At 48.2% G+C, this 70591-nt stretch overlaps 3 protein-coding genes and 1 long non-coding RNA gene across 6 annotated transcripts; 2 read left to right on the top strand and 2 right to left on the bottom strand.

Moving 5' to 3' along the window:
* Nucleotides 1-24741: 24741 nt before the first annotated feature.
* LOC136456748 (uncharacterized) lies at nt 24742-27049 on the bottom strand. The gene is made up of 3 exons (XR_010759519.1): nt 26918-27049; nt 25530-26139; nt 24742-25448 (listed from the first exon to the last, which is right to left on the bottom strand). It is a non-coding gene; the product is annotated as an uncharacterized lncRNA (long non-coding RNA).
* On the top strand, nt 26944-33478 carry LOC136456746 (uncharacterized). 2 transcript variants are annotated; one of them, XM_066456701.1, is made up of 12 exons: nt 26944-27011; nt 28430-28510; nt 28600-28770; nt 29242-29307; nt 29838-29906; nt 30415-30531; nt 30886-31097; nt 31191-31281; nt 31401-31469; nt 32435-32526; nt 32957-33020; nt 33234-33478. In XM_066456701.1, the coding sequence occupies exons 2-12, from the start codon at nt 28475-28477 to the stop codon at nt 33336-33338; spliced, it is 1092 nt and encodes a 363-aa protein (XP_066312798.1). In that variant the 5' UTR covers nt 26944-27011; nt 28430-28474; the 3' UTR covers nt 33339-33478. The 2 variants fall into 2 exon arrangements, with proteins under 2 accessions (XP_066312798.1, XP_066312797.1); XM_066456700.1 differs by lacking the exon at nt 26944-27011 and adding an exon at nt 27280-27493.
* Nucleotides 33479-34956: 1478 nt separating this feature from the next.
* Nucleotides 34957-60111, top strand: LOC136456747 (protein FATTY ACID EXPORT 3, chloroplastic-like). 2 transcript variants are annotated; one of them, XM_066456702.1, is made up of 7 exons: nt 34957-35535; nt 35882-36272; nt 36471-36641; nt 57624-57670; nt 57750-57787; nt 59478-59564; nt 59647-60111. In XM_066456702.1, exons 1-6 carry the CDS (start codon nt 35290-35292, stop codon nt 59560-59562), a joined length of 978 nt encoding a protein of 325 aa, XP_066312799.1. In that variant the 5' UTR covers nt 34957-35289; the 3' UTR covers nt 59563-59564; nt 59647-60111. The 2 variants fall into 2 exon arrangements, with proteins under 2 accessions (XP_066312799.1, XP_066312800.1); XM_066456703.1 differs by having other exon boundaries at nt 34969-35535; nt 59668-60111.
* A 526-nt stretch (nt 60112-60637) lies between these two features.
* Nucleotides 60638-62032, bottom strand: LOC136459310 (transcription factor WRKY45-2-like). The gene is made up of 3 exons (XM_066459183.1): nt 61540-62032; nt 61309-61416; nt 60638-61216 (listed from the first exon to the last, which is right to left on the bottom strand). The coding sequence occupies exons 1-3, from the start codon at nt 61845-61847 to the stop codon at nt 60796-60798; spliced, it is 837 nt and encodes a 278-aa protein (XP_066315280.1). The 5' UTR covers nt 61848-62032; the 3' UTR covers nt 60638-60795.
* Nucleotides 62033-70591: the final 8559 nt, after the last annotated feature.

The raw sequence follows: 70591 nt of genomic DNA, 5'->3' as shown, positions 1-70591 counted from the left end.
ACAAGTTGGCCAACGAGAAGGGCAAAATCTTCACCAACGCTTGGAACATAGAACAACTACGTCGCTTTTATCCCTAAATTTCTAAGCATTGTATATGTTGTTTCTCATAATACAATTAAAAAGTATTCTTTAGTTGGTCTAATTTTTCGAGAAACCCCCCGAGCCCATCGTGGGTCTCGGCAATACAATAACACGGCAAGGGAGACTTGGCTCTGCCTTGGTAGATCCAAGCCTCCCTGAGGGGCTAGATGGGGGACTCCCCCTAGGTCCCACGCACCATTCTTCAGTCGTTTTTCGAAAAAATTTCTACGCCAAGACTCTAGCATGCTCTGACGAATCGGTTGTAAAAACCCCTCGGGCCAAAGTCTGTTTCCTAAGCAAGAGGCCGGTAGAGTCGCGAGACAGCCTACGCCTCCAGGCTACGGCACTCCCTCACTACCTCTCGCCTAAGGGACAGCTTAGGCCCCATGGAGGTGTTTTGCAAATGAAATCTGATTAGGAGCAACAGAGGGCAGAGGCTCGGAAACATGAGAAAAACAACTAAGAAACACAAATACTTCAAAAATAATGGCCTCGACGACCATAAGCATTATGATACAAAAATAATTCCTACTCTATTTTTACATGGCCTCTGGGGCCCAGGTCAAGGCTCAGGGCCTTCAGCACCGGCAGATGGTAGGGGAGGAACCACCTGCTCTTCGAAGAGCATCGCCAGCGCCGTGCTAGGGCCTTCCACCGCCTCCATCAGCTTCGTGACCACCGCGTCGGCCTCCTCCTCCTCATCAGGCAGGACATACCCATCACTGATGGCCGGGAGGTTGACGCCAATGTAGTGAGAAGAGATGATGGCCAACGCGCGCTTAACACCCGTGTGTAGCGCTCCTCGGAGCCGCTCGCGCATCTGGCTGCTCAGCATGATCAAACGGCTCCCTAGGGAGCTACCTAACTGAACCCCTTCAACCTCCAAGGCCTCACAGGTGGAAAGGGCAGCACGTTTCAGCGCCTCATGCTCCCCGATCTCGGTCTCGAGTACCGTCTGCACCGCGCTGGAAGCCTCGGCTGCCCGAGTAACCTCCGCCTCTCACTCTGCACCACGGAGAACAGAATAAGGTTGAGCGAGGGAAAAAACAACCTAAATTAGGAGCGGAAGCCCACAGAACTCACCCTTGGCCTTCAGCTCCCAGCGTCGGGTCTCGACCTGACAGGCCTCGGCTTTCTCCTTCTAGCGCAGGGCCTCGGCCCGGGAAGCCTCAGCCTCCTCCTTCAAGCGCTGGGCCTCGACCCGAGAAGCCTCGGCCGCCCTAGAAGCTTCACTCCCTAGCTCTGCGTCACACAAGGGAGTTAGGGAGCGAACATAAGGAAAAGAAAACAAAATGAGGGGACTAAAACTCACCCTCGACCATCCCCCTCCAAACCACAGCCTCGGTTTGCGAGGCCTCAGCTACAGCAAGGGCCTCATCCAAGGCACCTTTCGTTAGCTGGTGCGCATTCTGTTCCGCCCCCAGCTGCCCCACGAGAGCTGTGGCTGAGGCCGTAGCTTCAACGGCTCGGCCCCTGAAGGCATCCCGATCGCTGACCGCGTGGGTGAGCTCCTCCTCCAACTCCTTGACACGCGCCCCTAGAGGGGCGAGCTGCATCTAGGCCATGGCCGCCTCGACCTTTGCATCGACACAACGAAGGCAGAGGTCCTCTACCTCCGCGCTCCGCACCGACAGGAGCTCATTGGCGCCGACAAGAAGGCCCTTCTACCGCTAAAGCTGGTCCCAGACACCCCTCTCCCACCGGAGAAAGACTGACTTCCCAAGGGACTGGGTCTCGAGCTCCTGGGGAAGCAGAACAGGGGTCATTGATTGCAACAAAACCCAGAAAAAGACAACATCACACGAGAAAAGAAAACACAAACCTAGGTGACTCCGGGCAGTTCGTCGGCCACCACGGACAACACCCTCTATAGCGACCGCTCTGCTAGCTGGCGGTATTGCTCGAAGGTGCCCTAGTGCCCACCCTTGGCTGCGTCCTCAAGGGCAAACAGAGGCTCCCCCTCAGGGTCGTCCTGGCTCCGCCACAGTACCCGCGGGTGATCCCACCCGCGAGGCTCGGGTTGCGCCCACACGAGGGCCGAGCTTCCCTCGTCCAAGATCAGAGCTAGCTGTTCCATGGCACCGGTCTCCTCGGCGTCGACCACCTCCCGTGCCCGGGAAGTATCGTCGGAGGAGATCGGATAGACCTCCGTCTCCCGGGCGCTCTCTCGCAACAACGGCAGGCCCTGAACCAAGGGCGCCACCGAGGTCTCCGCCGCCTTCATCTTCGCCTCCTGGACAGACGGCCTTGCCGCCATCACATCGGCCTTGGTGATCTCAGGGGCTCCAGCTTCTGCAATTATGGCCTCGATGGTCTCGGGGGCTCCGGCCTCCGCCATCGTGGCCTCGGTGGTCGTAGAAACACTGACCGCGGCCACTGCGGTCTCGGCGGTCTTGGGCGCCCTGGTCTCCGTCGCCTCAGCCTCGGAGACCCCGAGGGCCTCGGCAACCAAGGGCACACCGGCCCTATCCAACTCGTGAGCCTCACCCTCGTAGGGTGGAAGCACTCCCTCCCTCGTCTATGTAGGGGTCGCCTCGGCGGCCCCTCCTTGGGCGGTCGACTCCTTTGGATTGGCCCTCGCCGACACCGCGCCATGTTGAATAGCGGCTTGTGCCTCTGCCATCCAGTGGGTGGAGGAGCCAGGGCTCGCCTTGAGCGCCTTAAGGGGCGCCAAGGGAAGCTCGTCCGCAGGCCGCTTCTGACTAAGGAAAAATAACCTACAGGGTCAGCGTGAGACCAAAAGGCGAATGGAAGGCACTATGACCCTGCCAAAAATACACCTACCTTGAACAGGGTAGCAACCGCTTCGCCACGGCAAACCTCGTCCGCAAAGGCGAAGGCGGCGGTAGAGGCATCGCCTCCGTGTCCATCGGCGCCGGCCGGTCCTCAAAGGACCCTGGCGCCCCGTCGGTCCTCTGCGGGGGTGGTAGCGTCACCTCCGCCGCCACTTGTTCCACCATCGCCATCGAGCCCACCGGGCTGATGACATGTTTGCCCAACGCCCGCGCCCCGGGCGTGTCGGTCTCGGCCCTAGAGCGAGCAATCGCCGACCCCGGGTCCGCTTCTCCTCCTCCTCCTGGGAGTGCCAGGCTGCTTGCTGACACTCCGAGCACCACCTCCACTACGTCAGGGAGATGGTCCAGATGACCTCACCCCACCTCTCCCTCATCATCCCTGTCCGAGGCCTCCATCGACAATGACGGTGATGGGGACTCCTCCAACGGGAGACCATCCTTCCTTTGTTGACGGCGGTGCTTATCCAGCTCCTCGCGCGCGAGGATTTGCTTTGTGCGCTTCACCGCCTTGGTGTCTTTCCATTTTTTCTACGCGTCGGCGTGCGCACAGTTGATCGCCCACCACCTCGTGTCCTCAGGAACGGGTGGCAAAGAGGAACACATGTCCCTCATCCCCTGCAGGAACGATGGATGCGCATAAGGGAACAAGGGGTAAGGGGAGACTAAGGAGGCTCGAAGGCTACAGCGGCACACGACTTACCAGCGAGAGGAACCCCCATGATGGCCGCATCACGATAGGGGTCAAGTTGCCGCCCCTCAGCTTCGCCTCTACCATCTCCCCCACCCGACAAAGAATTTCATCATCGGAAAGGGCAGAGGAGGACATCCGGATGCCCTCAATGGGCTCACCCGACTTCATCTCAAATAGCCGCTGCCACCGAGCCATTAGCGGCAGCACCCTCCGGTGGTGGAAGGCGGCCACGACCACAGCCACGGTAAGACCATGGCCCCGTAGCCTCGCCAACCCCTCTAGAAGCGGCTGCAGCTTGGGCTAGTCGTCCTTCGGGACACTGTACTTCTATCTCTCCGGGCAGCTCCCCACAATCCACCCAGTGTAAGGGGGAAGTCCTCTGTCATTGTTACGAAGGTAGAACTAGCTCGTGTACCACCGGTGGTTGGAGGACGCAAGCTGGGCCAAGATATAGAGGTGCTAGCGGTCCTAGCGCACTTGGAGAGTGCAGCCGCCGGCCCTTGTTGCCTTCATCGTACCCGACATGCCCGTCGGCTTGGTGGTGTGCCCTGCCCGGAATAGGTGGAGCCACAACTCCCAATGGGGAGCAATCCCCAAATACCCCTCGCAGACGGCAACAAAGATAGCCACTTGAGCGATGGAGTTGGGATTGAAGTTGTGGAGCTCCACGCGGTAGTAGTGCAGGAGCGCCCGCATGAACCGATCCGTCGGGACGCCGAGGCCGTGCTCGTGAAAGGAGACGAAGCTCACGACGTAGCCATCGTGAGGCCTTGGCTCTGGCTTGGCGTACAGAGCAATCCACTTTGGCCTGGTGGGGTCCGTCACCGGGCGAAGGAGTCCACCATCGACAAGTGACTAAAGCATCTCCTCGGTAACGTCCGACGGATCCCAGGGGTCCACCTTGACAATGACGATGTCGACGTCCATGAGTGCGATGGAGGGATCAGATGCGACAGTGAGTTTTTCTCTCTCTCCCACGCTCTCACTTTTTTCTCGCTTTCTCCCTAGGCTCGCTCTTCTCCCCTCTTCTTCTCGACACCCGCTGCTCTAGCGACAGCTCGACGGAGGCAGAGCTAATGCAGGCAAGGTAAGGTGAGGAGGGGTGAGACTCTTCGAGTATTTATGCAGGGGGAAGGCGAAATGAACGGGCGACGAAATCGGGAAAGTTTCCCCCCGATCCGGCGCAGGTAACCACGAGCCGATTTCGCCAGCCCATGCGCCCACGTCTTTCTCATTAAATGCGAGAACAGTTACGTCCCATCCACCACGTCATGCTCAGCCACTACGGCAGCAGGCGTCATTTCACCTCCCTAGGAAACCACCTCAAAAGATGCACCACCTGTTGCCGAGCCAATGGGGAAGATATTCCCCTCGGCCTATTCCTTTCATATGAAGGAACTAGGCTCTAAGCCTATTACGGTCCAGGGGTTCGAAGGCTAGGCCCCAAGAGGTTTCGACAGCCGCCCTAGGATAACAGAGTCAGGGACAATCGTGGGTGAGCCTATACAGGGCCGAGGCCCAAGCAAGCGAAACGCTTGGAACACCCAAAGTCGTGTCCGAGACTGGTACGGAAGTCTCTGAATGGGATCCCACCGTAGGGAGGCACCGAGCCACCGAGGCCCAGCGAACGGCCTCGGCACCCACTAGAGAAACCCTCTGGTACTCTGGGAGTGTGTCTCTAGACCGCTAGCCATCCCCTAGCGAACGGGGCATGGGCCTCCACTCGGACTTACCCGATAACAGGTCACCAGAAGTGCCACCGCTCGTGCCCATCGAGGGTAGCGAGACACATTCCACCCCTCCTTCCAAGCAAAAAGGAAGCATGAGGGTCGTACAAAAAGTTAGGGGAACCCCCGATGGCCTTCTCGCCCTATGTAGAGGCTAAGGGGCTCTTCCTGCAACCCTGCCAAGACCCAGCGACCCCGGCTCGCACTCAAAGGGGCTCAATAAAACAAACCCTCCTTCCGAGCAAAAAGGAAGCGTGAGGGTCATACAAAAAGACAAGGGAGCTCCTGATGCCCCTCTCGCCCTGTTCAGAGGCTAGGGGGCTCTTCCTACAGATATGCCGAGACCCCGTGACCCGGGCTCGTGCCCAAAGGGGCCTCGGCAAACAAACCCTCACACACGAGGGGCGTATAAAAAGCCAGGGAAGCTCCCGACGGCCCTCTCGCTCCGTGCAGAGGCTAGGGGCTCTTCTTGCAACCATGCCGAGACCAAGCGGCTCTGGCTCATACCCAAATGGGCTCGGCAAACAAACCCTCTGTCTGAACGAAAAGAACATGAGAGAGTCGAATAAAAAAGCCAGGGGACCCCTGATCGCCCTCGTGCTCCGGGCGGAGGCTTGGGGGCTCTTCCTGCGCCCAAGACAAAGACAAACAATCTAAGTTCACGCTAGAAGTTTCGTTACAAATATGATAAAGGGCACCGAGCCCATTATGGTCCAGGGGTTCGAAGGTTGGGCCCTCAGAGGTTTTGATAGCCGCCACAAGGCAACAGAGTTAGGGACGACTTCGGGGTGAGCCTATGAATGGCTGAGGCCTGAGCGAACGATCGCTTGGGGCGTCCTAAGTCGTGTCTGAGACCGGCAGGGAAGTCTCCGAATGGGATCCCACCGTAGGGAGGCACTGAGCCACCGAGGCCCAGCAAACGGCCTCGGCACCCACTAGAGAAACCCTCCGGTGTTCTTGGAGTGTGTCTCTGGACCGCTAGCCATCCCCTAGCGAACGGGGCATGGGCCTCCACTCGGGCTCACCCGATAACAGCTCACCGAAAGTGCCCACGCTCGTGCCCATCGAGGGTTGCCTGACACATTCCACCCCTCCTTCCGAGCAAAAAAGAAGCATGAGGGTCATACCAAAAGCCAGGGGGACCCCTAATGGACCTCTCGCTCCGTGCGGAGGCTAGAGGGCTTTTCCTGCAACCTCGCCGAGAACCCTGCGACCCAAATTTGCACTTGTGGGCTCGACAAATACGATAAAAACTCCTCACTTAAATGCGAAACAAAAAAAGCCCCTGGAGGAGTAACTCCACTGCTCCAGGGCCTCAGGGGCTACACCCGGCAGGTGCGCTCGCGCGCACCCACCGAAACCTCAAGAAACAAAACCCAATTCCTACAGGAGCGGCTATAAACCAAGCCTCGGTAAACCCCTAGGAGAGTGCACGCACTCCCCCAGGGGCTTAGGGGCTACTGTCGGGTACCATAGAACCGGGTACCCCGAGCAAACATCAAAAGGGTCACTTAAATCCCATCAAAAAGCAAAGCTAGAAGCTAAGCCATAGGCTCCTCACCGGCCACGTCCGAGCCTACCAGGCTCTCCGCCCTGCCTCGAGCCTCGCACAAGAGGTCTCGGCGTCCTGACGCAATCTTCGCCTCACGTGAGGCCTTTCACGGAAGGCCTCAACAGGGAGTGCAATCTTCGCCTCGCACGAGGCCTCATTCTCCGTATCACTCGAGGCTGGTTCGTCCATAGCCCGTCGCCCCCCCGCCTCGACCGACCCTCCCGACAGCATGTCATGTCCCATTAATACGTCAACCACTCCCGCAATCTCAGCTGGACGATGGTTCAACACCATAGAATGGCCGATGGGACATGAGGTCGCATCAGCACCATACCAGCTAAGACAGGGCACGGCGGGGATTACCGGTCACTGTATCCTAACGCTGTGCGCACGATCAGCGCCCGCACCACACTGTGCCCCACGATCCCCGCCTCGAAAACAACATGACATGGACGGCCTAGTCCGGATCATCGCCATCTTCAAGCCAGCACATCGGGTCAATCGCTCTCTCTGAGCCTCAGCACTATGCACCAGGGCCTCGGCTATCTTGGGATTCATGTCTGCCGAGACCCCTCCATAGCGGTGTAGCCTCGACACCAACCAAGCCTCAGCCTCATGCACAGTCAGTCCACAGTGGCTTGCACGTTCGCTGCCGCACCCACTTCGAGGTAGTCCTAGAGCTCCCATGACGCACAGGATTGGATGTGACCACCACGCCACCCCAGTGCTCCAAGGATGGACCACTCCGACGACCACGCTGCCACAGGAGCAGGCCATAGGGCTTGGCCATGCCGCCCCTGTTGGCACGACACCATATAGTTAGCACATGTACTGTCCTTGTCCTCCCTTCAACTATAAAAGGAGAGGACTTAGACCATTTAGGGGAGGAGAACTCACAGAGAAGAACACCTTGTAACACACACACACACATCCTAGCTGCCTAAGAGCAACGTCTCAAGCAGCCCACATGACACCTCACCGAGACCTAGGACTAGCTCCCTCTCTCACCGTGCTTGTAACCCCCTACTACTAGCACTTCGATGCAAGGAATACAAGATCGATCTCTCAGACTGGACATAGGGCATCGATTGCCTGAACCAGTATAAACCTTGTGTCTCTTTGCATCACCATCCAGGATTAGGGGCACACAGTTCAAATTCACTAGTCGGTTGAGGACCCCCCGGTCCAAAACACCGACAGGTAGTGCACTAGATCGGGTATCATTGGCTAATGGATCTACTCGTTAAGGGAGACATGACGTCATCCATCTGCTATGTTTCTATCGGCTATTTTAGCCGGTAGTTTGAGCTTTCACATGTATGGCGCGCGTCCGCAATTTCATCAAAACGTAAGTACGTTTATAGATCGCTAGGCTTGAAGGTTGCAGTTCTACTATCAATGCTGCATTGATCCGATCGACCTGTTGATAGTGTCGTATATTGGGTTTGGTCGGTTGCTTATGTTTTCACGCTCATAACACGTGCTCATAATCTTGTCTAAATATGGATATATATGTGTGTGTTCTGAGAGTTTAATTTGTTATCATTATTATGACTGTCTTTGACTCGCTCAACCCCCTCTGTTAATGATGATAGGTTAGACTTGATGAGCTTGTAGATCCATCTATACTAGATAAGTGATTGATCATGTGATATGCATCTGCTCACCTTGGAATCGGCTATTTTTGTCGATGACCCGTGCATTGCAAGTGTATTGGCTTTTATTATTGTACTTATTTTTGTCCTAATCTTAGAGCCAATATGGGATATAGTCAATGCAAATGGTTTCACTCATATCAGCCCCTTTACCATGTTCTTGCATGTTTTATGATCATTGGCATTAGATTTCTATCATTAATACCTTATAATTATCAATAGTGTTCTTTTTTCAATATCTTATATCATGAACATACTGGATATCGACTATTTAGTCGATAGCCTTATCGAATCGGCTATCTAGCCGTATATTTAGAACTGTCTAGAGTAACACCGGTATGCTCCACCTTAAATTACTGATTACCTTTATCTCCTTGTCAATTACAGGGTCAAATTGACTGACACGCCCTAGGTCACGACCATCCGGTCTGGTGTCCTACTAAGTCTGGAGAGAGCTCAGGATCCGCTCCATGCTGTTTCTCTCGGCTTGCTACGTTTGCCGACGACGAGTTCACTTTTTGCCATCGACATATCCATGTTACAAGTTTTAGTGGATATGGATATCAAATAATTCGGATATCCATTTCCATTTTCATCAAATCGTTCCGCCTTTGTACTTTGCAGAGTGCCCACATTAATATAATGTGTATGGATTTAAATATCTATTAGCAAAACAAAATTATTTGTGAATTTTAACCACATTAATATAATGTGGATGAATTTTATTGTCCAAATAAAACATAGAAAAAGGCAGTGTCATAGAGGAAACAAATATATTTTTCTAACAACACATGAAACAGTGGCATACAAGGAATCAATGCATTTTCTATAACAGGGGTATTCTGGTCATTTTGCATGACACTTAACAGTGTTAGGGTCTAAAAGTGATGGTAGTGTCTATAGGGCACTGAAATTCTAACATAGGGTCATGCATGGAATTTTGAAGTTTTTAGGGCCATAAAAGGAATAAGTGAGTTTCATAGGGCCATGCAGGGAATTCTCTTTCTATATAAGGCTCCCTTAGTGATAGTGGTGATTCTAAATTTGAAGCACTAAAAGAAGCTCTCAGTAGTCATTTTAGTTTTTTACATCCATAGAACATTAGAACTCAGCTCATGCACTCCTCCATGTCAATTTGGCTCTAAGCACCGATAGATTAAATTTGTTCATGCTCTAAATATGTTGCTCTCAATTGTGTGCTCTAAACAATGCAAATTGTTTCTTATATACTCATTTGCTTGTGACCATATCTAGGTTAATAATTCAGCCCGTTATGTGCCGATTGGCAATTCCATGCTTCTTGCATGAGTTCTCGTACCACCACCTGCACTACAGCAAATGCCACCTCCACCACCGATAAGCTTCACCATTCCCCGTATGTAAATGTCGACGAGCTTTTATAGTCCATAGTTTCTGATTCGGACAGGGGTTTACCTCTCCCATTTTCTCCCATTGTTCATATGATTTCTGTGGCTGGTTGACTATTTACTTATATACTAGGTTATCTTCAATATCATGGACAAGTTCGAATGTTCAGTGATTGGTACTGCAGTTGCAATGATTATCCTTTATCTTCCTATTTTGCACAACATCAAAGAAAATATTGGGGAGACTATCACCTTATGAAATTAAAAGGGAATTGAAGTTGGTTCCGCAAATAACTTGTTCTGGTTGTTCTATGGAGGTGTGAAGCTTGAAAAGGATAAAACAAAAGACCTAATTTTGGGAACTCTTAGGGTGGTTATCTGCTTGTCTTATCAAAAGGGTGAGTATTGAAATTTTTGTTTTCCCCTCTCTTTTTTGAGAGCAAATTAATCATTTCCCCTCTTCTTAGTGGAGTCCTCCAACCTTTACTTTTTTCAAAGAAGTTTGTTTTTCGTGATGCTATGTGCCATTGGAGCATTAGTCCTGTTCTAGATGGAAATGACAGATGAGCAAAACAAGCTGTGCAAAAACATATTTAGGTATGGGGAAATTTTGTACTCATGCTCGCTGATATTATTCACTTATGGTGAGTGGTGAACTACTAAACTTGTTTGCCTTCTATGTTATATCCGCAATGATAGTAATTTGATCTCTTATCTTCGGTACAAAGCAACTGAGTGTCATATTGTTTATTAGCCACAAGCCATAGGGACCAGAAGTTTATCATGGTATGCATGTCTTTTATTAGCTCAAGCTATCCACTTCAAAAACTACATGAACCTTGTTCCTTTCAGTTCTCCTGCCAGATAAATGTTACCGCATATCCACTTAAATCCTTATAATATTGAAGATGCATTTCATGATAAAGAAAGAATCAAAGAAAGTTTTGAAAAGAATTCAAATATCGTTCAAACGTGGAAATATTAATAGATCCATCGAAAGAAGAAGTTCTAGTAACCTTTTGTTGTTGAAGGACCAAACGGGACGACCAGAGGAGGGAAGAGGTGAATAGGAGCTGATTCTAATTTTCTTTCAAATATGGCGCTGTCCCAAAATCTACCCCAAAGTACTAATGACTAACTCGGAAGTTCACTCTAGCCAAGTGGTGACTAAATGAACTTGAGCAATATTGAGAACACAACAAAACAAAATGGAATCGAGCTAGAGCAAAAGCCATGCAAACAGCATAGAAACCGGTCACACCGGACTTGTCTCTCTCCACCTCCCCGTTCTTCCCCTTTCGTAGGGGATGTGGTAGTGGAGATTTTCATAATTTCCCCTACTGGGGCTTGTATTTACAAAAGAGCATCTATGTGCTACAAATGGATCTAATTATTATCTTACTAGTGTCTTGGCTATGTAATTGAGCCCTCAACAAACTTATGGGGTCCATAACATATAATACACCCTCTCAACATAGAACTCAAAGCATCCAACGTACATTGAACTAGATGATTTACCTATGCGCTGCTATGGGAATTTATATTAAAAGATGATTTCTGAATCATATATTGAGGAAGGGCACTAAAAGTTTTTTGTTTTCCAAGGTAGAAATACTGCACACTTGCATTGTGTATAAACAAAAAAGCATGTATGTAGGTCCACAACGATTCCAATAGTTAATTGAGAGTATGTTCGTTGCATGTCTTAAATAATTTAAATATTCTGTATTGTAATTCATGTCTAGTGACAAATACACAATTGGTGCCAAGCTAAACCCATATGCCTTGCTTGCTGATGAACCAGGAAATAAGGCATGTGAGGCATCTCAAACATGTTGTCTTCACCATTGTTTCTCTAATTCAGATACCTCAATGGTATGTAGATTTTCTATTTATTTTACATATTTTAGGGAACTACATGATAGTGGGGTGTATCCTAAGTACATATACTTTAAAAGTATATAGAATAAATTTGAAACCCTTCTCAGGATAAGAAAGGAAGACATGTAAGCATTAGCTGTATAGCTGAATCACCTTAGAGCATCTCCGAGAGTTCCGAAAACAATCCTCCAGTCCATAATTTTTGGTAAGATTAAAAAAAACATATCTCCAACAACTCCCAACCACACTCCTAATCTTTTGGTACTTGGATAAATCGACCAGTCAAGCGGATAAATACTTGCACGTATCCATCGTGCCAATCTAAGGTGAAAGGATGTTGGAAAAAGAAGTAGGACATAGTTCCTGAAATAAGTGTACAAGAGAGAAAGAAAAGGGTCTGTTTGGCAGGACTCCAGCTCTGAAAACACGGCTCAAGAGTAGGTGCTCCTCTGTGGAGCAACTCTACAGTGGAGCTGAGCTATCGTCAAATCGTTTGGCAGAGCTTCACTCTGAGATGGACTCATATAATTATTGAAACATAAATGAGGGCTAAAAGGAAAAATTGCATCTTATTGTTGTGTAACAAGTGGCAGTATTTTCTTCAACTTCATGAAATTAGAGTTTACAGAGTATCCCTTGAGGTGCTCCATGAATTTTATGGATCTGAGAGCTACATATATGATTTTGACAGATTTAAAGTTTGTGGAGTTGGGACATTTGCCTGGCAAAATTAGGAGCGGAGCTGTCTTTTTAGGATCTGAAGCTATGTCGGCCTCTATGAATATAAAAGTAGTCGGAGTCTCCACTGAGATGAAGACGGTGGACGACACTACTGAACGTTTTTACGTCGATGGTGGAGCCTGATTGGCATCGGCGTCGGGTCCATCGCCGTCATTGCTGCCCGCCCTCGTTCCGGGGCGATTGGGCGAAGCGTGACCCTCTCATGTGCGGATGGCGTCGCATCATGCGGCCTTGTACTTTGCCCACCACCACATAAGATTCTCGCGCCAGATTGCCAAATGTTAACCACCTCCTCCAATAGCGGCCCAGTGCCACCGTCACAGACACGCGCATGGCCGGCCCAAATAGGATGTTGTGCTTTGAAACGTAGGCGTGAGGTTGTCGTTGTTGCCTGTGTAACTGCGTTGTTTGACCTGGGTTATTGAGTCTTCTGCATCACCAGTTAACTTCTCCAAACACCAGTTTCGAGGAAAAGCGTGAATGCCGGCATCGACATGCCGCTACCACCTACTATACCGGTCACCGGCAACACAACACACTTCATTCCCTTCGTCTAGAAGAATACTCCCGATAGTTAGAAGAGCCCATCGTTTCTAGAGTTGGCAGAGCCCAAACAAAAATAGGCCCAACCCAAAATCCAAATACCAGGAAGAAAAGTTGTAGCCCATCATCAACTAATCTATAGAAATCAAGCCCAAGCTTAACTAATGTCAATTCGGCACAAGTGGACTCAACTTTCCATCGTAGGAAGAGGGCTTAAGCCATGGGCAATGCTGGCACCCCGAATGACGCCGGGCCCTTCCTATCGCGCCTCGCCCTCTGATACCAGATCATGTCTGTCCGCCCGCACGGAACATAACAGAGATCAGAACCGCCCTTCCTCCTCTCCCCCCACATGGAACCCGCCCGCCCCCAACGCGCACAGAACCTGCCCGCCCAACGTGCACAGAACTATGGGGGTATGACTCCCAAGACTTGGGCCACACCATCAGAGGTGGCCCAGCCCACAAGATCAAGGCGTGCACGGCGCTACTCAGCGTGCACCGCAAGATATTGTATAGTACCAAATAGAATACTTTACTTGTAACCCTACCCTTCGAGACTATATAAGGAGAGGCAGGGGTCCCCTAGCGGACAAGCTACTTGGTCGTCTAGATCAATACAATACACCAAAGACACAGGACGTAGGGTATTACATCGATCAGACGACCCAAACCTGTATAAATCGCTGTCTCGACGCCTTGTGTCACCATCTAGTTCCTGATCACGCGCACCTCCACCGATCAATCTACCATCACAAAATACCCCTCGATGGACTACTGAACATCTTTTGTCGACAGTTGGCATGCCAGGTAGGGGTGTGCGCTTGATCCATGGTGAGCCAGATGGACCTCAAATCAACAACGCATTCTCATCGTCAATCTCATGGAGATCCATGCTAGTCCACGATGATGATTCATCGCTGGCTACATCAGCCCTCGCGACGTCAGATCTGATCTCGGAACCACCTTCGAGGTCGTCTTCACCAACAACTCAACGCCAACTAGATAACACCATACGTCGCTGACCAGACGCTCTGTCCAAAGCTAAGTCAAGCTTTAATATTCTTCTAAATATTCTCCGATCTCCGTATATCGCCATAATGTTTCTCCGAACTATTTTCTCCATGTTTTCTCTCCAAACAATTTTCTGAACCCTTGAACAGTCACGTTGATGCTCAGATGCCTCCAGAGATGGCCCTGTCTCCGGCTCCTCTCTACATATGCTATGGGCTCCGCGCTTTGCGCTCTGTGTTATGGGTGGTCGGCAGTGGCTCCTTGGTCATGCCTGTTCCTCCTACACGTGCATGGGCTCCGCGCTCGAAGTTATGGACTATGGGCTAGCTAGGGCTGGAGACTCAGCTACACACTAACTGGTCGGACGGTTTATATTAAATATAAATACATCTTTGCTCCAACTGATCGTCGGGCTACATACGCTATTTTTCTCTAGAGTTCATTTATTTGTACATCATGTACTACCCATTCTACATGTTTGTATTACAGGATCACCGTCTAGGTGATCGGACCACCCGGTGCTTGGACTTCTCCACCGATCAACTGGTCGGCCCGCTTGGTTCATGGACTCCATCGCCGACTAGTTGGTTGGACTATTCACCGTCGTTTCTACTCAATGCTTACTTCGTCGCAGACCAGTTGACCAGACTGTTCATCGCTCATACTTCATCGCCAGCTACGCCGGTTACTCCTCGACGCACAGATACTTCATGCTCGAGGACTAAGTGGGCACACTTCACCACACGGACGTCGTTAGCTACGTCGGTGCTCGAACCTCGCCGCCTACGCTGGGGACTCCTCGATGCTCGAACATCGCCGCCTACGCCGGGGACTCCTTGGTGCTCAGTCATTGCCAGCGATGTTGGGGACTCCATGCTCCTCGGTGCTCGGACATCGTCAGCAACGCCAGGGACTCCTCGCTCCTTGGTGCTCAATCATCGCCAGCGACGCCGGGGACTCCTCACTCCATGGTGCTCGGTCATCGCCAGCGACGCTGGGGACTCCTCACTCCTCGGTGCTCGGACATCATCAGCAACGCCAGGGACTCCTCGCTCCTCGGTGCTCGGTCATCGCCAGCGACGCCAGGAACTCCTCACTCCATGGTGCTTGATCATCGCCAGCGACGCCGGGGACTCCTCGCTCCTCAGTGCTCAGACATCACCGCCTATGTCGGGGACTCCTCGCTCCTTGGTGCTCAGTCATCGCCAGCGACGCCGAGGACTTCTCGCTCCTCGGTGTCGTCGCTAGCGATACCGAGGGCTCCTCACTCCTCGGTGATCGGTCATCACCAGCGACGTCGAGGACTCCTCGTTCCTCGGTGCTCGGTCATCGCTAGCGACGCTGAGGACTCCTCGCTCCTCGGTGTCATCGCCAGCAACGCTAGGGGCTCTTTGCTCCTTGATGCTCGGACATCGCCAGCGACGCCGGAGACTCCTCGCTCCTCGATGCTTGGTCATCGCCAGCGACGTTGGGGACTCCTCGTTCCTCGATGCTCGATCATCGCCAGCAACATCGGGACGCCTCACTCCTCGGTGCTCGGTCATCGCCAGCGATGCCGGGGACTCCTCGCTCCTCGGTGCTCGGTCATCGCCAGCAACATCGGGACACCTCGCTCCTTGGTGCTCGGTCATCGCCAGCGATGCTGGGTACTCCTCACTCCTTAGTGCTCGGTCATCGCCAGCGACACCGAGGACTCCTTGCTCCTCGGTGCTCGGTCATCGCCAGCGATGCCGGGGACTCCTCGCTCCTCGGTGCTCAGTCATCACCTGCAACGCCGGGGACTCCTTGCTCCTCGGTGCTCGGTCGTTGCCAGTGACACCGGAGACTCCTCACTCCTCGGTGGTCGGACATCGCCAACGACGCTGAGGACTCCTCGCTCCTCGGACATCACCGGTGACACCGGGGACTCCCTTGCTGCTCGGATCTTGCTATGTCTCATCGGTGTGCTATCAAGCTGCTCCATGTTGTTCGGATCAGGGTGCTGATCTTGGGCAGCATGTTTGGGGTCTTGATACGTGCATGTGAGACGACGTCAGCAAGCTTTTAGACTTCTTTGACCCTGCTACAAGATTCATTCTTCATCTTCCAGCAGGCTCGGGGACTAAGTGGGCATACTTCATCTTACGATGAATGTGCTTGTTCTCATCTCGAGGCTATGCTCGAGGACTGGCTGCCTGCTCGGCTGGTCTTTTACTTTATGACCCTGGCACCATGTGACTACGTCATCTATTGTTAGGCTCGGGGACTAGCTGTGGGGGTATGTCTCCCAAAACATGGGTCGCACCATCAGAGGTGGCCCAACCCACAAGATCAAGGCATGCACGACGCTGCTCAGCGTGCACTGCAAGACATTGTATAGTACCAAATATGATACTTTACTTGTAACCCTGCCCTTCTAGACTATATAAGGAGAGGCAGGGGTCCCCTAGCGGACAAGCTACTTGGTCGTCCAGATCAATACAATACACCAAAGACACAAGACGTAGGGTATTACGTCGATTAGATGGCCCGAACCTGTCTAAATCGCTGTCTCTACGCCTTGTGTCACCATCTGGTTCCTGATCACGCGCACCTACACCGATCAATCTAGCATAGCGAAATACCTCTCGGTGGACTACCGAGCATCTTTTGTCGACAGTTGGCACGCTAGGTAGGGGTGTGCGCTTGATCCATGGCGAGCCAGATGGACCTCAAATCAACAATGCGTTCTCGTCGTCAATCTCATGGAGATCCATGCCGATCCACGACGACGATTCATCGCTGGCTACATCAGCCCCCGCGACATCAGATCCGATCTTAGAACCACCTCTGAGGTCGTCTTCATCAACAACTCAACACCAACTAGATAACACCATACGTCGCCGACCAGACGCTACGTCCAAAGCTAAGTCACGCTTTAATATTCTTCTAGATATTCTCCAATCTCCGTATATCGCCATAACATTTCTCCAAACTATTTTCTCCATGTTTGCTCTCCAAACGATTTTCTGAACCCTCGAATAATCATGTTGATGTTCGGATGCCTCCACAGATAGCCCTGTCTCCGGCTCCTCCCTACACATGCTACAGGCTCCGCGCTCTACGTTATGGGTGGTCGGCATTGGCTCCTTGGTCACGCCTATTCCTCCTACACGTGCATGGGCTCCGCGCTCGACGTTATGGACTATGGGCTAGCTAGGGCTAGAGACTCAGCTACACACTAACTGGTCAGGCGGTTTATATTAAATATAAATACATCTTTGCTCCAACTGATCGCTGAGCTACATACGCTCTTTTTCTCTAGAGTTCATTTATTTGTACGTAATGTACTACCTATTCTACATGTTTGTATTGCAGGATCACTGTCCAGGTGATCGGACCACCTGGTGCTCGGACTTCTCCACCGATCAACTGGTCGGCCCGCTTGGTTCATGGACTCCATCGCCGACCAGTTGGTCGAACTGTTTGCAAGTCGTTTCTACTCAATGCTCACTTCGCCGCCGACCAGTTGACCAGACTGTTCGTCACTCATGCTTCATCGTCAGCTACGCCGGTTACTCCTCGGTGCATGGATACTTTGTGCTCGAGGACTAAGAGGGCACACTTCACCGCATGGAGGTCGTCAGCTATGTCAGTGCTTGGACCTTGCCGCCTACATCGGGGACTCCTCGGTGCTTGAACATCACCGCCTACGCCGGGGACTCCTCGGTGCTCGGTCATTGCCAGTGATGCCGGGGACTCTTTGCTTCTCGGTGCTTGGACATCGTCAGCAACGCCGGAGACTCCTCGCTCCTCGTTGCTCGGTCATCGCCAGTGACGCCGGGGACTCCTCGCTCCTCGGTGCTCGGTCATCACCAGCGACGCCGGGGACTCCTTGTAACACCCTTGGTGTTATGCCTTAATCAAAACACTAAACCATATCATGAGCATCATGTTTATGTATTATTGCATGTGGTAAATGAGAAATTAAATTTTATTGCACTAATTCTCAAATTGAGCTCTAATTTATTCCTTGTCCAAATACTCTCTAGCACAGCTCAACTCATTATTGTCATCCTGATCCAACTCCATCTCTCGTTATTCATCTTCTTCCTAATCCCCGTAGCACGCATAAGGCACATGCTCTGCTTAGCCCACGTAGCACGCGCACAGCGACGACCGACCGTAGCAACAGTATCGCACACACTACGCATTAATATCACTCACAAGCTTGGCCCACTAAGCACTCTGCTTGCTCGCTGCTCAGTTGCTTTACAAACGAAGGGCAGGCAAATTTTTCCACACGGCAATGCTATAGCTTCGCAGGAAAATACTATTCACGTGGAAATCACTATTTAGCTAGAATCACTGTTCATCGTGGAAACACTGCTCTCCATTCGTTCTCCACGGCAACGAGATTTTTACTTGGACTCAGGAATAGAGTATGTGGAGCAAGGCACCAACTGGCCAAGCTTCATTAGTGTTCAAACTTTTCTCGTGTATCGTGCGTGCTTCCATTATTCCTGGAGCTAGTCTCTTAATTATTCAAGCATGATGGGGACGGCTATCTATATCTAGGGAGATACTAATACATTCCGTGCAGATCCGCTATCTACAGTAGTCTTGCTTCGTACGACCTGCATGTATGATTTTTGTAGTTTACTGTATATATATATATATATATATAACTACTACCCTGTAGCTGGCTATAGAATAACTTATTTTGTAGCTAGCTATGGAATATACTATTCATCGTAGAAAGCACTGTTCACCCGAGCAGCACGTCGTGCCCAAGCGGCTCTTTGTTACCTTTAAGTAGGCTAGTTAGCCACTAACCTTACGACGCGTCGCTATCGTGCCTTCGCGTCTCCTGCCTTTAAAAGGATACGCCGAGCCGCTGAGCCATTTTGCACCGCTGCTCACTTGCTTCTCACAAATCAAGTTTCTCTGTTCTTGCCCATGAAAGCTACGTCTATCAATTTCTCCTGAGCTGCAATAATCAGCTGAGGTAGCTAGTCAGCAATTGATCTTCTCATTCTCTAATGTTTCCTTGATCTGTGGTCTCTTCCCCCATTAATTCCTTGACCTATATGAATGAACCAGCACCCCACCGCCATGCACGTTTAGCCCAAAGCACACTCCAGTCCTGATGTGCTCGTAAGTCCAAGACCACTCAAAGTCCATCATTTGAATTAATTCACTCGTGACCAAAGACCACACCACCGCACACGGCACGAAGCCAGAGGACAACCCTACCGACTCCTTCCATGCTTCCAGTCTGCCTAGCTCGTTGTGACCACCCACGATCAGTGCTATATATGGCTCTGCTCTGCTCCACGCAGGGCAAGCAATTACTAAGCCCTCCGGTGTCTCTTCTCTTGCGTTGCCCCCGCACATCGATCACCGCAGGCGGCACTTTGTTCAAATCTGAGGTAGTTGGCCTACAAAAATTCCTTCATCCTCCTTCTCTATTATTTCTAGACCCATAGCCATGTACAAGTCAACAAGTTCAATTGCGTGATTAGCCTCCTCCAATAATATCATTTTCTTCATCTCTAGAGCTCATTTGAATTTATTTATTTATTGTGAAATAAATTTTGTTAAATTCATAAATTCATGATCTATCTATTAGTGTAATTAGTTCGTATAGTTCAGTGATACCTTTAGGGCTACTTTATTACTTCGAAATACATATTATTATTATGGTTATTTAGAGAATGATTTTTTTGTGATGCATTGGTAGAAGTGCTAGCCCTAAAATTCTTTTACAGTAGGTTCATTGTATTATCATGTGCTCACTGAAATTTTTGTGGCCTTAGAATAGGTTGATAAATATGGTAGCTAGTGCACCTTATTTTATCATATATATAGTAAATTGATATTAACAGTAAGGATGTCTTTAGTTGCTAAGATAATATATGAAATATTTCATACCTGTTTAGTGGGAATAATACGTAACTTAGCATATTAGTCATTAGAGTTAGCTTAGTAGTTTGGTAGATGTATTCTTATTTTAAGAGTTATTTCCAAAATAGTAGTAATAATTGCATCATCATCACTGCATGCATATAGAGAACGAGCTAGTGGAGATCGTGACCTTCGATGAGCAGGAGTACGACAAAGTCGTCGAAGAGTACGAGGAGGAGATCCTCATGTAGGAGGATGTTCTGGAGCCGCCCGTCGCTGACTTTGCTGACACCGTGCCTGCCCAAGGCAAGCCCCGGTGCATAACCCCTATTTTAAATAATCACTGAATATATATCTATGATGTGCATTTAAGTTATAGGCATTTTATAGAAACTACATGCATAAATATATCTACCCATGAGTCCTACTTGTATAGGTCGAGTAGCTGCTATGCTCAGGATATCGGTAGTGTGAGTAACCTGTCGTTACTCACAAATATGTGATAAATATGATCACTCATGATAAAATGGTGGAAATGAAAATAGTGACCGGGCAGGGATATGGTTGGGTTCTGGTGGGTGTAAAGGGTTATGTCCTGCAGCCAACAGGGCATAGCTCGGTTACACTTTTTCCCTGTCTGTGTCAATTAAGGACCGGTCGTTGCATATGGTTCTAGGAAAGTCACAGATCTATTGTCCCGAGCACATACTTGGATATGGGCGCAAGAAAGACTTGCTGCTCTCTTGTCACGGATCCGGCTCTTTCCGGACCGACTGCTGGGAAGAGGAGGTGGTTGAGGTCCTTGCACCACACTGAGTCTGGGACTCAGGATGTGGGGGCTTGGAGTCCAAGTTTGGATGGGGACCTAGACACCTGGAACAGGAGAGTGATGGGTTAGTCCTGCTTGTGCCTAAAGTACAAGCGAGGCGTGTGTCTTCGGGGCACCTAGCTAGATACATTGATTCGCGAATCGCCAGGAAATTTAGTATGGCTTGTCTATGGTTTAGCACCATAGTAAGAACTAAAAGTTGAAAGAAGAAGAAATGGAACTGATTGCTCAACCCTTGCTTAAAAGTAGAACAGGTGCTTATATAGACTGGCTAGATGATAACTTAATACGACTGATAATAATAATACATAAATAAGGACTCACTATTAGTATTGTTTTCTGCTAAAGAAAACCAACAAACCATAAAGTCTATCATATTCCTTGGAGTCAGGAAATTATTCCTACTAGTCGGGTAAGTCTTGCGAGTATATTGTGTACTCAGGGTTTATTTACCTCTGTTGCAGGTGATGCTTGAAGAGTACCTTTGTGTGAAGGATCCTTCTGGTGGGCTCAGACGGAATCCTTGCCCCTACTGCTAGATGTTATTTTTAAAATTCTGCTGTTATCATTCCACACTCTGGTATTTGGTATTGTAATAATGTACTTTTTAAGAAACTCTAATGTATGAAATGGACTTGTGTTATAACTCGTTCTCATTATTGGATCCTTGTGAAAAATGTGGATCTTTCGAGTTCTCCCTCAGGGTGTGCCCAACAGACACCGCTCGTTGTAGCGTGCTTTCGGGGTGCTTAGTGTCTGGTGGAAGATGAGCACCTCCATGAGTATGCTATTTCGGGTGGTTCTGCCACACTCCTCGCTCCTTGGTGCTCGGACATCGCCGCCTGTGCCGAAGACTCCTCGCTCCTTGGTGCTCGATCATCGCCAGCGACGTCGAGGACTCCTCGCTCCTCGGTGTCATCGCCAGCGACGCTGGGGGCTCCTCGCTTCTTGGTGCTCGGTCATCGCCAGCGATGCCAGGGACTCCCCGCTCCTCGGTGCTCGGTCATCGCCAGTGACGCCGGGGACTCCTCGCTCCTCGGTGTCATCGCCAGCGATGCCGAGGGCTCCTCGCTCCTTGGTGCTCAAACATTGCCAGCGACGCCAGGGACTCCTCGCTCCTCGATGCTCGGTCATCGCCAGCGACGTCGGGGACTTCTCGCTCCTCGATGCTCAGTCATCGTCAGCGACGCCAGGGACTCCTCGCTCCTCGGTGCTCGGTCATCGCTAGCAACATCGGGACTCCTCGCTCCTCGGTGCTCGGTCATCGCCAGCGACACCGGGGACTCCTCGCTCCTCGGTGCTCGGTCATCACCAGTGATGCCAGGGACTCCTCGCTCCTCGGTGCTCGGTCATCGCCAGCCATACCGGAGACTCCTTGCTCCTCGGTGCTCGGTCATCGCCAGCGACGCCGGAGACTTCTCGCTCCTCGATGGTCGGACATCGCCAACGACGCCGGGGACTCCTTGCTCTTTGGTGCTCGGACATCACCGGCGACGTCGGGGACTCCCTTACTGCTTGGATCTTGCTACGTCCCATCGGTGTGCTATCAAGCTGCTCCATGCTGTTCGGATCAGGATGCTGATCTTGGGCAGCGCATTTGGGGTCTTGATACGCGCATGTCAGACGTCGTCGTCAAGCTTTTAGACTTCTTTGGCCCTGCTATAAGATTCATTCTTCATCTTCCAGCAGGATCGGGGACTAAGTGGCGCACTTCACCTTGCAGTGAATGTGCTTGTTCTCATCTTGTGGCTACGCCCGAGGACTAGTTGTCTGCTCGACTGGTCTTCTACTTTATGACCCTAACACCATATGACTGTGTCACCTACTATTAGGCTTGGGGACTAGCTATGGGGGTATGGCTCCCAAGACATGGGCCGCACCATCAGAGGTGGCCCAACCCACAAGATCAAGGCATGCACGACGCTACTCAGCGTGCATCGCAAGACATTGTATAGTACCAAATATGATACTTTACTTGTAACCCTGCCCTTCTAGACTATATAAGGAGAGGCAGAGGTCCCCTAGCGAACAAGCTACTTGGTCGTCTAGATCAATACAATACACCAAAGACACAGGACGTAGAGTATTACGTCGATCAGATGGCCCGAACCTGTCTAAATTGCTATCTCTGCGCCTTGTGTCACCATCTGGTTCCTGTTCACACGCACCTCCACCGATCAATCTACCATCACGGAATACCCCTCGATGGACTGCTGAGCATCTTTTGTCGACAGAAATGGATCGAATAGAACGGGTTTCCCATTCGCCCCCAACCTCACCCGTCCCCAACGCACTCCCATCAGAAAAAAATGTTTGCAACATCCAACAAAGCGCAATACGAGGTGAAACATCAGAACAAGTCTACTATAACATCAGAACAAGAGCAACTGCAACAATACAACAAAGCTACTGCAATATGAGATGCAACATCAGAAAAATACTAATGTAACAAAGAAAAATTACTTGTTGCAACAGCAAACCAAAGCTGTTGTAACAACAGAAACAAAAAGCGCAATACGAGATGCAACATCAGAAAAAAATACTAATACAACAAAAAAATTATGTGTTGCAACAGCAAACCAAAGCTACTGCAACAACAGAAAACAAAAGCATAGTGCGAGATGTAACATCAGAAAAAAGATCAATGCAACAAAGAAAAAAAACTTGTTGCAACAGCGAAACAACACTACTGCAACAACAGAAACAAAAACGCAATACGAGATGCAACATCAGAAAAAAAGACTAATACAATAAAGAAATATTGCTTGTTGCAACAACAAAACGACGCTATTGCAACAATAGAAACAAAAGGCGCAATGCGAGATGCAGCATCAGAAAAAAACTAATACAACAAAGAAATATTGCTTGTTGCAACAGCAAAGCAAGCCTACTGCAACAGAGCTCATCGGAACCCTAGCCACCGCCGCGTCCCTCAGATCTAGATCTAGAGGAGGAGTAGGAGGAGGAGAGCTCAAATCTAGATGAGGAGGAATGAGAGGAGGAGGACTTAGATTCAGAGAAGGACCCACCTACCTCATCGGAAGCTGTCGCCGTCACCCTCCTCTCCGGTTGCATGGAGGTCATAGAGCGATGAAGCCACCGCTGTCGCGGCATAGAGGTCATGGAGCGATGAAGCCGCTACAACGCATGAGCAGAGCGAGAGAGTGGAGGAGCCGAGAGGAAGGAGAGGGCAAGAAGAGCAAGAAAAGTGAAGCACGTGGACATGGGATGGGGATGGGGAGGGCGTTGAGCGGGCGAATAAGATGAGGCGCCGGTCAAATTTTTTTCTGACTTGCGTCCGAAACCTCAGACGTTCTAGTAGGAGCATTTGGCTAAGCGCACCGCTCCTTCGCTAAAGCAACCTATAACACAAGGCATGGCCCACATGGCCCATCGCCCTGTACAAGTCGCTTACCTTGGAATGTTGCCGCCAGCCGCCTATATTTCGATCCCTAGCTCAACGAACAAACAAATCTGCCGCTGCCACCACCGAGCGTGGACTGCGCCACCGTCTCCTTCTTGTTCGATGAGCTCCTCGTCGATTCCTTGTAGCTATGAGTGGCCATGGCCTAGAAGCATCCATTTGAGCTATCATATGCCATATCTGGTAGCCCAAATAGCCGGATTTGATCTTGGCATGGCTGGCAGCTAGGGTTCGTCGCCTGTTCCCTCCACTCCATCGAGGTCTTGTTCTGTCCACCCCCATCGCCTGTTCCCTCCATAGGCATGGCAGGTTGCTTTGGTTCTTCCATGTGTAGAACGTGGGTGATAGAGGAAGAGGAGGACAAAGATGATTTTCATTTGATTGTTGATGACGACGACTTGGAGGTACTGGAGTCGTTCGAGCTCGAGAATGTTGGCCCCTCTCGTCATAGACGTCGTTTCGATGGTCCACCAAAGCAGATACGACAAAGGGATCATGCGGTCGGGGATGCGAGGATCCGTGCTGACTACTTTGGTCCCAATTATTAGTAGTACATCACAACAACATGGGTTGACAATTATTAGTAGTACAACACAGCCACTGCAAGGTTGCCTCAACTAGGACAATCCTCAATGCAACACATTACAACACTAGTTTAAGGGTCTACACTGTCGTCTACGTTGGCACCAATGTTCTTTAGTATCTCTTGTTGTTTCTTTTCACAATACTTGAGAAGGCGCGGAGCACACTTGTCCAGATCAATCCCGAGGATGCGCTCTTCCTCGTGTGTTTGTAGTATGCCAGCTTTGTTACGCATGATTCGTAGTTTCTCTTCCTCAATTGCTGCCATGTTCTGATTGTGTTGGCGCACCTCATCGTACCTCTGTGACTCGATGGCTGCCATTTGCTCATAGCGAGAGCCTTTCTTCGCATTTTCTTCTTGCCATATTGAAATCTTTTGTATCAACAGGTCCTGCAACTTTGAAACATACTGAGATGAATCTGACTGGGAGGAAGAGGCTGATTTCTTAGCTTCTCTTTTAGCTACATCCCTCCCCATAGGCCTCTTGCTCCCTGAGTACTGAGAAGACGGTGTCTCCGGGTCAAGATCGATGTTGGTGGCGGCTGTGGGAATGTGATCGGCTATTGCATCGTCATCTCCAGGTCGTGCCCCTCTGATGTTGAGCTGCATCCACTTAGGCTCGTCCTTAAGCAAATCCCAGCAATGCATGTAAAAAACAGGTATGGTTCGATGTCTGTAAAGTTAGCTAGAGCTAAAGAGGTCTGCAAAAAGGTACACAATGTTAGAATTATGAAGCAAACTGTAGTTGAAACCAAATACCAATAACAACTTGTCTCCCTCACCTTATATGCATCACTCATCCCGCTCGGGTTGTCTCGAAGAACATTTGCCATGTGCCCTGCAAATTTACTCGCTTCAGCCTTGATAGTTTCCCAACAACTCTGCAGCGATCTAAAACTTCTCTCAGGAAAGGAACTCCTCTTTTTATTGTACTAGCTTGTAATTCTAGCCCAGAACCCCTCCTTCTTCTGCCCTGTGTTTATAATTGGGTCACAACTAATTTCCAACCATGACTTCACAAGGAACACATCTTCTTTTGGGGAGAAGTTTGATAACTTGCTGCGACTAGGTACAACCTTGCGTCGTCGATCAGCTGCCATTGATGCTCCTTCCCCATCACCTTGACTCTCTTTCATTACTGCCTGTTCAACACTCTTGACCGTTGCAGCGATAGGCTGATTTTGAGCATGGGGTGCATGAGATGGTGCTGGAGTTGGGAGTGGCATGAACCCTTGGTTTAGAGCTGCGGTCCACCCTCCCTAGGAAAATGGCTACTACTGAGCAGATGGTTGCAACCCTGGGTTCCACCCTCCATAGAAGCCTGGCATTGGAAGACCCCGACCAAAACCAGTAATGTCGTCACCAGCTTCATCACAATTATTATGATTTATCCTGCAATAACATGAAGTAAATGGTACAATGAGTATAGCAGAAGAACATCTGAACTCTTTAAGCAGCGGGTGTGCTGGTCCTAGAATTTCTAAATTAGCATAGCATATTTGCTCCCTTTATCTTAATGAATGACAGAACTCTTGCTCTATTTTAAAACATGAAGAAAAGACTGCAAGATTCTAAATCTATAAACATATCATGGAACAAATTCATATAAATAAATGTTACAAGCAGGAGTAACAAAATCAATCAAAACTTCTGATGTTTCAGATAACTAGAAGAAGAATTACTTAGCACTAGACCAGAATCAACCGAATTGATGGCAAACCATTTAAAATTCGAGTTGGGATTAGAACTTCCGTGTGATGAAATATCTAAATTATCGATTTGCTGCTCATTAGAACATGGCCAATTTAATTCCCCAAGAATCCAAACTCCTCTGTTCTGAGGCTGAATATATGGAGAAAGTATCACACAGACGTGTCGGAGACGAGTGAGGTGACAGTGCTGGAGGCCGAGCGCCGCGACGTTGCCGGGGGGCGAGCGCGGCGGCTCGCAGTGGGGCCGACGGGGCCACTGCGGCGGGTCGCAGCGGCCATGGTGGGCGAGCGCCTCCAGATCTAGAGGCTGCACAGTCTATCACCCTGTTCGCTTGTTGGTTTTGTCAGGCTTATTCAACCAGTAAACAATGTTTTACTTTCACAACGAATCAGCATCAGTCAATCTAAACCAGTTCAGAAACCCACTAGCGAACACGCCGTACAGGGATAGTGATTACCTTCTCTGCCGATGGCGAATGGGCGACCGCGCTATAGAGCTCTCCTCCGAGTCCGTCCACGCCCACCTCAACTCTCTCCGCCGCCGCCGACAGGGTGAGTGGCGCTTCTCGGCCCCCTTTGCTGACCCGTCCCTGCACTCTCCGTCGAGCACTGCCTCCTCCTCCCCTCCGCCCCCAACGTCCTCGGATTTGAGGGAGGCCGTCGGCTTCCCCAAGATGCCATCGGGAGGACGCGGACATTTCACGGGGCTGCCGCGAGAGGAGCGGTTGCTGCAGTGGAGAGGACGGACGCTGGGTTTGTAGATTCTCGGTAGCGAACGAAAGAACCAGGGAGCAGATAGAGTTATGCGGTGCGGAAATCTGACTGTATATTTGCAGTTGTGGGCGGTTCGGAGCTGTGCGGTGCGGACAGCCTTGCCGTTAAGCCATCCCTACCTTTGTCTCGTGGTTCTTCCGTGCCGCTGCCGCCGCGTGCCCTTTTCCTCTTCCTCTCTCTAGTCGCGACGACTGGGCCACCGCCGCCGCCGCCCTACGCCAGGTGCCTCGGGGCCTTCGCTGGTGATAAGCACCCAGCAAGTACGCCTACCCCTTCTCTTCCCTTCCTTTACGTGGTTCTGTGCGACCGAGCACCCAAACTCTACCTTGAGACATCTGCATTCGGATCTGTTCTATAATTGTACTCCGTAGTATTATGCCTACTAGCTTCAATTTTTCTTTTTACAAAAATTATCGGGTGTACTGTCTTTTATTGTCCTCCACTCGACTGTGATTGCTGCAGCAGCCGTAGGCAGAGGGTTACTGTAGTTTGTAGCAAAGACTTACGACTCCAACAGCCGCAGCCGCAGCAGCAGGTGACGATCAGGCTCTGCAATACATGCGGGTTTAGGGTTTAGGAATTCTGTGTTGTTGATTAATCTGGCTACAATTGGATATTTAGCTAAGTATATAGATGAAAGGTGTTTAGTAATTTCCAAGATGGCGTGTGAGCTAAACACCCAGTTAGCTACAGCGTTTTTGGCTACTGTTAGCAACACAACTAGAACATGGTATAGTTTATAGTCACATAGAGATGAAGCTTGAGATGAGCTTGTGGATTTTATTTGTTACTTGTTGCTTGCTTGTTGTTTTGTTACCAGTTCAGCTGTTCAGGCTTCATGGCAGATGATATAATGTTTTGACCTATCTATCGAAACAATGACTTCTGCTTGGTACAGTGCTGGCATTTTAACTAGGATTTTACATTGGATCTAAAGAAAATTGTTTTGCATCACTTATGTTTTTGTATTCTAGACTAGATAGATGTCTGATTTATCTACTCCATAATACACACGGTTATTTCTAGCAATGGTTTTATCTTAGTTCCATGTACTGTGCTGTAACTCTGTGAACTTCCTTATTGTTTTTCGTGCTTGTTTATTTGACTGAACTTTGCCCATATCTTAAATAAGAAACTTTATTTTCACAGATTGGCTATTTTGGCTGGAAGTTGTTACTAATTTCTTTTTTGTACAGAACACTTTATCCGCTACAAGCATTGAAGAGAGTGATATTCCAAGCATGTCTTCACATATTGTGAACTCGTCTCAGGATGAGGTAATGACTTTTTCCGGATCCATACACCAAACCCACTTGCTAGTTGCTGCTGCACATGTAACACATGTCTTCATTTTCTTCATTGATAGGCGAAGAAATGGGTGAAATTTTGCAGTGATTTTACTGCAAGTGATGGAAAACAGCACGCATTGCTTGATAATCTGAATCAGGATTTGTCCCAGAAGTCTGTACTACTGGGTGATGGTTTTAAAATATCAGCTGTTGATAATGATGTGTTTGCAACTGTTCATCCTTTTGTGGTATGATGATGTAACTTTATCATTTATTTTTGCAATGGTTCAACCTTCATCAAACGTCAAATCTGCCATTCTTTTGCTCTCTCTCTCTCTCTCTCTCTCTCAACCTATGTATTTTAGACCAAAGACCTCGGTCCATCTTTACTGAAAGCTTAATAAGTACTAATTCTATGTTCTTGTAGACATTTTATAATTTGGTAGAAGTAATTTTAGTGAAAACTGTGGCTAATGCATTTTCGCATACAAATTGCAAAAAGTTTTAGTGTTTTACCACACATATTCCAAAGTGACGAAAACATCTACTTTTGTAACTGGGTGAGTATTAGTCCTTTTTGTTCTAAGTGGGGTTAATAAGGTTTTGTTTGAAATGTTATGTGTTTTGATGTATACTATTTTCCTTCTCTGTTCTTGTATCTTATGTTATAAACAAATGTTGCAAATTTGTTAAACTTGTAGTTGCCTTGCTTGTTTCAGATTCGTGTTAGTGACAGCGAGTTGCCGAAATATCCACATGTATTGCGGTGGATGGACTACATTCAGGTCTAAGATGAACCTTTCTTTTTTATTCATACTGAATCATACTATCTGTTGCCCATATGAAATATGTGTTCATCTGTAGAACGAAAGGATCAAATGAATATATAATCTTGTCATGGTTCCATGTGTTACTTGCCTTTATAATTTCTTTTCAACTCAACAGTTGAAAACGAGGTCCACATTAACTCTTCGTATCCCCGGACCCTATGGTTGTATTCTTGGACTGTTCACTGTTGACTATTCTGTAATATTATTAATTTATCATTTCAGAGATGCTTCCTCTCACTTCTGGACTCCTCCCAACAATATTTGAAGCCAAAATTAACCGTTGTAATATATTGAAAGTGCAAAAGTACAGTGTTGTCTGTTATGATATGCCAGTGATTTTGTACTGGCAGAAGTCTTTTGTTGTTGTTTTTTTAACAAAAACTACCATCTGTAATTAAAAGGATTCTCATTGATGCCATCTTTCATTTTCCTCTCTGGGAGCACTCACTATGGTTTCTCACGTCAATCTTTTCTATCTGATGCAGAACACTGTTGGTTCTGGTTCAACTTTGCAAAAGATAAATGTGGTCAAGTCTGTCTTTGATCCACCTTCTGTAAGTAACTTGTTGGGCATGTGCTGGAAATCTTTTATTCTCTTGTCATACTTATACAACTGAATTCCTTTATTTTACCTGATTTCAAGTTGAACTGGAAATTATGGAAGCTCAACTTTTTCTTCCTTGAATATGCTGGAGAGCTGTGTATCATTGCATTGAGGGAGGTTTTAGAAATATACCCATCCACACTTAGTTGGCGTGCGTGCTGCGTACATAGGGAAAGCACTACCAACAAAACACTCAGCCACTACACCCTAGGAATCAGAGCTCTGTTTACATGTTGCTTCTGTTTAGTGTTTAAAATTTATGTATGTGTCTTCCTGCTTTGTTTGTTAAATTTGTACCTTCTCATTCTGCATTTGGTACAAAATTGCTTCAATGCTAATATGGCACTAGTAAAATATCCACTGACATGTATGTATTGGTCATCTTCAGAACATTTGTCGGAAAAAGGTTGTATTAAGATATTTGAAGTAATTGTACCTTTCCTTCTTCTGTTTGGCAGCATCCAAAGAAAGCTGATAAAGGAGATGCTGAATCAAGTTCGAAGAAAGCCATTTCTGGACAGAAGACTGCTGACAAGTCAAATGGAAGTGCTGACTCAAAGAAACCTGCAGGGGAGGTAATTTGTTTTGCCATCAAGCAAATTCTCGTTACTTTTCACACTTATCAGCACTTCTGGATCAGTACTTGGAGATATTTGCTGGATCATGCTGGCCTCAGTATTGCAGATTAAGTTCATTGCAATTTTATGACTATGTAGTTACATGTGCACTGTATCACAAAGTTTGATGGGCTGTAAATTTGCTACTCTTATTGTTTTCTACTAGTTTATGACACGTTTGGTCATTTACAGTTTTTTTGATAGCATTGCTGATTTCATGTTCAAACACCATTTATTCTGAGTGACTACTGTCTTCTACAGTTGCCCTTTTTTTTTTATAAGCTTGTGGTTTCCTTTCTTTGTTGACTTTAGACTAAGCCTCCTGAAAATAAGGAGAATCCTACTGCTGCGGGGAACAACAAAACCTCTGGGGAGAAAAAGAAAGAGAAAGAGAAATCAGCAGGAAAAACAGCAGAGAAAGCTCCAGAGAAAGTTGCAGACAAGGAATCAGAGTGCAATATCAGTATCCTGAATATACAGGTTGGCCTTATCCGTAAAGCATGGAAGCACCCATCTGCTGACAGGTGCTGTATTTTCACTCTTCTGCAACACTTATAATTTCTCTCAGTACTTCTGTTGTAGTATTCAACCTAACATTTTGATTGATGACTGATCAGCCTTTTGGTTGAGGAGATAGATTTGGGAGATGGTAATATGCGTCAAGTTGTTAGTGGTCTTGCGAAGTACTGCAGCCCGGATGATCTAACTGTGAGTAGTTAGCTGCAAGAAGGAACTCAAATTGTTTTCAACCATTTTTTATCTCTCTTAAATTGTTTGACTTATGCTGCTGTGTTTTGCTATAAACACCTGTCATTTTCCTCTTTCAGAATCGGCATGTTGTCTTGATCACGAATGTGAAGCCTGGGAAGCTGCGGGATGTTATGTCTGCTGGATTGGTAAGTCGTTTCTATTATAATTGCATTTGTGTAGCCCAGGAAAACAAATTTGGTTGTTATTAGGCTATTTGGTTTATTGAAATTTCCCAAAATACTACTCTGTCCATTTGAAGTTACAAGGCATTTTACACATAAACCAATAAAACATTCAGAATGACTACCCTACCTCATTATTATATAAAAAGACTATTTAATGTATGGTTGTAAGGCTGATGTAAAGTTAAAAGTGAAGTAATTATCTGGGGTAATATATAAGGAAGAACTCATGCATTTTGCATTGGAATAAGATATTTCTTGTATTTTTTTTTTCTCGAACACAAGAGAGCTCGTATCACTAAATTAAGAAGGTAGTCTTCTAAGAAGACTCAAACAAAGCCCATTAGGTCATGGTTTTACATTAATGATTAGCTGGTAGAAATATCCCTTGTATTGTGAACATAATTATATGCCCTAATAATTTCTATTGGCTGGAGTACCATGGTGAACTACAAGTTTCAAACAAGTCTTACTGTTGCCTAACGCTAGAAATAGGTAACTTAAAGGTGTAGCTTCACTAAAGAAAGTTTAATAAAGTACTCCCTCCGTTCCAAATTATAAGTCACTTTGACTTTTTTGGTTCATCTATTTTGCTATGTATCTAGACATAATATTATATCTAGATACATAGCAAGATGGATGTACCAAAAAAGTCAAAGCAACTTATAATTTGGAACGGAGGGAGTAATAAAGAGCTCTATAAATGTGAACTTGAAATGTTTATCATGTAGTAAAGTTTCTGAAGTGGAACACTGGGTGAGTCAATTATATCTCTTCTGTTATATGGTTTCACAGTATCTTGTTATCTTGTCAGCAGAGTAGTACCATTGAACTAAAGTTTCTTAACTCCTGGTCCAAACTGTACGTGCACTTCTGTTATTGGGAGGTCTTTATTTAGATGTTCGTTTTGGCATCAATCTTCTGCCCAGGTCCTGTGTGCTTCAACTGAAGATCATACTGCTGTGGAGCCTTTGATTCCTCCAGAAGGAGCCAAGATTGGAGAACGTATTTCATTTGCTGGGTCAGTATATAATCTATTTAAATGCTCATTTGTGCAGTTAGCATTTATATTCTGTCTAGCTGTCCTGATTTATACTCATGAATATGTTAGTCAAGCTGTAAGAACTTAGTTTCTCATAAGAACAATGTTTATAGAACTTACGAGTGTAATCTGAATGAACTCATGCATGAGTTTTCTTTTGCTATATTAGGAATCGCATATTGTAAGTCAGCTTGATTCACATTTTGTTTGGGCTCATGGTATCTTGTAGAATAAAGACCTTGTATGCTTGTGTTCACTTCTGAAATAAAGGGTTTATCGCTCTTTTCAATTTTATTATTTGAGTTGTCTCTCTGGGGCTATAATTTGTATTGCCCTGCATTTTAACAACAATCTTTTTTACCAGTTATGTTCTGGTTGTTTTTTTAATTAAATTGTTATCCGCGTGTAGGTTTGATGGGAAGCCTGAAGATGTTCTAAATCCAAAGAAAAAGCAGCTGGACAAGACTACCCCGGTACATTTCTATGACCAATTTGATATGATGTAACATCATTGTCATTGCCTCATTGGATGTTCATGGCTAACGTAACATACTCAGTTATCGGATCCTGACAATTCAAATACCATGTTTGTTTTTATTTGATGAATGATGTCGCTTATTCCTATATATACTGTGCAAAGTTTACCACTATGACTATGGCGCTAACTTCATTGTTTATGCATCCAGCATCTTCGTACCGACGAGAATGGAATTGCTACATTCAAAGGTGTACCCTTTACTACATCAGCTGGCCCATGTAGATCTTCGATTCGCAACGGAAATGTTAAGTGAGCCATTAGACATGGTTGCATAGATTGACGTCAATTTTATGCAGGGTGTCTGTACCATTTTGTCATACATCATGTTTTGCCCATATTTAGTGTTGCTAAATTTGAACAGAGTTACACTATCTATAAGCAATTTTCTACTAATGGTTGCCCCCCCAGAGTTTGCTTTTGAGTATACACTATCACACACAAATCAAATATCCTTGAGTCGCACAGGTGCGGTTTCTGTGTTGGGCAAGATATCTGGGGCCGCAAATTTTCTTACCACTTGTGACAGTTAACCAAAGATACTTTGATTGGCGTACGAGGAGTTAGTTACAGGTGGCTTTCAGAAAAACTAGAACCAATACCTTGCTTGGTTCGATAATTTTGCATGAGACAGCATCAATGCCTTTCTTATGGAGCTCCATCTGGCTTCCCTGCGTCAAATGTTGCATGGTAATTGCCAGAAGCAATGTGTGCTTGGAATCTGTTTCTTTGCTGCACGGGCACGGTCGTGGCACACTGGCATCACCCCGAGAATTTATGAAGATCGTGATGTTTCTGTTCAAGGACAAGGAAAACTTCTCAATGTCTCTTCTGTGAAAACCCACATTTTACTTTTTTTTTTATAACCAAAAGTCACAAATGTAACACGGAGTATACGACTGTCATCTTTAGTTTCTCCAGCTTGGTAATTTAGGTATGCGGCAAGGTACTTGCGCTTTGATTTCTGATCCTTACCAACGGTTACTGAATTGCATTGCAATAGCTTACCGTACATTTTGATTTTTGAAGCTGGGCGTTGGTGCGGTCAGTGTAGAGTGTAGACATGTGGTCGTTCGCAGTGTCCAAGCAACCAGAGATCAGCACATGCCGCTTTTTAAGGATCTACGCTTTGGTGGCAAGCAGGCAGCCATTACCACGTTTATTTCTCCTTTTGCCCATCGTGTCGCATGCCAACCACTTGGGATGTAAATCCTTGAGGAAGTACTGTTTCACGAACAGTGCTTCTTCAACTGGACAAGCTGCATTTTGCTGTATTTAATATCTATATACCATGCTAGTATAGAGCCATCTGTATTGTTTATCCTTATGAAATATGATATAAAATCGAAGGTAGAAGAAAGGGATATGAAAAAAATTCTTGATTTGATTTTCAATTAGAAAAATATGTAAACATAGACGCATGAATCATAGAAAAATTTGTGAACTTTGCTTTTTATGAAAAGTTGGCTTATCATTTTCTCATTTTTATTGAATAAAATATTTTATAAGCTACTTGTATTGGAGCTGTCCTAATGTGCGTTTCGTTCTAGTCACGTGTTTGCTCTCTAGCGTCCTGGGGTGGGCACCTCAGCACGCTCGTGTGGCCCAGGCCATAATCTGCTAGCAGGGTCCACGTGAAAATTCAACGAAAATCCCACAGAAATATAAGCAGGAAAGGGCGGTACTCCTGCTACATTACACTTAAACACATTTACAAAAGAGCAGAATAGGTTTGTGCCCAAGTCGCAAAAAAAAAAAGAATAGGTTTGTGCCCGGAGCAGCGGGTTGTGTGTGCGGAGATGCGCGGGGGCAGGCGAAATGGTAGAGCGAAATACTAGTCTGGCATTATACCGGACTCCTGAACCTGCTGAAAGGAGAAGCGGAGAGGAGCGCAACAGCCAACAGATCGTCGTCCTCGCAAAAGCGCCGCGATAGCCGAGCCCCCACGCAACAAACCACCCGCGTCTGGCTCCGCCTCCGCCCGCTCACAGCCTCACACCGACGACCCACCAAACACAGGCCAAAAGCCCCCAAGAAACCCCACAAAACTCCCCGTTTTCCCCCCACCCTTCGAGCCGTCCGCCCGCGGCCCGCCCCTCCGCCGTCTCCACCATTCCGCCGCTCCCACCCCGCCACTCGCCAAGCTCGCCACCCCCTCCCGTCTCCTCCCTTCCCAAGGCGGCGCGGACGCCCCGTCGCCCACCCCGATGGCCGCCTCTCTCCTCCACACCGCCACCGCCTCGCTCCAGAGCCCCACCCAGCCCGCGCGCGCGGGCGCCGCCGCCTTTCACCCGCTCGCGTCCGCCCCGTCCCTACGCCTCGCGCGCTCCTCGTTCTCGTCCAGTCGCCGCCTCGAGGTTTCGCTCCGGGCGGTCTCGCCCGGTCACTGTTTCGCGGGGAGAGGAGCACCCCGGGGCCGCCGCGTCGTCGCCGCCCTAGCGGGGGAGCAAACCGTGAGTCAACCCTCTCTCCGAGATCCTTGCGTCTGTTGCCGTTTCCGGCGGCTAGATTCTCGTCTTCTCAGGCGTGTTTTTTGTTTCTTCCCAACTGATTCTTCGTAGTCTCTCCTGTTATTCTCTATATATATGCTGCCACAATCATTTCGGCAAAAAAAAGTTGATTCAGGTGCTTCATTTCACTTTCCTGAATGTAATTCGTGTAGACTATCTGTCGTATGGTGATGTTGATTTCGATTACTGGGTTCCTCGCGATGTTTTGTACACTTTGTTACGGTAAATTTCATGATTTAGTCGCTGAACGCTGGTGCTTAAATTATCCACATCCTGGTGCTGTATCCAGGAGGGTTCAGAGGTGAGCGATGACAAGGATAAAAGCAACGAGGAGATAAAGCCCGAGGAGGCTCAGGAAGCTTGGAAGGTAATGCTGGAGCAGTTCAAGGCTGAGGCCCTGCGGATGCAGGCCCTGTCAATGCAGGCGTATGATGTCTACTCCAAGAGGACGAGGGAGGTATTGCTGGAAGCCTCTGCGAAGCTGAAGATACAGGCAGACAAAGCGCAGAAGGACCTGAGTGTGATCGCTGCCGAGGTTAGTCAGGAGGGGCAGGAATATCTGACGATGGCAGCTCGGAACTCCCCAGACTCGATCAAGGATATCACAACAACATTCAGGGCTCTTGGAAAATTGAATTGGCCATCAGAGTATGAGGATTATCATGTGGGCATTCCATTTGGTATGTCAATGTTATGCATTGGTAAAATTTTCAATGCAAATTAATTTCATTCTCTTAAGGGTTGAGAAATTGTAATGCACCGAAAAGAATGTTTTCACTAGACCACGTGATGTGTTGTGCTGTCAATTAGCTGTTGACATAATTTTATGCTGACTCGAAGGGTTAAAGTTATTCTTGCACTTTCATCGTCTTCTGTAGGTACCTTTCTTACCGTAGGGGGTTTCCTCAACTTCATGCTGACTGGAAGTACCTCTGCTCTCCGTTTTGGTATTGTTCTTGGCCTTGCATTGTTGGCTCTGGGAATCTCAAGTTTGAGATCACAAAGAGAAGGCGGCCGTTGGCCTCGTCTTCTCGTAAAAGGGCAAGCTGGTTAGTTCATTTGAATCCATCATCGTTGCATTGCTTTGATCCATCTGTTCTTTTCATTATTTAAGAACCTTTGAAGAGCATAGTTGTGGCCCCTCAAACTTGTGCTGATATTTGTGCAATGCTTGTTTGACATACTTTTAAGATTCATAGGTTAACATAAATATGATATGGTATATAGAAGACAAAATAGAAGGATTATTAGTGACTTCCACAATACTACTTCTGTAAAGTTTTTTCTTCTCTAGAGTTGATTGTTCTTTTCAAAAAGTTTTGTGTTATATTTGTGCAGCTAACAATGCTCCTTTTGTGGTCAAATCTTAGTGTTTCTTCCTAAATTCTTGCGCTGTTAGTGCAAGTTCCAAATCCACTGTTTTGGCAGCCATTTGCAGTGACGCCATATATATCTACTGTTCCATTATGCAACATAGGATTAAACTTTCATTTATCCAACTACAAAAGTTATATAGGGTAATTTCTATAAGGTTTTGTATCATCTGCATCTCAAAGGTTGTACCTTTTAATGAATTTAGTTAATTAATAGTGTAAAACAAACAGGTATGTAAATTTAAAATATTTCCTTCAGACTTTCTGTCGAAGTTAGGCTTAAGAATTGCTGTTCTTCTTTATCCAAAATTGTCCTAAAATTCCTGCATTTGATATCTGTCGGTACAGAAAGTGACTAACTAGTGAATATTTGTAGTTTTGTCCTACGTTGTGATCGGAGGTGGTCTAGCACTCAATGACACAGGGTTTATACTGGTTCAAGCAACGTGCCCTACGTCCAGTTTGAGTCGGTCGGTGACTTTATTCCTGAGCCCAGGTGCTCGAAGTCTGCAGTGGGGTTACAAACGAGAAGGAGGAGTCGGAAGCGGTGCTTTTGGCCAGTCCTTCTGGTCGAAGAGACCGTCCGGAGGCGGGCTGGTGACCGAATCGAGCGCTCCGGTCGGAGAGGTGGGCTGGAGTCGAAAAACGGGCGCTGTTCCTCCTCGGCCTGACCTTCCGGTCGGAGATTGGACCACTCCTCTGGCCTGTTGCTCCAATACTTGGGCCAACCCATGAGTTGTGCGTTGCCAGTTTGGGCTGAGCCTTTGTCTGAGAAGCCGGTCCCCGAGGGATCCCGGGTCTATGATCCCGACAGGAGCCCCCGAGCCCCCGGATGATTCGGGCAAAGTCGTCTGGGGGATTTTTGCCTTGAAGGCGGGTGCGCGCGAGTGCCCCTGCGGGTGTAGCCCCCGAGCCCCCAGGCGGTTCGGGCAGAACCGTCTAGGGGGTGTTTGTTAGCGGGCGTGTGTGCGTTTTTTTAGTTGAGATGGAGTTGTCAACCAGGGCGTCGTTGCGCAGCCGTGGTGTTTAGTCGTTTTAGAGATTTGGGTGAGATGGAGTTTGCGGATCCTGGCGTCGATGCGCGCCGCGAGATCGGGTGAGGCAGTTAGTTTAGTTAGTTTGGGATCGGGCGAGCCGGAGCTCGTAGATCCTGATGGGGCGAGATCGGGATCGCAGACCCAGGTTTGTTTTTGGAGCGCAGTCGGAAGTGTAGCCGATGGGGTGAGATCGGGGTCGCAGACCTAGGTGTTTGGAGCGCAGTCGGAAGTGTAGCCGGATGGGGCGAGATCGGGGTCGCAGACCCAGGTTGTTTTTGGAGCGCAGTCGGAAGTGTAGCCGGATGGGGCGAGATCGGGGTCGCAGACCCAGGTGTTTGGAGCGCAGTTGGAGCATAGCCGGATGGGGCGAGATCAGGGTCGCAGACCTTGGTGTTTGGAGTGCAGTCGGTAGGGGCGAGTTCGGAGTCGCAGACCCAGGCTTTTTGTGTCTTGAGCCCCTGAGCCTTGCTGGGCCTTAGTAGGGGTCGGTGTGAGTTGCGTGCGTTACCCCATCCTCGGTTCCTCACAACCGGAGGGGCTGAGTTTTGTCGCTTGTCCCGATCGCTCGAGCTCGAGTGACGCGCTCGGTGAGTTTGCTAACGGGTATGATCGAGCGGAATCCGGGCCCGTCATTCGTGACGGGGTCGGCATAGCCCTCTTGTGACATTCCACTGCTTCTTTACCTACAACCCGGCAGATGCCTGGGTTGTTCCGGAGACCAACCCGGGTGGCCTAACGGTCCCCCCTCGATGGAGATTCTGTGGGCTTGGCGAAAGGTTTAGGATCGAACGAGAAGGTTGAGATGACCTTGTCTGCCAGACTGGGCGAGGGCCGCACGGGGCTCATCTGCGTTTTTCTCCCCTGGCTCTGTTGGTTGCTCATGTTGAATGAGGCAACCGCCGCTTCGTGACGCAACACGGAGCGTTGTGATGCATTTCGTTGTACATGCGATGCTTAGTTCTCGAGCCCCTGGGCGGTTCAGGGCCCGAATCGTCTGGGAGGCATAGGCGTATGGAATGAATGCGCGTATGGATGTATGAAATAATTTATAAAGAAAGAGGGTTGGTAGTTTTTACCTTGATGACTTGAGTGACGGGGGTTTGGAGAGCTTCAGTCGAAAACGTCCGACCGGGACCCGTGCTCGTCGTTCGTGACGGAGTCGGTATGGCCTACATGGGGCGTCCCTTTGCTTCCTACCTGTCTCGGTGTGTTTTTCTGAGCCGTTCGATCGACTTAGGAAGCTCGATGGTCTCTCCCCGCGGAGATCCCGCTTTGGGTTTTTCCAAGTCCCGCCTGGGGTGCGGAGAGCTGCCTGCGTGTGGTGACGTTTCGGTTTTCGCGCCCGGTCGTGCGATAGTGTTGGGCCATACCCAGGCCACGTTTCGTCTCACTATGCGGTGTTCCGTCGGACCCGACGTCGTTCCGTCGGCCTGCGTGCGTCCCATCGGTCAGGGTGTGTCCCGCCGTTTCCCATCCGCATTGAATGGGGCAAGGGAGAGAGTTTTTCGCTCTGATCTTTTGCCCCTCTTTGGCTGTCGCGTTTCTTCCTTAAATAGGGGGAGGGAGAGGGCTCTCCGTCGTAGTTCTTTGCCTATTCATCAACTATTGTCTCTCCTTCCTCCTCACCGAGAGTGCCTATATGCCGCGGCGGTTCCTAAGTGAGAGAGATGGTAAACGAGGGGGAGGACTTATAGATCCTTTCGTGAATCTGGAGCGCGATGTCGAGATGGAGGTTGCCCGGGGTGGTGCTGGCCGTCGTTGCCTGAGAAGAGGCGGCTTCCGCCGAAGGGGGTGGCGTGCTGGATTCGTCTGCGAGGCCTTCTTCGGGATGGAGCCGTATGCAGAGGGGAAGTTGCCTAGGGTCATGCTGGTAGAGGGTTCCGCGCCTACAAGTATTCAGGTTGGCCAGTTCATAAAGTTTGATGAGATCTCTTCTAGCCATGGTGGCCATACTTCGATGGCGGCAGGAGTTGCCTCGACTGCATGAGAAGGATCGAAGCCCCATGCTCCTCTGCTGAGCATCTATGGGTGCGACGCCTTTGAGGTATCCGTTGCGCTCGCCAAAGTCGAGAGTGGAACCGGGTAGTGGCCGTAGTAGTATTTGGAATGGAAGTAGTTTTTTAGCAAAAAATGTAATAGTTGAGTTCGTGGGTGAGCTCTGTGTGAACAGTTTTTGTATCAATGAACACATCAGTCCTGTTCTTTGTGATCGAATCACTATCCGTTCCTTGTTTTTATCCTGGCGTAGCTATTGTTGTTGTCCTTTCTTTTTCGCACTTGCCCGTAAGTTTTGTAGGCTGTAGCTTTTTTAAGAACCTAGGCATGGCCCGCGGGGCTCGCTGCTCATAACCGTAGGTCGTGGCGGGGTGTGTTCGGTTAGGAGTGAGAACAAAGTTACGTAGGACAGTCAAAGGAAAAGGAATGCGCTTCCATTCGAGGACAAATTTGTTTACCACGTGACAATAAAAAGAGAGGTAATATTCAGCATGATACCCTTATGTAGCCCCCGAGCGACCTGGGCTGAAATTGTTCCGACCGGGGTGTTTTACCGGAGCAAGTGTTGATTAAAAAAGCGGTAAGACCAAATTTTAGGGGGAAAAACGACGTAGCTGTTCAATGTTCCGTGTTGGTGAGAGCGTTGCCATTGTCGTCCTTCAGTCGGTAGGTGTCCGGTTGGATTACTTCGGTCACCGTATAGGGTCTTTCCCATGGTGGAGAGAGTTTGCATTTTTCCTTTGTTGATTGGGTCCTCCGGTACGAGGTCGCCGACTTTGAGGATTCTCCCCTTGATCTTTCTTTCGTGGTATCTGCGGAGAGTTTGCTGATAGCGAGCGGAGCGGATGACGGTCGTCTCGCGGGCTTCCTCGAGCAGGTCGACTGCGTCTTGCTGAGCCTCCGCGGCTCGGTCGCGGTCGAAAGCCTTCACTCTTGGGGTGCCGTGGTCGAGGTCGGAGGGCAGCACTGCCTCTGCTCCGTAAAACAGGAAGAAAGGTGTGAACCCTGTGGATCGGTTCGAGGTCGTTCTCAGGCTCCAGAGGATTGCTGGGACCTCTACCACCCATCGTCCGGTGTATTTGTTGAGTCTATCGAAGATGCGTGACTTGAGTCCTTGGAGGACCATGCCATTGGCGCGCTCGATCTGATCGTTGGTTCGTGGATGTCCGACCGAGGCCCAGTCGATCCTAATGCCGTATCCATCACTGAAGTCTAGGAACTTCTTTCCGGTGAAATTGGTTCCGTGGTCAGTGATGATATAGTTAGGAACGTCGAACCGGTAGATAATGTCGAGGAAGAATTTGACCGTCTCTTCCGAGTGGATGTTGGTGATGGGCTTGGCCTCTATCCACTTGGTGAACTTGTCGACTGCTACGAGTAGGTGAGTGAAACCGCCTGGGCCCTTTTTGAGGGGTACCACCATGTCGAGGCCCCAGACCGCGAATGGCAAGGTGATGGGAATGGTTTGGAGCTCATGTGCCGGCAAATATGTTTGCCGCGCGTAGAACTGGCATCCTTCACATCTGCGAACAACCTCGTGAAAGGTCCTAATGGCTAGAGGGGGTGAATAGCCTAATAAAATTTCTACAACAACACTTAACAAAAGGATTAGACAATTATGAGGCGAAGCGAGTTTTGCGCTAGCCTACTCAAAATGCAAGCCACCTACCACAATTCTAGTTTAGGTAATCTATTTACACAAAAGCTATGACACTACTCTATGTTAGTGTGCTCTCAAAGGCTAACTAAAGAGCCACACCAACCAAGCATGTTGAGGAAAAGCCAATCAATCACAAGAATGAATAACAATGAAGACTAATCACCTCGGAATGAAATGATGAACACAATGATTTTTACCGAGGTTCACTTGCTTGCCGGCAAGCTAGTCCTCATTGTGACAATTCACTCACTTGGATGTTCATGCGCTAATTGGCATCACACGTCAAACCCTCAATAGGGTGCCGCACAACCAACACAAGATGATCACACAAGCCACGAACAATCCACTAGAGTACTTTTTGGCTCTCCGCCGGGGAAAGGTCAAGAACCCCTCACAATCACCACGATTGGAGCCAGAGACTATCACCAACCTCCGCTCGACGATCCTCGCTGCTCCAAGTCGTCTAGGTGGCGGCAACCACCAAGAGTAACAAGTGAAATCCGCAGCGAAACACAAACACCAAGTGCCTCTAGATGCAACCACTCAAGCAATGCACTTGGATTCACTCCCAATCTCACTATAATGATGAATCGATGATGGAGATGAGTGGGAGGACTTTCGCTGGGCTCACGAGGTTGCTATGTCAATAAAAATGGCCAAAGATGTGAGCTATAGCCGGTCATGGGGCTTAAATAGAAGCCCCCACGAAATATAGCCGTTATACCCCTTCACTGGGCATAACGCGGACTGACCGGACGCTCCGGTCAGTTGACCGGACGTTGAGCCCCCAGCGTCCGGTCGCTCGTAGTCAGCCACGTGTCTGACTCCAACAGTCATCTGCCTTGACCGATCGGACGCTTCGGTCAGTTGACCAGACGCTGGACCCTCAGCGTCCGGTCGTTTCCAGTAAGGGTCCAAAACCGATTTTTATCGACCGGACGCGTCAGGTCATGCTTGACCGGACACAGCCCAGCGTCCGGTGCATAACCCTAAGCACTGTGCAGATCGACCACTTGACCGGATGCAGCCCTTCAGCGTCCGGTCGCCGAGCGACCCAGCGTTCGGTCAATAGACCGACGCCAGCATCTCACTGTTACACATGACTGGACACGCCGGTCCCTCAGAGGTCCAGCGTCCGGTCACTGTATAACCAGCGACACTAACTCGTTTTTACTTCTAACTTCTCCACCCTTGCTCAAATATGTTAACCACCAAGTGTATCACCTTGTGCACATGTGTTAGCATATTTTCACCAATATTTTCAAGGGTGTTAGCACTCCACTAGATCCTAAATGCATATGCAATGAATTAGAGCATCTAGTGGCACTTTGATAACCGCATTCCGATACGAGTTTCACTCCTCTTAATAGTACGGCTATCAACCCTAAATGTGATCACACTCTCTAAGTGTCTTGATCACCAAAACAAAATAGCTCCTATGGTTTATACCTTTGTCTTGAGCTTTTTGTTTTTCTCTTTCTTCTTTTCAAGTCCGAGCACTTGTTCATTATCATGGCATCATCTTCATCATGTTATGATCTTTGTTTGCTTCACAACTTGGAGTGTGCTACTTATCTCATGATCACTTGATAAACTAGGTTAGCACTTAGGGTTTCATCAATTCACTAAAATCAAACTAGAGCTTTCACCTCCTCTGCATCTCGTAGCGTGGTGGGCCAGTAAAAACCTTGATGAAATGCTTTTCCGACCAGCGATCTTGGGGCCGCGTGATGTCCGCAAATTCTGGCATGGACCTCGAGGAGGAGCTGCTTCCCCTGGTCGGTGCGGACATCAATGTGCTTTGTTCTTGCATGTTGAACCGGATTGTTGGTTAGCTTGATTGCACTTTCATTGTCATATAGCAATGGCACTTTCTTGAATTTGATTCCAAAGTCACTTAAAGTGGTCTTCATCCAAAGTATTTGTGCACAACAACTACCGGCGAATATGTATTCGGCTTCGACGATTGATAATGTAATACTATTTTGTTTCTTTGATGACCATGAAACAAGTGATCTTCTCAACAATTGACATGTGCTCGAGGTGCTCTTTCTTTCAACCTTGCATCCCGCATAATCCGAGTCGGAGTAACCAACTAGCTCAAACTTTGCTCCTTTGGGATATCACAAACCAACATTTGGTGTATGCTTCAAGTACCTCAATATCCTCTTTGTAGCCTTCAAATAACTTTCTCTTGGTGAGGCTTGAAATCTTGCATACATGCATACACTAAATATGACATCCGACCTTGATGTGGTTACATAGAGTAGGCTTCCAATCATAGACCGATATAATTTTTGATCCACCATATTTCCACTTGCATCACTATCTAAGTTGCCATTGGTTTTCATTGGTGTGCTAATGACTTTGCTATCACTCATGCCAAACTTCTTGATCATGTCCTTGATATACTTGTCTTGACTTACAAATGTACCATTCTTTAACTGCTTGATTTGAAGACCAAGAAAGTAACTCAATTCTTCAATTATGGACATCTCAAACTCATTAGCCATCATCTTTTCAAATTCATCACAAAAGTCTTGATTGGTTGATCCAAATATTATGTTATCAACATATATTTGCAATACAAATAGATCTTTTCCAATCTTCTTGATGAAAAGAGTGGTGTCAACCTTGCCCATTGTAAACCCCTTAGAGTAGAAAATCCCTCAATCTCTCATACCATGCTCTAGGTGCTTGCTTCAAGCCATACAATGCTTTCTTCAACTTATACACATGGTTGGGTTTCTTGTCATCTTTAAAACCGGGAGGTTGCTCAACATATACAAGCTCATTGATGTATCCATTTAGAAATGCACTTTTCTCATCCATTTGGTACAATTTGATATGGGCACAAGCATAGGCTAGCAAGATTCTAATTGCTTCTAATCTAGCAACCGGGGCATATGTTTCTTCAAAGTCAAGACCTTCAACTTGTGTATATCCTTGTGCTATCAATCTTGCTTTGTTCCTTATTACTATCCCATCTTGATCTTGCTTGTTTCTAAAGACCCATTTGGTTCTAATCACATTGTGTCCCTTTGGTCTTTCTACTAACTCCCATACTTGATTTTTTGGGAAATTATTCCACTCTTCATACATAACATTTACCCAATCAACATCCTTCAATGCTTCATTTATCTTTTTTGGTTTAATGGATGACACAAAAGAGAAGTGTTCACAAAATGATGCCAATCTTGATCTAGTTTGCACATCTTTTGAAATATCACCAATGATAGTGTCCAATGGATGATCCCTTGCGATATTGGTTGGTTGGAGGATAGAGACTTGATTGCTTGTACTTGTATGATCATTGGGTTGAGATGATGTACTAGCTACTTGATCTTGTTCATTGTTATGAGAGTCACTTGTACTAGCTTGATGTGTATCATCTTGCACATGAGTTAGAGAGTACTTGCACTTGATCATTTTCATCATCATTTACTTGCCTAGGCCTCAATTCACCAGTATCTATGTTCTCCATGGCATTTGAAAGTTGAATGCCTCTAACATCTTTCAAGTTCTCATTCTGTACTTGTGAACCCTTGGTTTCATCAAATTCAACATCATGAACTTCTTCAAGAGTACCACTATCCAAATTCCAAACTCTATATGCTTTGCTTGGAGTGGAATTGTCAAGTAGGAATCATTTATCATATTTCTTGTCAAACTTGCCCAATCTAGTGCCTTTCTTCAAGATGTAGCATTTGCAACCAAAGACCAAAAAAATATGTAATATTTGGCTTTGTTCCATTCAAGAGCTCATATGGTGTTTTTTCTTTCAATCGGTGACAATAGAGGCGGTTGCTACAATAGCAAGCCGTGTTGATAGCTTCGGCCCAAAAAAATTGACTCACATTGTACTCACTAAGCATAGACCTTGTCATATCAATGAGTGTTTTATTTTTCCTCTCAACAAGGTTATTTGATTGTGGAGTGTACTTGATCGAGAATTGATGTCTAATTCCAAATTCATCACACAATTCATCAATTCTAGTGTTCTTGAACTCACTACCATTGTCACTCCTAACTCTCTCGATGGTTGTTTCAAACTCATTGTGAATGCCTTTGACAAATGATTTGAATGTTGCAAACATATCACTTTTGTACACTAGAAAGAATACCTATGTGTATCTAGTGTAGTTATCCATTATTACAAATTCATATTTGTTTCCATCGATACTAGTGTATTGTGTTGGTCCAAACAAATCTATGTGCAATAACTCAAATGTTTTACTAGTATTTATCATGCTTTTCTTAGGATGGGTGTTTTCAACTTGTTTGCCGGCTTGACAAGAGCTATAAAGCTTATCCTTTTCAAACACAACATCTTTGAAGCCTTTAACTAAGTCATGCTTAATCAATCTATTCAATTATTTTATTCCAACATGACCAAGCCTTCTATGTCATAACCAACTCATGCAAGTCTTAGTGAATAAGCATGTAGATAATCTAGCTTCATTAGCATTGAAATCAACCAAGTATAGATTCTTATATCTAAAGCCTTTAAAGATCAAGTTAGAGCCATCTACACTTATGATCTCTACATCATCCACCCAAAATATGCATTTGAATCCAAGATCACACAATTGAGCCACGGATAGCAAATTGAAGTTCAAGCTCTCTACTAGCAACACATTGGATATGTTCGTGTCATTGTATATTGCAATCTTACCAAGCCCCTTGACCTTGTCTTTGCCATTGTCATCAAATGTGATACTATCATATCCATCATTGCCATTGGTGTTGATTGAGTTGAACATTCTTGCATCACCGGTCATGTGTTGAGTGCACCCACTATCAAGAACCTAATGCATTCCTCCGGCTTTATAATTGACCTACTGAAGATCAATTCTTTTTAGGTACCTAAATTTGCTTGAGTCCTTGAAGGTTAGTCACTAGACTCTTTGGCACCTAAATGGCTTTCTTCTTTGAGCCCAGCCATGGTTTGCCAATAAACTTGGTCTTTACACCATTTGTACCCTTAATAAGCATATAGGAAGAATTAAGCTTAATGGATGATACATTAGCATTTTTGCTTTTGTTGGTGCATTCTTACTCTTTATGACCAACTTGCTTGCAACTAGTGCAAAACCGACCATTGTTCTTCACAAAACTAGTCTTGTGAGGAGCAAAGGTCGTCTTGCTTTTCTTGGGAGTATAGCCCAATCCCTCTTTGTAGAGAGAAGCTCTTTGGCTACCCAAGCACATAAGCAAGCAGTCCTCACCACCATAGGCCTTAGCCAAAGTGTGAGTGAGCATGTTAACCTCCTTGTGATTCTCATTCTCAACCACTAGTGAGGCATCACAAGTGAGACCATCACCACTAGATGAGGTGGAAGCGGAAGTACTACAAGTAGGGTTAGTAGAAAAAGCAATGATAGGCATAGATAGTGATTCATCAATTATGTCACAAGTTAAACCTACATCACAAGTATCAACATGCTTCTTTTTATTTTGCTCATCAAGCAAAGAGGAATGAGCCTTTTTAAGCTTTTTGTGAGCTTTGCCAAGCTTCTCATTGGCTTCCTCTAGCCTCTCATGAGATGCATTGAGCTCATTAAAGGCTTGCTTAAGGGCTTTAATTTCCTTACGCAAGCTTTTGCATTCTCTTCTCTTAATGTCAAAGTGTTCTCTAGCATCTTCTAGGATGTCAAATAATTCATCTTTAGTAGGTTCATCATTATCACTATCATTCTTATTTTCATGTTTATTTTCATCCTCATTTTCTTCATCACTTTCATCATCACAAGATTGTACCTTAGTGGCATTAGCCATGAAGCATGATGAAGATTCAAAGAGAGAAGGCTTCTCATTGATAGCAATGCTTGCAAGAATCTTCTTCTTGGTGGTCTTGTGATCATCACTATTATCATCATCATCACTTGAGAAAGCATCACTATCCCAAGTGACCACATATGAACCACCCTTCTTCTTGAAGGCCATCTTATCCTTCTTCTCTTTCTTTTCCTTCTTGTCTTTCTTCTTGTTCTTCTTGTTGTCATCATAATTGTCACTATTGTATGGACATTGAGAAACAAGATGATCTTTGCTTCCACACTTAAGCACCTTCTTAACTCTTCTTTGTTCTTTGATGAAGACTTCTTTCTTCTAGCACGGTAGCCCTTCTTCACCATGAACTTGCTAAATCTCTTGACAAATAGAGACATTTTCTCATCATCATCATCATCCCATGAATCATCTTCTTCACTAGATGTTTCTTGCTTGGCTTTGCCCTTGGATGATGTAGCCTTGAATACCACGCTCTTCTTCTTCTCATCCTTCTTCTCATCTTTCTTCTCCTTCTTTTCTTCCTTCTCATCATCATCTCTATAAGTATCATCGGTCATTATATCTCCCAACACTTGGTTTGGTGTCATTGTGTCCAAACCACTCCTCACTAGAATAGTGACCAATGTACCAAATCTTGAGGGTAAGCATCTTAAGAACTTGTGGGAGAAGTATTTATCCTTCACTTTATCTCGAAGTGCTTTGAGATCATTGATAAGCACTTGAAGCCTATGGAACATCTCCGGCACACTCTTATTATCCTTCATCTTTAAGCTTGCAAATTTTTCTTTGAGAATGTAAGGCTTTGCACCCTTCACGGCTTGAGTGCCCTCAAATGATTCTTCCAACTTCTTCCATGCCTCATGAGCCATCTCAATATTTTTGACTTGCTCAAAATGTTCTTTCATCAATTGCATCATGAATAGCACTTAGAGCAATGTCATTGTTTTGAAGAAGTGCTTCTTCGACCGCGGTGGGATTCTCCGGATCTTTAATCTCAATTTTTGTTTCTACCACCTTCCAAACCTTCCTATTGATTGACTTGATATAAGTTGTCATCTTGGCCTTCCAATAGGGATAGTTGGAGCCATCAAATTGGGGTGGCTTCTTGGTATTGTTGATTTGAGTCATTTTAACACCGAAGGTTGTTAAGCCTCAAATAATGGCGACATCGGCTCCGATACCACTTGAAAGATCCTAATGGCTAGAGGGGGGTGAATAGCTTAATAAAATTTCTACAACAACATTTAACAAAAGGATTAGACAATTATGAGGCGAAGCGAGTTTTGCGCTAGCCTACTCAAAATGCAAGCCACCTACCACAATTCTAGTTTAGGTAGAATCTATTTACACAAAAGCTATGACACTACTCTATGTTAGTGTGCTCTCAAAGGCTAACTAAAGAGCCACACCAACCAAGCATGCAAGCTCTCACAACTAGCTACACTAAGGAGCTTGACAACTAGTTTGCGGTAAGGAAAAAAGAGTGATCAAGAAAGTTATACCGCCGTGTAGATGAAGGAACCAATCAACCACAAGAGTGAATAACAATGAAGACCAATCACCTCGGAATCAAAGGATGAACACAACGATTTTTACCGAGGTACACTTGCTTGCCGGCAAGCTAGTTCTCGTTGTGACGATTCACTCACTTGGAGGTTCACGCGCTAATTGGCATCACACGCCAAACCCTCAATAGGGTGCCGCACGATCAACACAAGATGAGGATCACACAAGCCACGAACAATCCACTAGAGTACTTTTTGGCTCTCCGCCGGGGAAAGGTCAAGAACCCCTCACAATCACCACAATTGGAGTCGGAGACAATCACCAACCTCCGCTCGACAATCCTAGCTGCTCCAAGCCGTCTAGGTGGCGGCAACCATCAAGAGTAACAAGTGAAATCCGCAGCGAAACACGAACACCAAGTGCCTCTAGATGCAAACAATCAAGCAATACACTTGGATTCACTCCCAATCTCACTATGATGATGAATCGATGATGGAGATGAATGGGAGGACTTTGGCTTGGCTCACAAGGTTGTTATGTCAATGAAAATGGCCAAAGATGTGAACTATAGCCGGCCATGTGGCTTAAATAGAAGCCCCCACGAAATATAGCCGTTATACCCCTTCACTGGGCATAACGCGGACTGACCGGACGCTCCGGTCAGTTGACCAGACGCTGAGCCCCCAGCGTCCGGTCGCTCGTAGTCAGCCACGTGTCTGACTCCAACAGTCATCTGCCTTGACCGATCGGACGCTCCGATCAGTTGATCGGACGCTGGACCCTCAGCGTCCGGTCGTTTCCAGTAAGGGTCCAAAACCGATTTTTATCGACCGGACGCGTCCGGTCATGCTTGACCGAACACAGCCCAGCGTCCGGTGCATAACCCTAAGCACTGTGCAAACCGATCACTTACCGGACGTAGCCCTTCAGCGTCCGGTCGCCGAGCGACCCAGCGTCCGGTCAATAGACCGACGCCAGCATCTCACTGTTACACATGACCGGACGCGCCGGTCCCTCAGAGGTCCAGCGTCCGGTCACTGTATAACCAGCGACACTAACTCGTTTTTACTTCTAACTTCTCCACCCTTGCTCAAATGTGCTAACCACCAAGTGTATCACCTTGTGCACATGTGTTAGTATATTTTCACCAATATTTTCAAGGGTGTTAGCACTCCACTAGATCCTAAATGCATATGCAATGAATTAGAGCATCTAGTGGCACTTTGATAACCGCATTCCGATACGAGTTTCACCTCTCTTAATAGTACGACTATCAACCCTAAATGTGATCACACTCTCTAAGTGTTTTGATCACCAAAACAAAAAAGCTCCTATAGTTTATACCTTTGCCTTGATCTTTTTGTTTTTTTCTTTCTTTTTTCCAAGTCCGAGCACTTTCATTACCATGGCATCATCTTCATCATGCTATGATCTTTGTTTGCTTCACAACTTGGAGTGTGCTACCTATCTCATGATCACTTGATAAACTAGGTTAGCACTTAGGGTTTTATCAATTCACCAAAACCAAACTAGAGCTTTCACCTCCTCTGCATCTCGTAGCGCGGTGGGCCAGTAAAACCTTGACGAAAGGATTTTCCGACCAGCGACCTTGGGGCTGCGTGATGTCCGTAAATTCCGGCATGGACCTCGAGGAGGAGCTGCTTCCCCTGGTCGGTGGGGACACACTTCATGAGCCCTCCTGACGGACTCCGTTTGTAGAGCTCGTCACCGAGCGCGACGAAGGTCTTGGCACGTCGAGCGATTCGTCGGGCTTCGGTCCTTTCGGGCGGGAGAACCTCCTCGAGGAGGTAGGCGAGTAGCGGCGCTCGCTAGTCGGTTTTATCGAGTGCCAATACAGCGACGTCGGCGGGTGACGCCGTCATGGAGGTACTGGGATCGGAGCCCCCGAGTGCTGGCTTGGCGCCGGGGTCGGAGCCCCCGGGTGCTGGCCTGGCGTCGGGGTGAGTCTGGGTCGGACCTTCCAGGACGCGGGAGGATGGCTCGTGGATGTCGTTGATTAAGATCCCGTTTGGGGACGGGTCTCTCCTGGCGGCCAATTTTACGAGAAAATCGACAGCATCGTTGTCCTTTCGGGGGACATGGTGCAGCTCGATCCCCTGGAATTTGTCCTCGAGCGTGCGCACCTCCTGGCAGTACGCTGCCATGAGGGGCCTTTTGCAGGAGGATTTCTACATGACTTGATCAACGACCAACTTCGAGTCGCCGCGAACATAGAGTCGCGTAGCGCCAGCTCGATGAAGATGCGCAATCCGTTGATGAGGGCCTCGTATTCCGCGGCGTTGTTTGAGGCCGAAAAATGGAGGCGGATGGCATAGCGGAGTCTACTCCCGTCTGGGGAGATTAGAACCACCCCAGCCCTCGAGCCGGGCGCCATTACGGATCCGTCGAAGTACATTGTCCAGTACTCGTGGGTGACGTCCGGGGTGGGTAGCTAGACCTCCGTCCATTCGGCGACAAAATCCGCGAGAGCCTGAGACTTAATAGCGGTACGGGGGGTATACCTGATGTCGTGGCCCATGAGTTCGAGTGCCCACTTGGAGATTCGCCCCGCGGCGTCGCGGTTGCGGATGATGTCTCCGAGCGGGTATGAAGTGACGACCGCAACTTCGTGGTTGGTGAAGTAGTGTAGGAGCTTCCTGGTCGCCATTAGTACGGCGTATAGGAGTTTCTGCACCTGGGGTACCGGACCTTGGGGTCGGTAAGTACTTCTCCGACGAAGTATACGGGTCGCTGTACCTTGAGCTGGTGTCCTGGCTTTACGAGGGCGGCACTCAGCACATGGTTGCTTGTCGCGACGTAAAGGAGGAGGGGTTCTCCTCGTTCGGGAGCGACGAGGATTAAGGCCGACGTCAGGGACGCTTTGAGGCTTTCGAGAGCCTGCTGGGCTTCCTCAGTCTAGAAGAAGGCGTCCGTCCTTTTGAGGAGCTTGTAGAGTGGCATCCCCCGTTCGCCGAGCCGGGAGATGAAACGGCTCAGGGCAGCCAGACAGCCGGTGAGCCTTTGTACGCCCTTGACGTTGCGTATGGGGCCCATGTTGGAGATGGCCGTGATCTTTTCAGGGTTGGCCTCGATGCCGCGCTCGGACACGATGTATCCAAGCAGCTTCCCCTTCGAAACCCCAAAAACACATTTTTCGGGATTCAGTTTGATGTTGAACCTTCGGAGGTTCGCGAATGTCGCGGTCAAGTTTGCGATCAGGTCGCAAGCTTTAGCTGTTTTGACCACTATGTGATTAACATAGACGGCGATTGTTGATTTCGGCCGTTCGGCTTGATCAGGCTGGTCGAGCGGGTCGATTTGGTCGGCGAAGCATTGCTGCATGCACCTTTGGTAGGTGGCGTCAGCGTTCTTCAGGCCGAAAGGCATGGTCACGTAGCAGTATGAACCATACGGGGTGATGAACGAGGTTGCGAGCTGATCGGATTCTTTCATCGCGATCTGCTGATAGCTTGAGTAGGCATCCAGAAAGGAGAGGATCTCGCAACCCGAGGTGGAGTCGACTATCTGGTCTATGCGAGGCAAAGGAAAGTGATCCTTTGGACACGCTTTGTTGAGGCAGTGTAATCAACGCACATTCTCCACTTTCCGGTCTTCTTTTTAACAAGAACGGGGTTGACAAGCCAGTCGGAGTGGAATACCTCTCTGACGAATCCGGCCGCGAGGAGTTTGGCGATCTCTTCGCCTATTGCCCTGCGTCTCTCGTCGTCGAAGCGATGCAGGCGCTGCTTGGCGGGCTTTGAGCCCGGGATGAGGCGCAGTGTGTGCTCGGCGATCTCCCGCAGTATGCCCGGCATGTCAGAAGGCTGCCATGCGAAGACATCGCGATTGGCGTGCAGGAAGTTGACGAGCTCGCGTTCCTATTTGGCCGGGAGCTGGGTCCCGATCCGCACCGTCTTGGTTGGGTCGGTGGGGTCGATATTCACCGCTTTGGTTTCCTCAAGCGGGCAGATGGCCGTCGAGGAGGTCGGTTTGTTGCAGTCTGGGACTGTTGAAGTCGACGACTCCCCGAGCCGCGGGAGCTCGGACGAGTTGACGACCGCGGTGGCGAGCTCAAAATGCTCGCGGTCGCACGTGAAGGCGTGCGAGAAGGCACTACTTACAGTGATGGCGCCGTTTGGTCCCGGCATCTTCAGCTTGAGGTAGGTGTTGTTGGGGATCGCCATGAATTTGGCGTAGCATGGACGCCCCAAGATAGCGTGGTAGGACCCTGGAAAGTCTACCACCTCGAAGGTGAGGACCTCCGAGCGGAAGCTGGCTCGTTTGCCAAACGTGACGGGCAGATCGATCTGCCCGAGTGGGTACGCCTGTGCTCCTGGGATCACCCCGTGGAAGGGAGAACCCATTAGGCGGAGTTCCGACCGAGGAATGTGCATGGCGTCGAGGGTGTTGACGTAGAGGATGTTGAGGCCACTGCCTCCATCCATCAGCACCTTGGTGAGGCGCTTCTTGTGGACGATAGGGTCGACGACGAGCGGGTAGCGTCCCGGTCTTGCGACGTGGGAGGGATGGTCCCTCTGATCGAAGGTGATCGGAGATTCCGACCAGCTGAGGAAGGAGGGGACGGCCGTCTCCGTGGCGCATGCCTCCCTGTAGCGCACCTTATGCTGGCGTTTCGTCCAGATGGTGTCGGACCCGCCGAAGATCATGATGCACTCCTCAGGTTCGGGGAAGCCGTCTCCGTCCTTGGCTGCCGCGCCTCCTTTCTTGGCTGCCGTCTCCCTCATTTGGCCCGTCGACCTGTCGGAGGAAACGTTTGAGGAGCTCGCAGTCCTTGTAGAGGTGTTTGACGGGGTACGCGTGGTTGGTGCACGGACTGTCCATGAGTTTGTTGAAGTGGTCAGGCAGCCCCTGTTGGGGCTGCTTGCCCATGCGATCAGCCGCGGCGACCATCGTGGTATTGTCCGATCGGCGTCGATCCTTTTTGTTCTTGCCCCTCTGTGTGGAGGGGCCCCCCTTCTTGGTCCGTGTGCTTGGCCCTGCCTTTGTCCCGGCCTCTGCTGAAGACCGCCTCCTCGCCAGAGGCGTGGTTAGTGGCGACTTCGAGCAGGTCGCTGGTGGTACGGGGTTTTAGGCAGCCAAGCTTGTAGATTAGGGACTCGCAGTTGGTCTCGGAGAGGAATGCGCTGATGACGTCTGCGTCGACGACATCGGTGAGGGAGTTGCATCGTTGGTAGAACCTGCGGATGTAATCCCACAGGGACTTGCTGGGCTCCTGCTGGTAACTCTTGAGGTCCCAAGAGTTTCCAGGGTGGACATACGTCCCCTGAAAATTTCCGACGAAGACCCTCTTGAGGTCCGCCCAGTTGCGGTTGCTGTTGTGCGGGAGGAATTCAAGCCATGCCCGAACATGTTCCCCCACGCAAATGGGAAGATACTGATTGATGAAAAAGTCATCATCCACTCCTCCGGCCCGGCAGGTGAGCCGGAAGTCTTCGAGCCAAATGCTTGGGTTTGTCTCCCCGGTGTATTTGGTGATGTTGGTGGGTGGTCGGAAACACTGCGGGAACGGTGCTCTCCGGATACGCCGGCTGAAGGCTCGTGGTCCCGGGCCCTCAGGGCTAGGACTCCGGTCGTCTGGCCGGCGACCGCGTCTGGGGCGCATTTCACCGCTCCCCTCGATGGTTTGGCCGGGATCCGTGTCGCCTGCTCCTGCCGCCGCACGGTTGACATTATCATCGTGTCGGGCCCGACGCCGGTTGTTGACGATGCTACGAGCGTCCTGGTGCGGATCGGGCCGCTCGTGTACCGGTGGTCGGTGTGGAGCAGGCGCCAGGTCGGACCGTGGCGCGGTTGCCGCCCTGCGAGTCGTGCCTGACGGCTGTAGCGGCGAGTGAATGGAGCGATCTGTCTGGCGCGTCCCTGTTCCCCCGGTGGGAGAGAGGGCGCGTGTCGGAGTCGCGACGCGGAGCTTTCCGCTTGTTGAACGGCGGCGACTTCTACTAGAATCCAGAGGTTCCGGTAGACTGCCCGCCCTGGGGGTCGACGGGCTCGGGAACGCCGCGCAGAAGTATTGCCGCAGCGGCGATGTTCTGGCCAGCCTGAGCGAATTGTGGGAGATCGTCCCCCTCGTTCATGATGTCGTGTTGGACCTGACGGGCGCGACCCCGGGCGCCACCCGTCGGGCCATGCGCATGGGGCGCAACGTGCTGTACCGACTGCGCCGACGCAGGCGGCGGCTGGTTCTGCCGCCGTTGTCGTAGTTCCTCGGCGTGCGCTTGCTCAGACGCGAGGGCCCCCGCACGCGGGTCCGGAGGGGTGTGGGTCTGCGCGGACTCCACAACCACCGGCGGCTGTCCCGGAGCATCTGCCATAGCGTACTCCCGGGACGGACGGTGGCGGGGTGCCACGTCGCCGATGCTGGAACCGTCGCTCTCGCCCTCGTCATCCTGGGGTTCGTGGAAGGCGGAAGGAGCGTAGCCTGCCATTCCCACGAATTCAGATGCGAGGGGGGATGGCGCCAGCATCCTTCGGAGCCCCCGAGCGTACGCATCCGCGGAGGACGCGAGGCCGTAGGGGAACCGATCGTGCGGTGCTCGTGGCGTGGGCGACACGGTCCCTCCGGTTGAACGGTGGGAGATAGTAAATAAAGAGTAAATAACAGTACACATATTACTTACAGTGGGGTTTGAGCAGAGAGTTTGCTCGGAATGAAGCGCACATGCTGCATCGTTGAAGTCGTGCGTCCCGGAGTCGATGGAGGGCGCCCCTCCGATGGGTGCCGGGACATGAGCCTCCTCGCGGAGGTGTAGTACGCCGAGCCGGTCGGCGACGAAGTCCAGGCTTCCGAAGAGAAAGGCCTGAGATGGCTCGAAGACGGGTGGAGCCCACATCCCAACAGGTGGGAGTGCGGAAAACTCCAGCGAGCCGAAGCGAATAGTATCGTCCGAGCCCAAAACGGCGAGGGTGGCGGAAAAGTGGGCCATCCGATGACCAAAAAGTGTTGAACGTACAGCGTCTTCCCCACGGACGACGCCAACTAGTGAATTGTCCTAAAATTCCTGCATTTGATATCTGTCGGTACAAAAAGTGACCAACTAGTGAATATTTGTAGTTTTGTTGTACGTTGTGATCGAAGGTGGCCTAGCACTCAATGACACAGGGTTTATACTGGTTCAAGCAACGTGCCCTACGTCCAATTTGAGTCGGTCGGTGACTTTATTCCTGAGCCCAGGTGCTCGAAGTCTGCAGTGGAGTTACAAACGAGAAGGAGAAAGATGGGGTGTACGAGAGGTTCGGTCGGCTCCGGTCGGAAGGGCCGAGAGCGACAGGAGCTCCGCTATGAGCTATGTGTTAAAGCGTGTGTTTGAGGTCCGAACATGACGGTTCTGTGGTTGTGAGCTAGTAAACTTGATCGATCTAATGAATATGAAGGGACTGAGCTTGAATCAACTTGGGTTAACTTGGTCTATTGGGAGAGAGCGCATCCTCTTTTATAGATGAAGGGGATGGCCTTACAAGTGAGAGGGAGAGAGTACGAATGCTTCTAAGCCTTGTTGCCCACGCTGACGGGTGCAGGATAATGGTAGGCGTCCACAACACTGTTGATGTCACTGTAGAATGTCAGATGCACGTGGGAGGTTACGTCTTGTTTGGGTATGGCAGATATCGGTATCTGCTATACTGTTGATGTCCAGATGCATGTGAGGGGTTTGCACCATGTTTACTCGGTACGGTAATTCCGGCGCCCACAATACTGTCAATGCCAGGGGCATGTGGGGGGCCTTACCGTACGGGAGTCAATGGCGCCCACAACACTGTAGAGGGAAATGTCGGCGCCTACAATACTGTTTGTTAGGGCGGTTATAGAGTACTGTTCCGTGCAGGGTATGATCCCTGGTACAGTGGTTTTGACTTTTGAGCCTTGCCTTGCTTTTCTCCGCACATCTCCTAGTCCCTACCGAGTGGGCGTCCCCGGTCGGTTGATCTCAGTCGGCTCTGATCGTGCCAGTCGGAGAAGGACGGTGAGCAGGGGCTGGGCGTATCCCCGGTCGGAGAGAGTGGGGTCGGAGTCGGAAGCGGTGCTTTTGGTCAGTCCTTCCGGTCGAAGAGACCGTCTGGAGGTGGGCTGGTGACCGAATCGAGCGCTCCGATCGGAGAGGTGGGCCGGAGTCGGAAAACGGGCGCTGTTCCTCCTCGGCCTGACCTTCCGGTCGGAGATTGGACCACTCCCCCGGCCTGTTGCTCCGATACTTGGGCCAGCCCATGAGTTGTGCGATGTCAGTTTAGGCCGAGCCTTTGTCTGGGTAGCCGGTCCTCGAGGGACCCCGGGTCTATGAACCCGACAATATCCATCCTCAATATTTTGGTTCGGTGAAAGTTTAAGTCCAGCATGTTATGTCGTTTTTTCTCCATTTTATTATAGAAAACATTTGAACTCGTTGGGTTTATTTGATGTGACTGGATGTCACGATACAAAGTTATTGGTCAGGTACATAACATCTAGGCTTTTAGGTTTTTTTTCCATAATCTAACTGCTAAGTGTTATAATGGTTTATACTTATAAACAATGCTTGATTCATCACATATTTAGTTATCATCTTGAGAGTACAGATTTGATTATTAAATTATCATTTGTATTCTGATAACTCATAACATTGTAAGGGTTTAAATAGCTATTTATTGATGTGTGTCACTTGTTGCATGCAGCAATAGCTAGTGTCATCTTCTTCAGGGAGTTTTCAGTTCTTCTCCAGGTAAACTTTCTAGCAGTGTCATTAAGTATCAAATTTATGATGTTCAGAGTTTAATTTCGCCCATCTTTCCACCCTATAGAATGGCTGGTTCCCAAAAATCTTCATGGTTCTTCTCAGGTTAGTACACATTGAACCTTTTAAATTGCTTCCATTATTCTCATTCTACACCCAAATAAACATGCAGCGATTTGTGATGATATTACATGGGCTCATCACATGTTTATGTGCCTGAACCTCTACTTGTGTTGCCTGCAAGGCCCACAAAATGTTCTTGTGTTTCTTAGTTTTTGTGATTAGAAGGGTGCGCAATTCAGTGTACAACCGTACATGACTTTCTTTTGATGGATGTACAATTTTTCCTTTTCTTTTTTTATTTCAACTTTACTGTGATCTTCTGATAGATCACCTCTCAGTTATACTGCCGATCTGTGATCCTTCCAGAACCGTACTATCACCTAAAAATGATCTGGTTATACTGCCGATCTATGATCCTTCCAGAACCGTACTATCACCTAAAAATGATCCGTTTGATCCAGCAACGCTGTCTCTTTACTCCCTGCCATGGTGCACTTATTAAAACTGCTGCCCACTTTTACTTTTTACATCTGGAGAATATGACTAAGGGGGTGTTTGGTTTCCTGGACTAAATTTTAGTCCATGTCACATCGGACGTTCGGATGCTATTTAGGAGAATTAAATATGAGTTAATTATAAAACTAATTACACAGATGGAGACTAATTTACGAGACGAATTTATTAAGCCTAATTAATCCGCTATTAGCACATATTTACTGTAGCACAGCATTGTCAAATCATGGACTAATTAGGCTTAAAAAATTCGTCTCGCAAATTAGCCACAATCTGTGCAATTAGTTATTTTTTTCATCTATATTTAATACTTCATACATGTGTACAAACATCCGATGGGACAGGGACTAAAATTTTCCTGTAGAAACCAAACACCCCCTAAGTCAGGGCTATTGTGTTCTGGTTTTGCAGGTTTTTCCTGTTTATTAACCTGTGCATCTGTTAGGTTTTCAGGCCTGGTTTCTCTTATAAACTAGGCCAATTCTATTCTTCTTAATTGAAAGGTAGAGCTCCTGTCATTACGTTAAAAAAAATGACTAAGAAATTGATTTTTACTTGATTCTTGACCTGTAGATACCTTCTTTTTTCGCGTATTGTATCCTGCAAACTTTCCTGGTAGACATCCAGTTGACATTCTGTACTTGTATCCTTATCCACCCAAAACATGTGTGATATTTCTTTTAAGAAATTGATACATATGATAGGTTGTTTAAAGCTTTAGAGAAATGCTCTCGATAACCATAGCTGGTCATATATTACTGTTCATCGACTTCAACATCTTTGTAGTTTAACTTGAACACTAAAGTTCAAATCCCTTAGGGCCAGTTTGGTATAGTTCCCCTTCCTGATTCTTGAGCTTAACTTCTTGATTCTCCGATGGAATGTTTCTGGTGGGGGAGCAGGTGAGGATCAATTTTGAAGTGGTGGTGATTGAATGGGGAGCACTGGGAAGCGGTGCAGAGTGGGTTCTTTTAGCTGCCAGCTCATGTAAATGGAGAAGTGATTCTCGTTAGCTCCCCACCAGAATCCAATTGCATTTGGTAGGGATCCATATAATCCGCTCCGAAGAAGTTGGGGGCGGAGCTTTGCCAAACTGGCCCATACCTTTTAGTGCTTAAGCTTTTTATGTATTGTGTAGCAACTACAGCCATTTTTGTTTGGTCTGAGAAAAAAAAGGATCTTTTGTTGTGTATGAGGCTAATTCTCAATTCTGCTGCAGTGGAGTGGTGGCAGGCTTGTACTTCTACCGCATTGCAACTGGTAGCCCCAAAGATCTGAGCAGCAAGAGTGATTCAGTGAACTAATGGTAACCTTACATAATCTCGGTTTTATGTGCTTTCCCATGTGCATCGCACAAACAGATAATAGGATTATTACATGACCAGCAGTTTAAATCATGTACCATGCAGCACTGGGATTAATCAGATGATCACTGGAACGTAAACCCAGAAGATTATGGCCTGTTGCTTTCGATTTCCTTCATCAGCCGTAAATTCAGGCAAAGCTCGGTTCTAGCGTCTATGGTGTCTGCATGATGACACATGGATTCAGAAGAATTGCTTGCTTACTCGGCCCTCATGTAATATAGATGATAGGTTTGAACAACAGCAATAAACTACCTTCAAAGGTCATGTAGTTAGCTGTTCAGTTTGTCTGTTGTTTATTTTTCATGGGGACAGTTAAGTAATGCGTTCAATGTTTAGCGAAGTGGGTGAAAACCATCAGTGTTATTACTCTATAGCTTCCAGCTTGCTCTCAATTATTTAAGGCGGATGATAAGTCGATAACAATTAGGGGCACTGAGATTTATCCCTAGTATTATTCAGTTTTGCTCTATTATACTGATGAATCTAGTCGTACGCAGTCTTGCACGTTCTGAAATATACAGTTTGTTCGATCCGTGTTCTGCAAACGTCCGCTGATAATATATATAGGAGTATATTTTTCTCAAAAAAAGCCACGTGACCAATATTGAGTTACTGACTCGTTCATGGTAGAGAACTTAACATTTGGACCATGCGGAGCTTTTCGCTGCACAAATATGAAATATGTTCTAGAGAGTTTTGGTCGAGAAAGTTTTGGTTAGCTTGTCAAAGATGCGTCAGGTATCCCTTCAAAAAAATAAAAAAAATAAAAAGAAAAGAAGGATGCGTCAAGTATGCGTCCAATTCGAAGCGTTTTGGTTTTCACACATGATGCCCGTCTTGCCTGAACCAGTGCTGACTGTTGACGGCCACTTGCTCAAGTTCACGTCACTTTGTTGCTTTGCTCCGCTCCATTTTCTAATGGGGAAAGTAGTGAAGTTTTTTTTAATAAAAACACAACAATGACATTCCTCTTTTTGAGAACGCGAAACAAGATACTAGGGAGTAGCAAGTGTGCTCTACGGCGAACCAGGCTTCTTAGCGAGCCTATGACCCTCGTAGGTTGTTGTCACTCATCTTCTCACGTACACTTACTACAGCGACGGCGACGGCGACAACACATGTCCAGTCCAGATCTACTGCTGGTCTGCTTGCTGCTAATCTAAAAAAAATCTACTGAAACGTAGCCGTGTCATGGAGGAGACCGCCGAAGTCAAAGCGGTCTTGGAGGACGGATTCCCATCCGAAGCAGCCGTCCAGGAACTCCATCACCGGATCAGGAGCAGCCGTGTCGTGCCACTCGTGCAGCAGCGCCTTCGCCTCGAACCCCACCTCGGACGACGCCGACGACCACCCTCCCTGCGACATCGTCGAGGCCGGCGAGCCTCTGTTGGCGTCCGCGGACCCCCAGGAGTTGGAGCCGAAGTCGACGACGGCGGGCGCCGCTCCCAGCTGCTGCCACGCGGTGGCCGCGCCCTTGCACGTGTGTTCCCCGTAGTAGGCGATCTCGTACGCCGCCGGCTGGTCCTGCGTCTGCTGCACCCGCCGCGTCGCGTTGCATCCCTGGTCCTTGTGCGCGCAGCGGTAGTAGAGCCTGCAGGCCAGGGGATCAGATGCGGTCAGTCGATTGCCAGTTGCCACGACGGAATGGAACGGATTGAGCTGCTGCTGAAAACTACTACTTGCCTCGGGTGCTTGTGGCCGTTGATGTCCTTCTGCCCGTACTTCCTCCAGATGAAGCCGTCCACCATCGTGCCGCTGGTCACCTCCCTGGTCGCCTCTGCGCCGCGCGCCCTGTGAAATTGAACGGCGAAGCACTCATCATCATGCTGCTTTTCAGTTGCCGAACAAATAAACAGAGAAGCCTGTTGGCTGTTGTGCAAGAGGGAGGGAGACGGCAACGGCAGTCCCACGCACCTTCTCTTGAGTGGCGGCCCCGGAGGAGGAGACCAGCTGGCCGCGCCTCCCGCTGCTGCTGCTGCATCTTGGTACTCGGCCACCGCCGCCGCCTTCCTCTTGCGCCCGCTGGTGGCGGCGGCGGCGGTGTCCCTGAGCGCGTCGATGACGCGGCCGCAGCAGCGGAGGATCTCGGCGGCGAGCTCCTGGTGCGGCGAGGACGCCGCAGCCGGGGACGCGGCCCGGAGCAGGTCCCCGAGGTGCGCCGCGGACTGCTGCCCCATGGTCATCAGCTCCAGCACCACGGCGGCCGGGGTGTCCAGCGTCATGACTGCCGCTCGACGCGCGCGTCTGCTAGAGTGCTAGTTGCGGCCTCACCCTCTCGAGGGGTCGAGGGCTGGAGGCTCGCTCGTTGGCGCTGGTGTCCAGGTCCGTCTCTGTGGCCTGCGGCTGCGGGCTGAACCGCCGAGGGCCGACGAGACGAGAGGACCAGAGTAAGATGCAGAGGCAGTGAGCTTGCCGCACTCAATATTTATAGACCTCTCGTCTCGTCATCCCAGGATTCTCAGCAAGCCAAGCAAGTAATCCGAGCGAAGGGAAGCTTCGCTCGTGGACCGCTAGCCGCTGGTAGTAGTATGCGACAAGGCGGCAAGGCCCATCTGCTCTGCTGCTCCTGACGACGGACGTACGTACTAGTAGAGCTGTAGAGTACAGTACATACGCAGCCAAAGCAAGGCCTGAGCTGCAGCTACACGTGACACGTTGGCATCATCTGCCGAGCTAGCAAACACAGATCATTAAACCATGAGAAGATGCAGTATGCACACTGATTAGATGGATTACGGTCACCGATGACAGTAAGCTAATAATCTTATTTAGATACGCTCGCACGCGGACCGGGTGACCCGGAGCCCGATCGTCAAATAATACGTGGCCGCACATGGCGATGCCGTAGTGGTTAGCCCCAAAACGTGTTTGCGCCCTTGTTTATACCACAATTATACGTGCGCACGCCTGTATATGTATAGGATATGTACGCAGGACCGAGCCTGCGGGGCTGAATGAAGCGCCTGCTGCACGTCACATGCTCACATGGGTTCAGTTGAGCTCAGTTCAGTGTGTACGTATGTATCTCTCTGACTCTCTCTCGCTATCGCTATCGCTATCGCTATTAGTGCTTCATCAGTGTTGTATCGCTCATGATTTGATTAGGCGATTGGCCCCCCGGCCATGTGCCGAACGCGTGGTCACCGGTTCCGCGGTCGCTGCAAGCCGTGGCATCGATACCATCATCGCTTGATTAGAACCCGCCGAACGAGATGCGCGCACGAGCAACGCCGTGTGCGTACGCGATTCCGATCCGAGAGGTAGAAATAGAAAATGGCAAGTGCCCCGGGGGGTCCGGGACGGACGAGCGAGGTCAACATGCATGCACGGTTCCGATAATCCGATCAAGCAGCTCTCTGCCGAAGGTTCGGTATCAACCGTAACTCCGGCAACCCATCTCGAGTTCAATGTACCTGCTGTGGTAGGCGAAAAGGCGCCACATATATTTGTAGCCCTAACTAATATAAAACCCAAATTAAGCCAAAAAGAAGGGTTCGCGTAGCCGCGTGGAGTTATCCGGATATGAACACTACTGCATTTCCTAAAGCAGCGCCGAAATGATCATCCTTTTTATTTTAAGACAGGTTGCCGTTTGCACGACAGGATCGAAATATATACTCCCTCCATCCTGTAATATAGTGTACTCTAACATTCAAATTTTATCCTCAAATATAATACATTTTAGAGGACAAAAATCAGTTATGTATTAAATTAATACTTTTCATTTATCAACCAATCATCATTAATCATATTGATAATAACCTCTGATTAGGAAATAAAATGAGGGTACATGTGTCTTTTATGTTCTCACTTAATTTATCTTAAAATTTTTAGAATGTAATATATTACTGGAGCAGTATATGCTGAACGACTAACGTGTTATCGGCGCGCCTTGGGCGTGAGAACACCGAGTATACGGCCTTCTTCTGAGAATCTATAACATACAATATTACGTGGACTCTCATATATGCTTTGAGGAGCGTGATTAGGTTCCACAGTACAGGTGGGGTGACCGGTTAGGGTCACGCTTTCTCACTTGACTTCCCAACATGGCTCTGAGTACGTGCTACTGCTACTGCTTGACCTTCTTATTCTATATCTTTCACGAAGAAAAAACATCCAGGAATGGACATGTGTTACGAATACATCGATGATGTGGTCATAATAAGATGTTTTATATTCCTTATTACATAATGTTAATGGTGCAATTAATAGGGATTTAGATTCACGTAGAAACAACTTGGTGAGGGTTGTTATTCGAGAGACAAGTTTCATCTTTTTGGGTTCTCTACTAATTGAAAGAAGTAGATGAGCAGAGCCAAGGCGACTTAAGAGGAGGTATGTTTAACATAAGGTTCTATTACCCATACCCACTAAAGCCTGAGTAAGGATGATATTATGATAGATGTGGTGCACTGTTCGACACACCCCCAAACCCAAACAATTACTCTCGATCTCTCACCGAAATAAATCAATTTCTGGAGTTATCTCAAATGATCTTATAGGTATAACCAAATTTATAGAAAAAAGATCAATGTTTATGACATCAAATTAGCATTAATAGATACACCATGAAATATAATTTCGTAATCTACTTGTATGGTGTCATAGATGTTGTTAGTTTTTGCTGCAAAAGTTGGTCAAACTAGTTTGACTTAGGATGACTCTAGAAGTAATTTGTTTTGGGATTGAGTACGTAGTTGTGTCTTTGCAAACATCGTCCTTTGTTGGGTTGATTTTTGAAAATATCAGCTAGTGGATTATTTAAATTTGAACTTGAGCTAACACTGAAAGGAACGATAGCTTTACTTGCTATAAACTATGACCTAGTTGTCGCGCTAGGTTTTCAATCCAACTTGCCCAGATGGTAAGACCAGCTTATTATAGAACGTTCCAATTGAATTCCTGCATGTGAACGAAACAAAACAGTTGTACCTTTAGAGGGTGTTTAGTTGGGTGAATTTTGGATTTTGAGCTACTGTAGCACTTTCGTTTTTATTTGGCAATTAGTGTTCAATCATGGTTTAATTAGGCTCAAAACGTTCGTCTCGTGATTTCCAACTAAACTGTGCAATTAGTTTTTATTTTCGTCTACATTTAATGCTCCATGTACGTATCGCAAAATTCGATGTGATGGGTACTGTAGCACTTTTTTGGAATTTGGCCTGGCAACTAAACACGGGCTTAGTTCATTGGACGTATGCGTACATACAAAACTGCCCTCAAAACTCTTAATTATATTTGAACGACTAGACAATCAAGGTCCGGGCAAGAAATTTGTTCGTCGTCTATATATGTTCGTGATTTGACCAAAATATAGGTCGGCAAGTTAGCGACATAGTCATAACTATAAACAATCGGAGACGTACGCTGACCTGGGAGAAATTCTCTCTTCCATTAGCGACGACGACCAGGTGTGTTAGGAATTGCCACATAATTCCTCCAGGATTTAGCGAGACGGTTGCCGTCAGCTAGCTAGGTTGGCGAGTCAAAGGCCCCAAGGGCCAAGGCTGAGAATCAGAGCGCTGCTCGCTACTTGCATTTGCGCGGTCTTACGCGGTGATTTAGCGAGACCTCCAGTGATTGGCTGTGCCGAATCAGCTCATTAGCTTTCATATCTCACGTACACGCGCATCAGTCAGCCGGCCGTCAGAAAGTAGAAACTCACAGTTTGCAGTTACTACTGAGTAAAGAAAGCAAGCAAGCCACGCAGCTCATCTAAAGGAAAAAAAAGTATTGTTGTTTAATTTCCCTTTTTTATGCTAGGTCTTCTCCCCCTTTGAATCGGTCCGGAAGCACTCCAAAAGGGTGCCAGGCAGCTCGATCAAGCCGACTGATACACATATGGATGAGCTGCGATCGAACTGTAGCCAGTAATCAAGCTGCTGTGTGTGCTGCTGTTAATGGAGACATGCATGTGTCATGGAGGCAGACAGGCATATCCCATGCGCGACTGCAGATAGAACCGTGACTGTTCCGGCGAAAGCAAGCTAGGAGGCCGTTGATCATGAACAATAGCCGTAACAGCAACAGCGCAACAGCAGCAGCAGAAGAAGAAAGCTGTGCGTGGACAAGACAGGCTCGTTGCCCTGGATAGCCACCGTACCGATATCTCCATCAGAAACAAGGGAAAGGAAACTTCTGGCCGCAGCAGTACAGTGATTGGTGGTCAATCATGCAGTGGCGAACAGGAAAACGTGTCGCGATAATACACTACAAAACCGGGTGAGCCTATTAGAGATCGGCCGAGTGACTGGTCCCAGCATCACGGCTACTAACCTTTTCGGTCGCACGTGTGGCACGACTGGTGGGGTTCAACGACGGGCCGGGCGGGGTTCATCGAATGATCCTGGGATTACGGATAGATGAGGGTTAAAAAAATGGATGAGAAGAATTGGTAGCTAAAACAAATTTACCAGCAACCTGTGATCGAGGAGCAAAGATGACGTTCAGTAGTATCCATGTATAGATACGAATACCAACGTAGTACTTGAAGTTGTCAACATTCCTCGAAGGAAAAATGGCGTCGTCGTCGTCAATATCAACATGAGCTGTGTACAGTGTACGTGCTGGTACATTGACCAAAATTCGTCCTTCTAATAAAATGAGACATCTTAACTCTTAACTATATATGCAGCACCGTACTAGCAAGAAGAAATTTGTTACTGGTCGGAGACCTGCCAGTTGGGGGCTGCCGTTAAAACAAACCGGATTTCTAGAGACAGTCTCACGTACGCGTCGTAGTTAGTCACGTGATTTTTCGTTCGAAAAATATGTGCTTCACGGCCACGGAGATCTAACCCGCGACATGTGGCCCTAACCACTCCAAATAAGATATTCGTCCTCCTCGATTTATCTTCATCTGGTTTTAGAATGAGTATTTGACACCCTAAGAAAATTTAAATGAAAAAATCGTCAACTACAAAGTTTAATAACTTTTTGATATGTACATCTTTGGTTTTGGTCATTTCTTCGTCCAAGGTCATTCGGATATTTTGAATTTCAAATATAAGAAAATCAAACGTACTTTTCTATATGTAGATGAATTTAAATGAAAAAGTTATCGACTACAAAGTTCTATAACTTTTTGAGGTCTACAACTTTTGTTTTAGTCATTTCTTCATCCTAGATTGTTTGAAAAATTCAAATTTCAAATGTAAGGAAATTCAAACATAATTTTCTTTGCATAGATGATTTCAAATGAAAAAGTTGTCAACTACAAAGTTGCATAAATTTTTGAGATCTACAACTTTCGTTTTGGTTGTTTCTTCATTTGAGGTCGTTTGAAAATTTTGAATTTTCAAATGTGAAAAATTCAAAGTAATTTTCCATGCATAGATGATTTCAAATGAAAAAAAAAGTTGTCAACTATAAAGTTGTATAACCTTTTGAGGTATACAACTTTCGTTTTGTTCGTTTCTCCATCCGAGGTCATTTGAAAATTTTGAATACTATGCAGCTCCTATTTTAAGAGACGGCTGAAATCAATTTTCAGAGTCAGCTACAAATAGAGCTGCCTCTAAATATCGATTTCTAGAGGAGGCTCGTTTTGGGCATTTGTAGAAACGACTCATTTTGGAGGCCATGATAGAGGCAGTTCAATTTCCAACTACCTCTGTTCTCCATGGTTGCATTCTGACATATGGCAATTGTAGCCCAACTGTCACCGTTGGCTTTTGTACTAAATGGCAGATAGTGAACTCTTTCTTCAGTAGTTGCAAACAAAATTGTTGCACAACCATTCCTATCATGATCGATGTGCTCCATAGATTCACATCATATCACCTTCTTTTGCAAGGTACAAGGCACAACCATTCCTATCACGATCGATCAATGTGCTGCAACTCTCCTTGACCATGCCCTTTCACCCCTCTCTCTCTCTCTCTCTCTCTCTCTTTTGTGCAGCAATTTTTGGTAACATTCGCCTCTTTCTCTTTCTCTCTCCTTTGATTACAACAGTTGGAGAAAGAGTTCACTATCGGCCATTTAGAACACAAGCTAACAATCAATTAACAACAGTTGGTGTCGGTGTTTTGTAAACCAGACTAGTGAACTTATACGAGTGCCGCGTTGTTCTAGGAAGACGATGGTAGCATCCAATAGATACGAGAATTTATACTGGTTCAGGGCAGAGCCCTATGTCCAGTCTCAGAGATGATCGAGTGCGTGTTCCTCGCTTGAATGCTATGAAGTTCTTATAATAGGAGGTGCAAGAAAGGTGGAAGGGATGAAAGGACCTATGCTAGACGAAGGGCTACCCGAAGAGAAGCTCCAGGAGCCCTACTACAATGGTGAATGAATGGAATGGTAGAGGATCTAAAATCGTCCCAAAATGGGTGCCATGGCTGCCGTTATATAGAGTTCGGGGCCAGGGCTTGTACAAAGAGGAGGTTCTCCCGACCGAAAGGTCGAGAGCCTGAGGGAGGGCCTAGCTAACTTGGCTTGCAAGCTACATCGTCTTTTGGTGCACGTCCGGTCGTAGCTATCGTCATGGCCTTCTGGCCTCGTTTGTGGCAGGATGTGGCGTGGCGCAATTGTGCCGGCTGTGGCGGCACTGTAGACTCGATGGTGGTTCATCAACCGTCCTATACAACTCGGTGTTCGTTGTGGCCTTCGTCATCGTCTCCTAGTTCCCCAGGGCATCGTACCCGAAGTAGGTAGCTGCCTTGGGTCGTCGTTCGCTTGGTCGCTTCGTGGGGCCAAGGGCCACGACCCCGATCATCGGGGTCAGAGCACTCTATCGGTCTAGATGGCCTTTTCGTTGAGTACCTTATCGTGGATCCCATCCTGTAGTGGGTGGGATTATACAAGTGTCTAGTCGGTCCATATCTGGACGGTAGGTATCGTACCCGTTGTTATCGCGGTGCGGTGTTGTCTCATCGGTGCGACATGGCACATGGATGGTGTCTGACTGGGTCGAGGTGACTACTATCCCCTCAGTCCTTGCGGGGTCAGTATGGCATGCCTGCTCTTGTCGGAGTAGGCGCGCCTGGCTACGCTTGACCTCCCCTCATCCCTTCCGGGGGTCATGACGGGGATAGGTCGTGCGTCTTGCGAGTGTCGTGTGCTAAGGCGGGTGGAAGTGGTTGGGGATGACCCCAGCCTCGGTGGCTGGCTCGCTCCGCTCAGCTTTCACTAGGCCTTGGTCGTTCGGGCCTTCGTTAGTTGTTGTATTGTGGGCCACGCATCGGCTAACTAATCGGTGCCTTGGGACACCCTAGGGTTATAACCCCGATAGTAGCCCTCGAGCGCTTTTATGACCATGAGGTGATCGTGAAAGCGCTGATGCGAGTGTGCGTTGGAGCACAAGTTCATGGCCATGTCTTGTCTGAGCTTTGTCGCTCGACCCCTCATGGGTTGGTGCTTTTAATGCGGCAGGTGGCTGCTGCATCTTGTCAGGTCGCCCTAACGACGCGATATGCGATTGTTAGGCCTTGCCGCTTCAGTGTGTTGCGTATCAAGGTTCATGTCCTAGGCGGGGGTTGAGTGGTCTCGTTGATGCTGTATCGGCCTAGCCTTTTTGGAGGGTTTTGATTCCCTTGATCTTACGCGGGCATCTGGCATTAGCTGCGAACTCTCCCGCCACGCGGCGTGGGAGTTTCTTGCAGTTTTGGTCTGCCCTGGTCCCATAAATCGAGGCTCTTCTACCGTTTGATCTACCTATGGCTGTGACTTCAAACCCTCCCAATTTTCCTATATGGCTGGGAGTTGAGAGGGTGAAGAGACAAGAGTAACGTTGTTTTAGGGGAACCATGCGGTTTTCGTTAGGCGTCCCACTAGGGATCGTTGATGATGGCTAGGGCCAATGTCGCCCCTTCCAACAGGTGGTGCTAGAAGGGAACTTGCAAGCGCGGGAGCGGGAGGTGTCACTGGTGCCGAGTTTGGTCATACGCGACCTCGAGCCTCAATATGTCCACCGTTTCTTGCCCCGAACCATGTCTGTTTGGGTGCCCGAAGCGGACGATGGCTAGGGACATCTCTAGCTTCCTCCTAGGTGCCGTGCATTGGCCAGCGGTGCGTCGTGACCTTTGAGGGGGGTCACTTGGTGTATGCCTTGTGCCGTTTGTGGAATGGGAGAAGGATGAAGTAGCACTGCCTTATCTCGTTGCCTATGCTAAGCAGGGTGCAGTCGTGACACGGGTGCACTTCGATCACCGGTCGGTCTCCTTCTGCCTTCGTGAGGATGGGACTGGCTCCCGTCGGCTAGGTGGGCTCCATGCTCTCTAGGAGTGCTTCCTAGAAGTCTCCTGGCGCACATGGAGGGCCCTCTAGTCATAGTCGGCGTCATTTTCCTCCCACGCTCTGGCCGTGGGAGCGTGATGCTTGCGAGAGAGATGGTGGGGCAAACCTTGGCCTCACCCTTCCTACCTTTGTGGCATCCGCCCTTTGGCTTTTATAGGTATCGCCAATGAGGTGGCATCATATCCCTTGTACCTTTTGCATTGTCGTGTGACATGATCGCTTTGGTACTCATGGATACTCAGGGTGAGAGTTCCCTTTTCTCAACGCTGACTCTCTTCTTTGCGGAGGCTGTGGGCCTCCATGTTGTGAGGGCCAGACTTGTGGGTTCAGCTTGAGGTTGTTGGTGGGTTCTTCTCATATTGACGATGTGAGGAAATATTTCCCCGACCTGTTCGCTTATGGTCGTGAGGTTTTCCACGATCATGCATTGGCTCGTAGGTCTTGGACCTTCTGTCTCTTCCACATGACTGAGCCGTTATCACACTTTGGGTTCTGCAGTGCGCATCGCCCTGGCCTCTTGCTTCATTGATCTCTCCCAGAGTGGTCGCGGACCCCTGATGGTTTATGAGTCCCTAGAGCAGGCCTTAGGTCAGAGACCTAGGTCTTGGGGTGAAGTTGGTCGGGGCTTGGCTCTAACCTTTTTTGGGGCCATGGGGACCCGACTCCATCTTTCCCTGGCGCCTTTATCAACCCCAAGGGGTCGTGATGCCTTGTTATAGGTAGG

Source organism: Miscanthus floridulus, chromosome 6 (assembly GCF_019320115.1).
Source record: "Miscanthus floridulus cultivar M001 chromosome 6, ASM1932011v1, whole genome shotgun sequence".
Taxonomy (NCBI): domain Eukaryota; kingdom Viridiplantae; phylum Streptophyta; class Magnoliopsida; order Poales; family Poaceae; genus Miscanthus; species Miscanthus floridulus.
Note: the sequence above shows the minus strand (reverse complement) of the source record. Positions and strands in the feature narration are given on the sequence as shown.

Excerpts from the sequence above, each read along its gene's own strand:
- LOC136459310 (XM_066459183.1), bottom strand. The coding sequence starts at position 61,847 with ATGACGCTGGACACCCCGGCCGCCGTGGTGCTGGAGCTGATGACCATG. Across the intron at positions 61,417-61,539 it reads GGGCCGCCACTCAAGAGAAG|GGCGCGCGGCGCAGAGGCGA; the intron begins GTGCGTGGGACT and ends TCAATTTCACAG. Across the intron at positions 61,217-61,308 it reads AACGGCCACAAGCACCCGAG|GCTCTACTACCGCTGCGCGC; the intron begins GCAAGTAGTAGT and ends CCTGGCCTGCAG.
- LOC136456746 (XM_066456701.1), top strand. The coding sequence starts at position 28,475 with ATGTCTTCACATATTGTGAACTCGTCTCAGGATGAG. Across the intron at positions 28,511-28,599 it reads TGAACTCGTCTCAGGATGAG|GCGAAGAAATGGGTGAAATT; the intron begins GTAATGACTTTT and ends CTTCATTGATAG. Across the intron at positions 29,907-30,414 it reads CTGTCTTTGATCCACCTTCT|CATCCAAAGAAAGCTGATAA; the intron begins GTAAGTAACTTG and ends TCTGTTTGGCAG.
- LOC136456747 (XM_066456702.1), top strand. The coding sequence starts at position 35,290 with ATGGCCGCCTCTCTCCTCCACACCGCCACCGCCTCGCTCCAGAGCCCC. Across the intron at positions 36,642-57,623 it reads TCTCGTAAAAGGGCAAGCTG|CAATAGCTAGTGTCATCTTC; the intron begins GTTAGTTCATTT and ends TGTTGCATGCAG. Across the intron at positions 57,788-59,477 it reads ATCTTCATGGTTCTTCTCAG|TGGAGTGGTGGCAGGCTTGT; the intron begins GTTAGTACACAT and ends ATTCTGCTGCAG.